Genomic DNA, 72,089 nt, shown 5'->3' on the forward strand with positions numbered 1-72,089 from the left:
ATTTGCAAGAATTACATCCTCCTGACTGACCGAGTTAAGGAATTGGATGAACCCTGGATCATTTGTGAGGCAGAGGGGGTGATAGACAGGCGTTAGAGGGACACTATTACACCGGAGGCAGGAGGAGGATAGATGGGTGACAGACAGGAGAGGGAAAGGGAACAGGCAGACAGTGCAGGGCACCCTTGTGGCTGTTTCTCTCAATAACAAGTGTACCATTTTGGATTCTTGGGTGGAGGTGGGGGGGACCTACCAGAGACAAGCCACAGGTCTCTGGCACAGCATCTGTTCCTGTGGCAAAGAATGGAAGAAGAGGCGAGCTATAGTGATAGGGGATTCCATAGTTAGGGGGACAGATAAGAGGTTCCAGGGAAGAGATTGAGTGTCCCAGATGGCATGTTTCCTCCCTGGTACCAGGGGCTGAGCTATATCACATCACATTTCTCAGGAGGGAGGGTGAGCAGCCCAGATGTTGTGGTCCATTGGAGGGTGAGGAGCCCTGTAATGAGAGTTCAGGGAATTAGGTGCTGGGTTGAAGGACCTCCAGAGTTGTGATCTCAGGATTGCTACCCATGTCACATGCCAGTGAGGTTAGAAAAAGGAGGATAATGCAGCTTAACATGTGGCTAAAGACCTGGTGCAGGAGGGAAGGCTTCAGCTTTCTGGATCATTGGGCTCTCTTCCGGGGAAGGTGGGACTTTTTCCCCGTCAGGAATGTTTGTAACTGAACTGAAGGGGGTTAATATTCTTGCGTGAAGGTTTGCTAGTGCTGCTCTGGTGGGATTAAACTAGATTTGCAGGGAGATGGGAACCAGAGGGACAGAGCAGATAGAGGAGGGAAAAGATGATGTGAAAATTGAATGCACTGTTAGAAGTCAACAGGTTGTACATGGTGGAAATGTTCTCAGGGGCATCTATTTCAATGCAAGGAGTATTGTAGGAAAAGCAAATGAGCTTAGAGAATGGATTGACCCATAGAATTATGACACTGTGGCCATTAGTGAAACTTGGTTGCAGGAGCGGCAGGACTGGCAGTTCCGGGTTTCCATTACTTTAGATGCGATAGAACTTGGGGGGGATGAAAGGGGGAGGAGTGGCATTACTCATCAGGGAAAATATCACAGCTGTGTTCAGGCATAATAGTCCTGAGGGCTCGTCTGCTGAGGCTGTATGGGTGGAGCTGAGAAACGTGAAAGGTATGATCACACGTGTGTATTATAGACTGCCCAGTAGTCAGCGAGAATTGGAGCAGCAAATCTGTGGAGAGAGTGCAGACAGTTGCAGAAGCCACAAGTCTGCACCGCCCAAAAACACCCATATAACTAATGATCCATCTAACCTCATAGGTCTTCAGAATGTGGGGGGAAACTGGAGAGCTCAAAGGAAATCCTCATGGATGCAAGGAGATTGCACAAACTCCTTACAGACAAGGCAGATTCAAACCCAGGTTGCTGGTGGTGTATTGGATTGCACTAACCATGTTTTGTTAGGAAAAATGTTGAGAATGGTTGTCAAATTTACTACCTTGTTTTTCATATTGTTTATTATATCAGTAATCAGCCTTCACCCATATCACTATGGACTGCCTATAACAAAATGTAGCACTCAAGTTGAGAAATAATGACAAAGTATTGGTGATTGAAGGAACAGTAAGTCTAGATTTACAGTCTTGCTGATGGGATACTAATGGGGATTTAAGGAATAGCTTTATTATTCAAAGTATAGTTGTTTACCTGAACTGACATCTGAAGGATTAGTGAAAAGTTAATTAAATGAATGAAGTTTATTGTCATATACCGAAGTACAACATACAGATTATTTTTCCTTTGTGCTTGAGTGTTTTATACACTGCTGCAGTAAGTATGACTTCCAACACTGTACATCTTACTTCTGTATATGACAACATACTTCATTTGTTACGATTTTCAACAGGGAATCACAATAAATTGCAGGGAAATGGGAGTGAAGAGAAATACAAGAGTCTGTGATTTTAGTGAAAGCCGAGAAATGCTGGAGTAACTCAGCCGGTCTTGCAGCGTCCATAGGAGGTAAAGATATGATATTAACATTTCAGGAATGATCCCTTCAAGGAATAAGCAAAAACCAGACAGTCATCTTAATTAAGACTAGAGATTAAGGGGGAAGAGGAGTCCAGATCAAGAGCCAAAAGGTGTTAATTGAATATCAAACTATTAGGGTGGACAATCAGACTTTTCCATATGGTAGAAGTGTCATACACAGGTGGACATGCATTTCGGGTGAGGAAGAGGAGCTGAAAGGAGATGTGTGGGTCAAATATTTTACACTGGGTGTGGTAGCAGTGGTGGAAACAGGTACAAGTGGTATTTAAAGGGCTTCTATATAGACACATGAATGTGATGAAGGGATATTTCTCGGGTGCAAGCAGCAGAGTTTGAGTATGATTTGGCCATCGTGGTCAACATCAATATTTGGGCCCAGGGAGCTGTTCAGGTGCGATACTGTTCTCTGCATACAAAGGCAGAATCACTCCCAACCAGCAGCATCTGTGGAGCCAGAAGCAACGTTTCAGCTCTGTAGCATTCCCTCAGGTTTGACCTTTTATTTTCGAGGCAATTATTTTCAGAAAAGAAAACCCAGATGTGGATTTAATCTGGAATTGCTATTTAAATATTACCAGTAAACATTTTACTGAAGTGACTGCTTCCAACAAATGCCAACCTGTTGTGTTCGGTGGAGGAGCAAATGGAATGCAGCAAATGACTCAGTTTTACTTCCTTCTATTTCACCCATAACCAAAAATGGCATTTTAAAAAAAAATTGCAGCGATTAACTCAACCCGCGTAAGTAACGCAGTAATTTGGGTTTCATGTAGAGTTAATAAATCCTGTTTGTGGTTGGTTCGAGGGAGTATTAAATAGGACGCTGCTTCCTCTGGACGAGATGCTGGTAGGTGGTGTCCTGACTGCATCGGTATATAAACAAGGGAGACGGTGCATGAGACTCAGAGAGACAACGCCAAGTGCAGGATCGCAGAGCAGCACAGCAACTATTTTATCGCAGGGACTTGGTTTCCTCCACTGATCTTGTCCAGAGCAAGAATGGGCTGCAAGCTTCTGGGATTACTGAGTGTGGCGATTCTTTTCGTGTTGTTGAAAAATGGTCAGTGCTTATTAATAAAGCGACACTTTGCATGGATGTGATTTGCTGCAATGAAATGCTACCTCTTAGAGTCGGGGAACGCTGGGGAGTCGGACAGATGTCATCGTTCAGCATTTTGCCCCCTCTCTTGGGAGTGGGGGGGGGATTTTTTTCGGGGTTTGCTCATTTATTGGCGTGACATCAGGTGAATGTTAACCAGGCGCTTGTGGCACGGATCGTGCTTCCAGAGGGACGAGATTGGAAAAATGTGGTTGCGTTAATTGATTAGGCTTTTTTTTTTGGAGGGGGTGTGGAAGGAGAGGGGGGTGGAAGGAGAGGGGGTGGTGGAAGGAGAGGGGGGTGGAAGGAGAGGGGGGTGGAAGGAGAGGGGGGTGGAAGGAGAAGGGGGGGTGGAAGGAGAGGGGGGGGTGGAAGGAGAGGGGGGGTGGAAGGAGAGGGGGGGGTGGAAGGAGAGGGGGGGGCAATTTAATCCTGAGAAAGGGGGCATCATGAAGAATTTGAGCTACGTTCTGCTGTTGGGATCGTTTTGATCCGTCAGGAAGAGACTGGCTTGAATGCCAGGGTCGGGGAGTCGCGGCAACTTAAAAAAAATCTGCTGCAAAGAGCAGCGGGAACTTTTCTAACTTCAGCAGAAGTTTTTCGTGTTTGCAGTGCGGCGAGTGAGATTTTGTTTTGAGAAGTCGCATTCTTCGCTGCAGGTTGTGGCTTCAGCTTGTCGGGGTCCGGCCAGAGCAGAGCCCTGCATCTCCGACGAGAGAAGCGCTGTTCCTGCAGCAGTATGAAAGACAAAGAATGCATCTACTTCTGCCACAAAGATATCATCTGGGTCAACACACCAGGGTAAGTGAAGCTTGGGCGAGATGTCTTAAGTCAGAAAATTTGTATAAAATTGGTTGGGGGGGGGGGGGGCACTCGTCAGAATATTCGCTTTGCATTTGCAATTGCTTTGGCAATTGTTTCAAGCTCTTATTCTTTGAGAACGGGGACAAACGAAAAGAACAGTTGGAAACAAGCGACCGACCCAAAATCCGCAAAAGGGAACAGAGCAGTTATGACCAGTCGTTCACAATGGAGTGAACACCTCGAAATGCTAGCGCGATTCAGCACCTTCAGGAGATGTATTGCGGATGTTTCGGGCAAGAGCCCCTCTTGGCAGCCCTCGCCCCTCGAGTCGGCAGCAGGCTGGAATGTTGATGCGGTGGCTCTCCTTGAGAGGCTCCCTCACTGACTTGCTGAGTCTTTCACCCTTGCCCCTGATCCCAGGACTCGAACGCCAATCGGCCTTGAAAGTGACAAGTGGAAAGCAAAATCTGCTCAATGCCGCCGTCAGATGACACCATTGTCACCGATTGCCTCTCCCCCCCCCCCCACCCCACACCCTACCACCCCCTCCACCACCCCCTACCACCCCCTCCACCACCCCCTACCATCCCCTCCACCACCCCCTACCACCCCCTCCACCACCCCCTACCACCCCCTCCACCACCCCCTACCATCCCCTCCACCACCCCCTACCACCCCCTCCACCACCCCCTACCACCCCCTCGAGTCTGCAGATTCTGGCATCAGGCAAACGTGAAACGGGAAATTCCCCTGCAGGCACTTCCTATTAAAGGTAGAACAGACCAAACACCGGGGCTAAACCTTTGCCAGTGAGGAGTGGTCTTGTGTGAGAGGCCAAATCCCCATTCCTATCCAGGGACATTAAACTGCTGATTTACTGGGATGCAAGTGTTGAAAGGGGCTTTCGACAATGCTCTCACCCGCCCATCACAGTGCCCAACAGCTCCTGCTTCGCACCATCACCCAGGGGGTCACTAATTGTTCTGGGTTCAGATGAGATGCTGTTGTTTCTTCCATGGTTTCAACAACTTCCTCCTGCCTTTGGGTAACCCTGGTGTCAGCCCAAAGCCAACACGAAGCTCTCTGCCAGAAAAGATGTGCCTTTCATAAGCCCTGAATCTTTGACCAATTGCATCACAGAGACAGAATTTCAAGAGCACCTATTAGAACATAACTTATAAAACAATGGGCTATAAGTTGAGGAATGTGGCAAATGTCTTCACACCCTCCTGTTCCATAACCTCTGACATTGCTCCAAGTTCCTCTTGATTTGGACTATGCTCTTCATCTATGGAAGTCATTTGGTCTGATGCCCATGAGGGTCTGGACCTGCATTCTCAACCTTTTTTGCTGCTCTGGCCCTCTAAGGACTCTGCTCAAAGTTTATGCTCCCCTTCCACCTTCCCTGTAATGCAGTCAAGTTTTGATTTCTTCCCTATTTCTCTCCTACTGACTACATTAAAAAAAATTGCATTGGTTGAGGTGAAAAGAAAACAAAGCTTTTACTTTAAGTGTTGTTGCCCCCAAGGCCCCGTTAAGAATGGCTGCTCCTGAATTGCATCTTGAATGGTCTTGTCCTCTAATTTTCTCCTTAAGACTTGTTTATTTGATGAAGAATGTGATTACATATCCTAATAAGTCTGGCTGATTGTCAATTACTGTCCTTATCATGATTCAATGAAGCTCCTTGAGCATTCTACCCTGTTCAAAAGCCAACATCAATGCAAGGTTGTCACCTTTTGCGCCAGCTTTCTATATCTAACCCTGCTTCACAGCTATTTATGTTTGATTCATTTAAAAAAAACAGTAGTTTTAATCTATAATTGTTCAAGTTGCAATTTTGCTGTCATGTACTGCTATTGTTCAAACTCAGTGCAGTTTCAATATTTGGAAAGGATCAACGATGCCAAGTTGTTTTGCTCAAAAGGTGGGTGGACCTTTTCCCAATAGTGCTAATTATGCTCTATTGAAACTAAATATCGCAAAAGATATAAACACCCATAAAACAACATTTCTGCAAGGTTTGAATTTCCTTTGATTGCAGATCATTGTGCTTTACACTACCATAAAGATTCACCATGGTAATCTTTCTGATCTGCTTTCTTAACAGAAAAACCACACCTTATGGTTTAGGAAGTCCAGCAACACGTCGCAAAAGGTCAACTCCAAGGTGCAAATGTGCAGATTTCAAAGACGGGGTGTGTTTACAGTTTTGCCATTTGCATGCAATGTAAGTTTTATTTTTAAATATTACCCAAGGAAACTTGAACCCTTTTGCATAAAGCCTGTGCTAACAGAAAGCAATGTTCTTGCAATGTGCAGAATGGAAGGATTAGGCATCCCCAGGTGGCAGGAGAGCATGTCACAGATCCACGTAGTCTTGTGTTTCATTCACTTGAGTGGGCTCTGGTCATGATGGTGAATGTCAAAGGGAATCAGAAAGCAAATCTCTTCCAGTAGCTGGCAATTCAGCCACATATATTTTGAAATGGAGAATTATTGAAAGCGTTGACCAAAAGAGACCTACTGCCAGGTTTAAGTTTTCTTGCAGTACCCTCAGCCAGCTCATGTGGAGGATTGAGATAAGCCAAGATGTCAGATATGACATTCCTCCAAGTCAAAAGTCAACATGTGTCCAGGGACTTGGCACAAAATTCAGGTTGGCTCTGCAGTAAAGGTCAATGGGCAGACTGCACCACTGGACTTGTCATATTATGGGTGTGCCTCCATCTGCCCCTATTTGTGGATGGGAAACATTCCACAATCCCATTTTGAAGAACTGTAGAGTTCTCCCTGGTGCTATACTCAACATTTCACCCCAACCCACCTGACAAAATTATTGGGTGATCATCTTATTCCAGTGAGTTGCACCTTCCTGTGCGGAAATTAACTACAGGATTTTGTACAATAGCAATGTTTCTACAAAATTTATCCAAAACACTTTGGGATATCCAGAAGTTATGAAAGGAAGAATGTGAAATGACAAGTTCCTCCTTTCTATTTTAAAGGTTATGGGAAATCCTTTCTTTTAAAATAAAAAGTCTAATAACTGTTCAAAATAAATAATAAGTATGTAATTATAATTTAATGTGCAAAACATAGATCAGTATCTGGAAAAAAAAAGAGGTTCAGGTTTCAGGTGTCAAACTTTGAAGGGTGTTGACGAAAGATCACACTTGTAATCTTCAGAGGACAAACAATACTTTTAGCTCATTTAATATTTATGACAGCTCATTTGTCAGGAGGCAAACCTGTTACACAGGTATGAATGCTTTATGTTGCAAAAAGAGACTAAGGAATTTTATTTTCAAAACAAAAGAGTAAGAGAGATGTAGCGTTGTACACCATGGAAACAGGCCAATTAATGAAGCTATCCAAGTTGCCTAACTGAGCCGGTTGCATTTGCCAGAATTTATCCCATAAACTTTTCCTATCCATATTCCTGTCGAAAAAATGTACAACTTGATAAATATGATACCAACAAACTAAAGGAGTGGGGGTAGAATTTGATGGCAATTTTCATAATTTATCATTTCGACAGGATAGAAAAGGGAGAAAGAAACTTTTCAATAATTACAAGAAACTCTGGGGAGATTGCGTGCAATTCTAATGCAGGACGAGGTAATATTCCAGAGCACCTAACCCTGAAAATCGATGGGATAGTAATTTTCAAAATAGGAAAAGATCTCTGTTTAAAATGGAGAAGCAAACTTCAGGCTTTTGGAAGTGGCTGGGAGTGCAATTAATTGCCAATTGTTTCATGGGTTGAGTGAAATGTACTCTTGCGCCACACAATCTAAGTGTTTGGGGGGGGGAACAACGTTCAGCTCAAAATTGACAATATCTGAAATGAAGCAGCCTGATATATGCATGGAATTTAAAAGGGCAATAGTTCAAAGGTGCCATTTGTTTTAATTCTTCAGGAGAGACAGCGGTGACCTGCGGAACATTCATATAAAAGGGCTAGAACACCAAAACCGGTTGAGCTCCAGAACAAGTCAACATCAAGTAATGGAACGTTCACATTTGGGTCGGATTTTAAGGTAAATTTTAAACAAGGAAAGAAATGCAATATTCTTTTGTTGTTGTCAAACCTGACCGTGGGCATCATCCTCAAGACTCACTGCTCTCTGCTGTTTGCCTTTGTGATGGTGAACAATGGAATTTTTGTGACTGCCAGGTTGGTACCAGGCAAGAGTCATGTGAAGGATGTTTAGTGAAATTGCTCCCATTTTTATAACCCAAATGATTCACGGTCATTTTTAGTTCCAGACTTTTGTTTCAAACAGAATTTCAAACTGGGATTTGAACCCCCTAATAACTAAGAAATGCTCTATTTTTTATTTTTTTTAATTTTTTATTTTTCACACTATGAACCATACTGACCAAAATACACACAAATATTTCCCTCTTAAATATAAACAGTATTTTCTCCCCTTTTCCCCCCTCCCTTCCCTCCCTCCTTCACCCCCCCCTGCCCCACCCACTCAACGTTCAACATATTAGATACATTAAACCCATTAAACAATGTCATCACACAATGAAAATAACAAGAAATTTGTGTTTTCTACTTTTACATACTGGGTCAGTTCATTTCGTCTTCTCCTTCTGTCATTTTAGAAAGATATTATACTCTCAAGCATTTGCTCTTCCTGCATGCCACCATGTGGACCTCTGTCTCTTTGTCGCACACAAGCAGATAGTCCTGATTGGAGCTGTGCATTTTGAAGGGGTGGGGGAAAATGGGTAGAAAATGAAGAATTGTGAAGAACTTTAGTTTCTTTTTTCTTCAAAGTAAAAGTTTTTTTAAAATCTTTTACAGACAAATAGCACTGTCAAATGTTCAGTCTGCTGAAAGGAAGAACTTTTCAAAGAAACAAAATCAGGTTAATTTGACACAGCAAAAGCAAAACCGAGCTGAGAGATGAACTATAAAGGCAAAGTTCGCTCCTTCCACAGAGGAGAGGGAGAGCCATCTTTGGCTTCTATTCTTCCAATGACGGCATGTGTCGTGGTGCACGGAGAGAACCAGAAGATAGAGGGAGTGTTGGAGAGACGAGTCCACAAGTATGATCCAGTGGGTGTCAAAGGCTTGCTTCCCTGTTGGAACTGGATGACAGTTGCAATAGAAACGAAGGGAAGTGACACGTGGATTGTAGAAGGAAATGGAGCTAAAATGCTCGAAAGTTTTGCTGAAAACAAGCCACTCATAACTATTCATTATATTTTTAAGCTAGCAGCATTGTTAAAAGAGAGGAGAAAAGACTAGCTCTGAAACATCTACCTCCACAATATGACAATGTTCATCTGTTACACAGCTTGAATGGAAGCAAAATGATATCCATTTCCTGGAACATAGGATTGTCGTGAGGTGCCAGAACTGAAACCACATGCCTGCTAAAATGACTGAGCACTAAAATAGCCTCGCGGGTACCTCAATTCCTGCATCCATTCTGCTGTCCTGTAGGAAGCAGAAGAGTACTTTTTTCTTCTTGTCTGCAGTCTTGGCTTTCCTTGGGGGTTTTGAGTTTGGACCAAATAGTTACTGGAGTTGAAGCAGCAGTGGAAAGAACTGAGCTGCAGTAATCCTTGTCGGAGATGTGCGAGCTGATCCTAGATGAGTCGAGTTACTGCTGCTACTTGCCATTTGCTGACTGCCTCTTACCTCCCCTCCCTCCGTGTGCAGGTGCCCACAGTAATGTGGTGCGGTGGAAGCATCAGACACAACAGTGTCACTGTTAATAGCAATGAGGGTTCTCCTACAGCCAGACGGCCGAAGATTCGTGCCCAGGTTCACACTTGGGTGCGACATCAATTGACACCTGGAGCGCCTAGAATTATACAATTGCAAAACAGGAGAGTCTGCAAGAGAAGAACAGAAAAATCAGATGAGAGAAAATAAATGTAAATATTTAAAAAAACGGGTTTACTGAACTCAAAAATCTGTATCAAAGACAAGATATTGTAGATTATTAATAATTTTTTTTGGACACAATAATTCTCATTGGTGATGAGTAGCTGAATATTGCTAAATTCATCTGAAGTTCCTCTGTTCATTATTTCAGCACACATACCCCTTTAGCCCCTCTAGTAAAACCGCTGAAATGAATGTTCTGTGAACGCAATGTATTCACTTGCTGACAGCACTCAAGTCAACATCATTCTACTTTCAACTTTATACCAATGGTAGTCTGCCTTTTAAGTGTCTACAAATGCAGATCAAGTGACACTTATTGTTGGATAGGCTGTTTTCCCCACTAAAAGGCATCACCTTTTACCCTATTTAGCCAATTTCTAGGCAACTCATTTCAATATTAAACTTGCAGGCAAGAAACGAGGAATAGAGAGCAATGCAGTTCAACCATTTCAATAGACGGGTAAGAAGATGTGGACAGCACATCTGTTGTGAATAAATGTGACATGTAAGACACACTACATGTCAGTAAATTGCAGGTCAATGGTAATATGATTGAAGGCAGGAAGAAACCACCAAATCTTCAATGTGTCTCAAACAATCTTCACTTGCTTTCACCCTCTCTCTCACACACATCTGAATATCCTATGATATCGTGGGAGAAGCAAAAAGTTTGCAGTGGGCGATGGAACAGAATCCAAAAATCTTCATTTACATTTCCTTGGCCAAATATAGCTAGTCATGAAGATCTTGCCTTGATTATCTACCATGTATCCAGGATACTCTTGTATGAAAGAAATTCCAAAGCCCATCTGTGTTCTTAAGGTGTAAGGTGCTTTGTAAATCAGAGAACTATTTGACTAAGATAATTATCCAATTATATCATGTATTGTTCAATGATGGTGACCAAACTCCAAAGGGAAGACACTGGACTTGTTTATTGGTTACAGTATGTAAGAAGGCCATGCTTTGCTTTCCACAAGGACAAGATGCTTGAACTCAAGGGTCTTGTTCTTAATTATGATCAGGTTATTAAAGTTTTGGCAAATTCTTTCAAAGCCTGTGGAAAATTGGTCTCTGGTCCAGTCAAGTCTTCATCATTGAGAAGACAATCATGGGACGTGATGATCTGGGAGCACAGTTCAGTCCAATTTGATCAGTAATGTTACTGATCAAAATCCTTTCTGTACACAAAATTAAAAGCTTGCACCGTAAGGCAGATAAAGATTTGCCATTAGCAGATGCTCATTCATATCCATCAGAGAACAAGACTATCTTCAGGACAAATATTAATTTATTATTGACGATGCCACTTATAGTGACAAGGTGAACAACATTTCAATGATTAATTATAAGGCATATTTAATTAATTTATGATTAATTGTAAATTATTGTAATTTTCTATACTTTGGAACAATTGTGATTATCATCTACCAATGAAATAAATATTTGTTTTGATCAATAACCAGTGTTTGTCAATATTTTTGAAGAAATTGTGCCTCATGCATTTTGTTGGAATTGGAGATAGTGCTGGGATCTTCATACTGCCCAGTTAAGTGACTGAGAGTCATAGTTTTTCAGCCCAGAAACAGGCCTTTCAGCTCAACTTGTCTCTGCTGACCAAATTATCCCTAAACAAGTCATATTTGACCATTTTCTTTTAAACCTTATCTATCCATGCATGGTGAATGTTGCACTCGTAACCGCCTCTATCACTTCCTCTGGCTGCTTCTTCCACAGATCTACCACACTCTGTGTGTAAAATTTGTCCCTCCGGTTCCTTTTAAATCCTTCCCTTCCAACGTTAGATCCATGTTCTTTGGTGTTGAAATCCCCTAACCTGGAAAACTAACATTTATTTCTGCTGCAACATATGTAGATCATAGGTGAGGCAGGAATAGGGACTTATTAATTTCCCTCATATGTCAGTAGTCGCAGAGAATGATATGAGGAAGAGGTTTTTTTTAATGAAAAGTTTCTAAATATAAAATTTTTAAAAATGTAATATTTTAGACATACACACTGTTACAGGCCATTTTGCCCCATCAGTCCATGCTGCCCAATTTACACCTCGTTAACCTACACCCCCCTGGTATATCTTGAAATGATGGGAAGAAACCAGAGCCCCCAGGGAGAACATACAAACTCCTTACAGACAGCGGAGGATTTGAACCAGGTCCCGATAGCTTGTGCTGTAAAAGCGTTGCTCTAACCGCTACACCAACCATGCCATCCCAATATCTGATGTCTGATTGGTGTGTGAATGCTAATAACAATGACCTCATGCTCCCTGCAGAGGAGTGTGATATAAACAGAAATGATCTCAGAAGGAACCTGGATAGGCCCTTGAGAGAAATTAACTTGAGAGAGTCAGGAAATGGATCTGACTGGTTTGCTCTACAGAGATGGCATGAATTTGATAGACTGAATAGCCTCAAGTGCTTCATGGTTGAGGGGGAGAGTCAATGGAATGGGCTAAGTGCCTGACTCTTCCATTCCAGTGGAATACCACCTTTATGAGGAGTTGCTTGTTTAAAGTGAATCATAAAATAATGGGTAACGCTGCTCATATTTACTGTTGGAAAAATAACCTTGGGGCCTAACTCACCTTCAGTTTGAAATTAGTCATGGGAGGAAATCAGCGAGCATCTGTGGAGGGGAATGAAGAGTTGATGGTTGGATCAGACCGTTCATCAAGATTCAGTCTTGATGAAGGGTGTCGAGCTGAAACATTGACTTTCCATTTTCCTCCACAAATGTGGCATGACCCACTGCAACTGTTTTCTTTACTCCAGTTCTTTATTCCAGCATCCGTCATCTCAAGACGTCAATTTGCCAGTGATGATTGCTTTGAAATTACAATTCACACCTTGTAACGATTAAAGTAGGATATTTTTTCCGAAGGAATTAACAACCTGTACAAATTAAGATCAGCAGTTGGCTGCTTGGCACATCCATATATTTATATGAAATGGTAATTTACGCTATCAGGGAACAAATCTGCCTTTTCAGGACAAATGTTAATTTATTACTGGCAACCTGTGAATCGCTAAACTTGGATGTGAAAACAGGAGGCATAATTAGTAGGCAAATAACACAATAAGTACTGGTGTTGTGGTTTGTCAGGAAGGGTTGGGTAAATCTACAAGACACTTATCAGATAAAAAATTTGGTGGAGCTTTGGATGGTGCAACTGAATCTTGCCAATTGCAATTTGGGAAACCAAACTCAGTGATTGTTTGGGAGCTGTTGATAAACAAAGGGGCCAGAGTTCAAGTCTGAAATTCCATGAAAGTGACAACACAGAGATAGATTGGTGAAGAAAATACACTTGCCTTTAGAGGTCAGGGCATAAAATATAAGAGTTAGAACATTATGATGCAAGTTTATAAAACACAGGTTTGACCAGACTTGGAGAATTGTGTGCACTTCTGGTCACTAACACTGTAAGAAGGATATGCTTGTATTGGAAGCAGTGCAGAATTCCAATGCCATCTACAAATTTGCCAATGATATCATGGTCATCAGCAGAATCACAGATGACAATGAGGAAGCAGACCAGGGTGAGAATGATCAGCTCGTTGAGTGGTGTCGCAACAACAATCTAGCACTCAATGTTAGCAAAACTAAGGAATTGATTGTGGAGAAAGGGTAACCAGGAGAACACAAACCAGTTCTTAATGTGGGGTCAGCAGTGGAAAGGGTCAAGAACTTCAAGTTCTTGTGTGTCAAGATCTCAGAAGATCTATCCTTGGGCTTTCATGTCGATGCAATCAAGAAGAAGGCTCACTAGCGGCTAAATTTTGTTAGGGGTTTGAAGAGATTTGGTACGTCATTAAAGACTTCTGCAATTTTAACAGGTGGACTGGTACGTCAAGCATTCTGACTGGTTGCATTACTCTCTGGTACAGAGGCACCAATGCACAGGACAGGAAAAGGCTACCGAGAGTTGTGAACTCGGCCAGCGCCGTCATCAGCATTAATCCACTCCATTAAGGACATCTACAAGGGGCAGTGTCTCAAGAAAGCAGTCTCTATCATCAAGGACCCTCACCAACCAGGCCATTCCCTCTTCTCACTGCTACCATTGGAAAGGAGGCATTCTGACTGGTTGCATTACTCTCTGGTACAGAAGCACCAATGCACAGGACAGGAAAAGGCTACCGAGAGTTGTGAACTCGGCCAGCACCGTCATAAGCATTAATCCACTCCATTAAGGACATCTACAAGGGGCAGTGTCTCAAGAAAGCAGTCTCTATCATCAAGGACCTTCACCAACTAGGCCATTCCCTCTTCTCACTGCTACCATTGGAAAGGAGGCACAGAAGCCTGAAGATGGACACCCAGTGGTTCAAAACTGTTGTTCCCCTCGGCCATCAGATTTCTGAAATGATAATCCACTCTTTGATATCAATTTATATTAATCTTTGCACCTGCAAAGCTGCTGCAAAACAATGAATTTCGAGGCACGTGTTCATGACAATAAATTCTGATTCCGAGATTGTCCGGATTGGTGGTCTTTATTGACAGGCAACGATGGTGATGCACCATCTATAATCACAAAAGACTGAAGTTGTGAAAGAGATAGGGTTTTATTAACTATAGACTGGAACAGCTGTCAACTGATCGAGCCAGAGTAGAATGGGAAGCATGCAAAGGGCTATCTGTAGGATCGGTCTTGGGTGTGTCCAGCCGGCAGTAGCCAATCATAGCTTAACAGTGGTTTACCCACAGTTTTTCTTTGCAGCCAAGGTAGCTGAGGGATGAACTGATAAAGGGATTTAAATTATAAGCGGCAACATCTTTTCCCTGTAGTAACGTAGACCAGGCAACCATTTTGAGTAAAATCAGACAGCCATCTTAAGCTGCCAGTTGCATGTCTCTTCCCCACCCCCCTCCTCCCATTCCCAGCCTGACCTGTCTATCCTTAGTTTTCTATCCTTAGCTTTCTAACTTGAACAGAGTCCAATTTTGCATCTGGTACAATTTTTAGCTGAAAGGTTCATCTTCACTGTTTTTGTTGACTAAAATATGAATTAGTTTCTCATGCCATTTCTGCTCTGCTTTATTCATTAGTTGTTGTTAATAGCATCACTCTGTTGAAAATAGATTCTGTTTGCTCAATAGTTTTTGATTGGTTGTGGGACAATATGTGTTGAGATAGTGGGTGTTGAGATAATGGGTGTGTTGCATAACCAATGATGGAGTGGAGATTGGGCAGCTGGAGCTGAGTATTTCTGGGAATGTGACTAACTGGAGTTGAAACCAGTTGCACTGTCATGTCTTTAATGATAGAAGATTGATACTGGTGGATATATTTGCTCTCCTCAGAGGTAATGCATTCTATTTGAAACAAGCAAACTTTACCTTTCTGTCTTTTATTGAACAGTTAATTTCAATTGCATACTTAATGAGGTCACTTTATCCAATGGTTTCATGTGAAAATTAAGAATATATTAACTTTTCTAATGGTTGCTGGTTCTTTTAATAAAAAAAATAGTGCAAGAAATAAAAGTCATAATGTTTCAAAAGGATTTGTACATCAATATATTGAAAATCTAACTTAAACAGTAGTAAAACACCAATCAATAAGGATCCACAGCACCCAACATGCACTCTGTTACCATCAGGAAAGAAGTACAAGGGCCACAAGACTTGCACCACCAGGTTCAGGATCAGCTGCTTACCCTCCACCATCAGCCTCCTCAACAGCAGGGACTTATTTAAGGGCTCGACATTTGAACTTTATGGATTTCATTTTCTATCTCTGAATTGCACGGTCAGTTTGTTTACATTTATGTGTACATTGAGTCTTTTTTTTGCACTGCCAAGAAGTGGTAATTCTGCCTCACCCACAGGATAAAGTATCTTGGGGTTGTAAGTGATATCTTTTATGTTCTCTGATAATAAATCTGAAGGTGATTTGTGTTTATTGGTTAATGGATAATTCCCATTCTGAATTACCCTTGAGAGGATTGTAAGTATGCCTTAAATCACTCCAAGATTACTGATGAAGGATCTAACAGGATGATGATGCTCAGATCTAATGATCATAATGCCACTGAATATTAAGGGAATGGAGTTAGACTATACATTGTTGCCTGACAATTATGCAGAATAAATCTTGCTTGTCACTTCTCAGCTCCAGATTAATTGTTGTTTTAGTTTTGTGCATATGGATGTGGACCGCTTTGAACTGAAGATTCTTGCATAGAAGCAAGGTTTTTATTTTCCAAAGGAATCCAGCATAAGAACTGAGGACTAAATTTAGGGATGTTATTATAGGACTGGGGAAAGAGCCCTTGGGGGTGGGGTGGGGTAGGGGGTGGGGTGGGAGTGGACATCAGGCCTACAGTTCAGAATACTGCCATGAGAATCAGAACAATGTCCAGATTTGGAGGTGCAGAAAATGAAGTCAAACTTGTAATTCAGAAATGAATGTACTAGTTGAGCAAGCTAACACAGCCAGAGGTGTAGAGTAAGAAAGGCTGCAGGAATAAATGCGGTGAATGATGAGAAAGAAAATTAAAAGGCAACTAAGGAAAAATTCTACCTATAAAGGTTTCAAATTGTAAATCTTTCACACATACTTTTATCATGGAACCCATAAATTCTTTCCATGGGGTGAAAAATTAATAATATTTGTCAGGATCCAGAGTTAAGTACATCAGACTAGGTTGGGAGGGTAAATCTGGCAAAGGTTGGATTGGATGACTGACACATCAATATATTAAAAACCTAAAACTGCTGGAGAACTCAGCAGGTCACACAGTGTCCATGGGAGGTAAAGATATATTGTACCTGCTTGTTGTTCGTAACTTGAAGGGCTCAACCTGAAACACTGGTAATATATCTTTACCTCCTAAGAATGCTGTGTGTGACCTGTTGAGTTACTCCAGTGTTTCAGTGTTTTTACTGCAATCACAGCATCTGCAGACTTTTGTGTTGCACTGGCATGTCAATAAGCTATGTCTTTTACCTCTCTCTTGGATAATTTCAGCTTCCAACAGATCATTTCTGCAAGCTTTGTCAATAAAGATTGAATTAATTCAAGGTACAAAGTTTTTATGCTTTAGTTTTGTGTAAGAAATTTTGATTCTCTGTGAATTGAATCTATCATTAGCCTTGACGCAAAACTAAGACTCAGAATTGGTGATGCTATCCAACCAGACATAGAAATGGAGAAACTGTAGCGGCGACTATTCTGTTACTGAATGATCTCGCAACCAGACGGGTTAAGTTCAGTGAACAAAACTAGTTTATTGAGGTCTGCCTGGCTGGTCTTGTGCTCCCAGCCTGGACCTGGCTGAGAACCGAGCTGACGGCCCTGACGTCGCCAGGGTGTCATGTGGGCCGCAGAGCACGGGCTTCTGAGCCTGGTGCCGAGGTCGGGGATAAACCCCCAATGGCGCCATTTTGGCCGGCTGCCCTGCCGCGTGCGTGACACGTGGGGCCGGTTTGCCTGCCTAATGGCGTGCCGCCACAATACCATTAATATGATTGGTGGTACAAATTCTGTCACAATTTCTTCTTGCCTCTTGCGATTTGAACAACTTGGAATGTTGACACAATAGTTTACTCTATCTGCATGAGTGTTAAGTGAGTTCAAAAGTTGTCATTCAAAAATTGAACTGGTAAATGCATTGTAATTAGGTACATTAAAAAAAACAGAAAAAATGATTACATGAAAAATGTGTGTACTTTATAAGAAAAGTAAATAGTGACTTTGCCATATCTTTGATTTGTTTACTTGGGCTCTTGAGCCCAAAATATTCCTTGCATTATCGAAGCATGAGGTCAGCAGTGCAGTTTGAAGCCAGGCATTATCTTGGGCAAAGTCACCAGCTTGATTGGCAGCCACTCCATCCTATAGCCTAAATGTATGCTCTATATAGGTGCACTGAGTTGAAGTAATAACATGTGCTGCAGTGAGAATCTTTCAAAAACATTTCTCAAAACACACCACCTCAAAGATCTGGAGGCAAATGTGCAGCAGGGAACATCGTGAGAGAACATTGCAAGTTACTATACATACAGACTGGAAATAATTTGCCATCTTTTATTATCCCTACCATGGAGTCCCTTGCCCAACAGGGCTTTGCAAGCACCTATACCCTATGGTACCCTATTGGACAACTTCCTTTGCAAAGGAACTTAAAGATCTTGACCTAGTGTTGGGAGAAAGGAGGATCTTGACCTAGTGTTGGGAGAAAGGAGGATCTTGACCTAGTGTTGGGAGAAAGGAGGATCTTGACCTAGTGTTGGGAGAAAGGAGGATCTTGACCTAGTGTTGGGAGAAAGGAGGATCTTGACCTAGTGTTGGGAGAAAGGAGGATCTTGACCTAGTGTTGGGAGAAAGGAGGATCTTGACCTAGTGTTGGGAGAAAGGAGGATCTTGACCTAGTGTTGGGAGAAAGGAGGATCTTGACCTAGTGTTGGGAGAAAGGAGGATCTTGACCTAGTGTTGGGAGAAAGGAGGATCTTGACCTAGTGTTGGGAGAAAGGAGGATCTTGACCTAGTGTTGGGAGAAAGGAGGATCTTGACCTAGTGTTGGGAGAAAGGAGGATCTTGACCTAGTGTTGGGAGAAAGGAGGATCTTGACCTAGTGTTGGGAGAAAGGAGGATCTTGACCTAGTGTTGGGAGAAAGGAGGATCTTGACCTAGTGTTGGGAGAAAGGAGGATCTTGACCTAGTGTTGGGAGAAAGGAGGATCTTGACCTAGTGTTGGGAGAAAGGAGGATCTTGACCTAGTGTTGGGAGAAAGGAGGATCTTGACCTAGTGTTGGGAGAAAGGAGGATCTTGACCTAGTGTTGGGAGAAAGGAGGATCTTGACCTAGTGTTGGGAGAAAGGAGGATCTTGACCTAGTGTTGGGAGAAAGGAGGATCTTGACCTAGTGTTGGGAGAAAGGAGGATCTTGACCTAGTGTTGGGAGAAAGGAGGATCTTGACCTAGTGTTGGGAGAAAGGAGGATCTTGACCTAGTGTTGGGAGAAAGGAGGATCTTGACCTAGTGTTGGGAGAAAGGAGGATCTTGACCTAGTGTTGGGAGAAAGGAGGATCTTGACCTAGTGTTGGGAGAAAGGAGGATCTTGACCTAGTGTTGGGAGAAAGGAGGATCTTGACCTAGTGTTGGGAGAAAGGAGGATCTTTTAATGGCCTACTCACATTTTGGAAGGAAAATACTTACTTTTTTTTGTGAAATCTTTTGCATGTTATGACATTAATTTTAAAGTGGTATCACTATGGGAAATGTGGAACCAAATTCAGTGCAACAAGATCATGCACTAATGGAATAGACCTACTTTTGTTAAATGTTCATGGATGTATACTGAGCAGAGAGAATTTCTATTCACCTTTTCAGAAAATGCAATGCTTGTTTTACATTGACGTGATAACAGATGAGAGCCAGGTTTTGTCTCTGATGCACAAGAAGAAGAGCAGTCGCAATGTGGTGCAGTTAGCAGAGCTGCTGCCTCAGTGTCAATGACCTGGGTTCAGGGTTGGTGTGAAGTTTGTACCTTGGTCACAGGAAGAAGTAGATTTCCTTCAAGCCCCCCCCCCCCCCAATTTCCTGCCATATCCCAAAGATCAGTGGCTTGGCAGGATAACTGAGAATATGTGGAGAAGAAAAGGTGGAATTAGTGTGTGAATGGAGGCATGAGATTCTTTTCCCTGTGGGTGAGGCAGAATTACCACTTATTGGTTGCGCAAAAAACTGTACTTGAAAAGATATGTACACATGTAAACAAAAAAAGTAAACAAACTGGGCAATACAGAGAGAGGTTAAAAAAAAACAATAATATGCAAAGTAAGGGTCCGTAAATGAGTCCCTGATTGAGTTTATTGTTGAGGAGTCTGATGGTGGAGGGGTAGCAGCTGTTCCTGAACCTGGTCGTGTGAGTCTTCTGGGAGCTACCATATACCTCTTGATGGTAGCAGCGAGAACAGAGTATGTGCTGGGTGGTGTGAATCATTGATGATTGCTGCTGTTCTCCAATGGCAGCATTCCCTGTAGATGTTCTTGATAGTGGGGAGGTTTTTGCCTGTGATATCCTCGGCTGTGTCCATTACCTTCATCAGAGCTTTAAGCTTGGGAGTATTGGTGTCCCCATACCAGACCAGACTGTGAGATCTATTCAGGAGCCTGAAGGCTGCAGGGAAGAAACAGACTTGTTGTTGCACAATTTCACTCTTGAACCTTCTCCAATGGGAGGAGGGAGAAGTGAGTGTGGCTGAGATGGGAAGGATAGTTCAGTGTAGTAGTGAGAAGAGTTGATGAAGGGGAGGAAGGTCTGTGTGATGCTTGGAGTTGCACCTTCTGATCTTGGGAGGAACAACTCTTGTACCATGCTGTGATGTACCTAGCTAGAAGTAAAACACTAAAGTCTGCAGACACTGTGATTGAAGTAAGCACTTTCACTCTATCTGTACCAGTGAAGAGATCTCCCTGTGACCAATCACTTCCATTCGGCACCACATTCCCAAGCTGACATGTCCTTGACCTTGTGTACTATCCCACCAAGACCAGTTGTAAATTGGAGAAACAACACTTGATTTTTCCATCTTGGCTCTCTCCAACAGAATGGCTTTAACATTGATTTTCTCCGATTTCTGCCAGCGTATGCTCCATTCTCCCTCCCTTTCCCCTTGTCTTCTTTCCTCCAGCTCTCAAGTCCCCTTCCCTCTCCATTCACAGTCATCCCATTTCTCCCCCCCCCCCCCCCAATTTGTTGATGTGCCTCCCTCCTTTATGCACCTGTTTCCTCCTGCCTTTGGGACCATGCTCCTCCTCTCTCCCCACCATTTTTTTCATAACTTGATGAAGGATTCAAGCCTGAAGCGTTGGCTGTACACAACAGTGTACATTTATGTTTGCTACATAAAGTAAACTCTTCACCAGGTGAGGTTCACACTCACTGTGTTTTTAACCATGCATCTGGCTTGAATGCTTTTGATAATGCAGCTAAAGAATTTGTCAAATTCTACTGACTCAAAACAATCACGTAAGATGTCCTCTATTTCCTCAGACCATCTCAGAAATATTTTGCCACCACGCCCTCCGTCCCTCCCTATTTCTGGTTCCACGCAGGAAGTGAAGATGTGTGAAGGAACAACAGGCATTCTTAATTGTGCAACAAAGGTCAATGGTGATAAATGGGAAAGTGTGCAGATGCTGGGGTTGAGTGCAAAACACAAATGGTGAAACTCAGCAGATCATGCAACAGCCGAAAGAAGAAAAGGGTGACCAATGATTCGGGTCTGGGCCCTTCCATAGGAAGTAAAGGGTGACCAATCAAAGCTCAGGCTTGAATTGTTAATTACCCTTTTCTTCCTATGGATGCTATGCGGCTTGCTGGTTAAAAGGGTTGCGGCCTCCAATGGGCCAGGAGGTATATTGATGGGAAGTGGATGTTACACTCTTGAAGTTGGCTTCATTGAAATCCCTTGCTATTAAGAGTACAGCTCTGGATACTTTGTTTTGAGGCGGTGGATGGAGGCTTTGCAGATTGTACTTCCAGTATAAAATTTTGTATTGAATCTAGTTCAGATTAAAATAGAATCAAGACATGATGGGTGATATCAAGCTTTTTGCATTTTGATCAGTATTTGAAGGGTTCATTCATGGTGACACATTTCAATATTCTTGTGGTGATTTGGGCTGATTTCTTTCAAGCCTGTTCATTTGTTTAATGCTTCTCCATTATATTGATATGTAGCATTTATGAGATTACTAGGTTTGTTTTAGCCATGTAGTAAAGAATTCTGCCCTACTTCTAATGGACTTTTAGACTTGGGTGGTTCAGCTTGCTTCGAAGTATGGGCAGTGAATGAGCAGGCAGCTTGGCTAGCCTAGTGGTTAGCACCACATTATTACAGCATCAGTGGCCTGGGTTTCAATCAGTGGTGCTGTCTGTAAGGAGTGTATGTTCTTTCGTGTCTGTAAATTTCCTCCAAGTTCTCCAGTTTCCTCCCAACCTTAAATATTAGAGGTTATAGTTTAATTTGGTGTAATTGGGCAACATGGATTTAAATGGCTAAAATCAGCTTCTACCATGTTGTAAATAAAATTTAATGGAATTTCTTTTGTAATTTTTGTGGGAGGTGATTGTAAATTGGGCAATTCCATGGAGTCTCAAAAAGAGAGAAAATGCTCAGGCAGCATCTGCGGAAGCAAAATCAGCTGATGTTGCGGGAAGGAGGGTCTTTGCTTGACCTGCTGAGTTCCTCCAATATTGAGATAGGATGTAGCTGATCACATTGTCAAATACCTCAGTTCATGGAAGCTTCAAGCACCACCTCATTTTCCAACTAGGAATATTACGGACCCCGAGATTCAATGACAGTCAGCAATTTAAGTCAATGAATATTTTGTCTATTTCCAATTTCTCACTGTTATAATGTGCATCTTGGCATGTGACATGGTTGCAGATTCAATTATGAAGATTTGTGCAGAGAGGTTTTTTCCCTTGAGCTGGCTGAATATGAAGATGTAATGCTCAATTGACTCAATAGGATTCTTTGGACTGATAAAACACCTATTAAATTTGTAACTAAAGTATAAATGCATAGTGATTGAAGCAAAACTCCTCATCTCTGCCTTTGTCACCAGCTACTCCCACAATCTTCTGTTTGGCCTTATTGCAACTTGCAAGTCATCCTATTACCCATGTGTTCACTTGATTACATTGGTCTTGGTCCAAATTCTAATCATTCCTTTTAAATCCTTCCACATCTTTATTCTTGCAGTTTTATTAACTCCCTATTTGAAACCTACAGACCTCCTGATTTCCTCCATTTCTGGCTTTTGCAGATTTCTAAATTGCATAATTTCTCTTGTACATTTGTTCCCAGAGCTACATTACCAATCTTGGCTTTTTGAACAATGGTCTGCAACTGATTTTTTGTATTTGCAAGTTCTCTACTGCAGATGCAATAACTTAACCTGTCAGACGGTTAAAGAGTAAACTGCTATCTTTTTACAATTGCTTGCTAACAGGATGTATATCACTTATAGATGCCATCCAATGATCTCATTGTAATATGCTAACTCAAACCTCTCCAGCTTTTCTTGCAAGCAAATAAATTAAAAGTTAAAATTCTCACTTCACTTGGTCATAGAAAGGTGTATTTCTTTTCTGTGTTTTGAGATTGAAAACATCGGGAATATCATTTACTTTTGACTAGTAGAAATTTTGGACTAAGTTTTGCAAATCCCTAAAATACTGCAGAATTAAAATGAAGCATGTTACAGGTCTTCAGTTGTGCTGAAGGAAATGGGAGGCCAGGTCAGGAAGGAATCGATAATATGTCACTCATCCTGAACCTGGGTTTTCATAATAAAATTTACATCAATAACTGCTAACACTTTTTTTAAATTGCCATTTGATTCCCGATTTATTGTCCGAGTACATGCACGACATCACACACAACCTTGAGATTCTTTTCTTTCTGTGGGAGAGGCAAAATTACCACTTGCAGTGCAGAAAAAACCTAACTAATCACACATGTAAACAAATAAACTGACTATTGATTTGTCTCTCTCTGTATAAAACAAAGTGCACAAGTAAGAGTCCTTAAATGAGTCCCTGATTGAGTTTGTCATTGAGAAGTCTGATGGTGGAGGGGGAGCAGCTGTTCCTGAACCTGATGGTGCGAGTCTTGTGGCACCTGCATGTCTTTCCTGATGGCAGCAGCGAGAATAGAGTGAGTGCTGGGTGGTGTGGATCCTTGATGATTGCTGCTCTCTAATGGCAGTGTACCCTGTAGATGTTCTCAATGGTGGGTGGGGGGGGGGGGTTTACCTGTGATGTTCTTGTCACTTTTGTTATGCTCTAACAACCCTTTTAAATTTTATTTGGAACTAAAGGGACTTTGTTAGAGGGAACAGAGGTAACAGCAATGGACAATTAACAAGACAATGGTAAATTCAAAATAATCATTTTTTAATTAAACTATTAACAACATCTCTGAACTTGCTTAACTCTATATTTAACCCCACTATGTGTAAATGTAAATTGTGTGTTTGTAATTAAAGTCCCACTCTGAAAGTCAATCTTTAAAAGTTCAGCATCATTTTAGTCTTGCTTGAAGGTCTTAAATTCTCAGTTCAGAAATAATTATAAAGCACTTTTAAACATTATATCTTCAGGCCTCTTTACTTGCAATGTGGCTATTTTCTTCCATGATAAATTCACAAACCCAGACAAAGTTTAAACAAATGTGTTTATCTCTTTCCATGATCAAGTCACAAACCAGACAAGGGTTAAATGGAGTGGCCATACAAAAATAAACCCAATAGAAATCTGTCCTTCTTTCCAGAGACAGTGGAGTGGTCTTCCTTATTTCAAAAGCCACTGATTCTGTGTTCCCCTTTTCCCAGGAGGAACATACACAGCAGCACCAATTCTGGTTAATGTAACTCAACTCTGTCTTTCACAAGGTTTCAACCCCTCTACAGGGTTTTGACTTCAGCAAACTCCAAGCTGAACCGATTCCTTTAACTCTCATTTTGATAATATATTTCTCCCATTTCTTGTGTCACATGATATGTATCCGAGAACTCTGCTTTCCTCAGAACTAAAATGACCTTGCATTCATATAAATGCTTCTGAAATAATAATTGCTCTTTCCAATATCTAAAGAGCCATCATAAATCCTTTCCATCTTCTTGACTCTAACTTAAATCAGCATCCATTTTTGTCTCGTACTGGCTTCTGTCTTCTATCTCAAAGAACTATGTGTGTTTAAGATGCTAATGTGTTGTCATTGTGCTCCTGTAACCACCCACAACTAACTGCAGTAAAACCTCATTAGAACATGGTAGTTGGGGTACCAGATTTCGTACTTCATTACAGCAGAGTCGTGGAACAGATGCATGTATGTCAGAGTGCCCACAGATAATCAAACCCAAATATTACCAGTTTTCAAAGGATCAGCTATCTATGACTAACAATTTCAATGAAAGAAAGCAAGCGCATTTTTTAATATTGGTATTCTGAATTTTAATCAACTTATTTGGAAAGTTTGGGGTCCACGGACACCCACGCTATAAGCGATTCCGCAGATTAATGAATCGCGTTCTAATGAGGTTTCCGTGTAATACAAACAAATAGAGCAGAAACGTAAATTCAACATCTAGCTACACTGTCTCATAATGTTGTCTAAAAGTAAACTTCAGTTCAATAATCACTTATTCTTATTTTTAATCTTACTCAAAAAATTATGGTCAATGTAAACAATGCTTAATCCCATAGCAGTGCAAACATGTATTTTAAAATATTGCAAAGCTAATATGAGGCAATAATTATAGCAAAATAACTCTTCGAGCATTTCTTGAATTTCTTAGATCTAGAAGCCACTGGATTTTCAAGACCATCAGTCATTTTTTTTGGTAATAATACAGCACCAGCTACATTTTAAGCAAAGGTTTATGATATAATGTCTTTTGTCTTTCAGTTTGTCAAGTGCTTCTTGGACAAATGCTGTCCAAATAAACTTTTCATTCTTCTTTCGAATATTAGTCAAGTGAAGAGCAAAGTCTTTAGAATTTTGCATAATATCCAACCATTCCTAAAAATCTTCTATCAATTTGCTTACCTGTGGGCATTTGAAATTCAGAAATTATCTGAAATTTTTAACCTGAACATGCTCCAGTTTTCCTTGGCCAACAACGTAACCAAAATGACTCATTTGAGCATGACAAAATTCACTCTTAGACAATTTGAAAGCCAATTTAAATTTGGCTATCAAACAGCTTTTCTTTAAATTGATTCACAAGAATCATCTTGTGTGTTGTCACATCTCAAGAGTTTTTTGTAGGTAGCTTTATTTACCTTGGACGTTATCTCATTGTGCCCAAAAAATTTTGCTCTAAGATGATTAGACATCATTGAGAACAGAATTAGCAGTTTATCTCCTGGTTTAAACCTTCATTTGGTCTTGAGCCACTTTTAAATTCAGCTACCTTTCCAGGCTCTTTAAGCTTTAGAACAATCCAACAAATTCAACTGCACATCCTCATTGACTCACTGTTTTTTAACAGCGTTGAATGTCCTCTAACTTCATGTCCCCTCACTTCAAACAAAAATAAATTAACACTTTCGTCCCAATTCTTTTCATTTTCACAGCGATGTGTTCTCATAGTTTTCAAAGTTGAATGGAACCGCTCCAAATCTCCCTGAGATTCTGGGAGATTTGCAGACAATGCAATTTGTTGAGCTCCAAATTTATAAACTAACTGTTGAAATACACCTGACATAAAATTATTTCCCTGATCTGAATTTATTTCTTTAGGCAGACCAAACAAAATGGAAAAAAAATGTCTAGACCCTCATACATAGCTCCTGAGTAGAATGGTTTCTGTAAACCTGGAAATGGCACACACAATGGCCAACAAATATTTATTTCCAGCTTTTATTTTGGGCATTGGACCAACACAGTCCATAATTAGAAAAAATGTTCTCCAAAAGCAGATACCACTGTGGAACTTTCATTAGGTTTCCTTGCAACTTGACAAGTGTGACAAGTCTTACAAAATTTCTTCACATCATTTTTTTAAAAATTAGGCCAGTAAAATTGTTTCATAATTTTGTAGGTAGTTTTCTTTACCCCAAGTAGGTGTTTTATGAGCCACGTACAAAATCTCATGTCTATAGGCTCCAGGAACTAGAACTTGGTGAACCACTACCCATTCTTCATTAGCAATAATCTCATGTAACCTATATTTTCCCCATTAATATACCTCCTTTGAAATAATAGCCAACTGGCACTTTCTTAACTTCTTCTCCAGAGAGTGCTTTCTCTCTAACTTCAGCAAGATCACTACCTCCACTTTGTTTTTCTATTAATTTTGATCTGGATTCTGGCAAATCCTTTTCCAGCTGTTGTGCAGTGTCACAGACTTTTAAATCTTTCTGGACATCACCGTCTTCACTGTCACTACATTCCAGTTTAAAATCAAAATCAGAATTCTGACTTAACAAAGAAATACTTAAAACGACTGGTGATTCAAAGTTTCTCTTTAATATCCCATTCAGCTTGTTTCTGCACCTGACACCTTGTATGTGTTATCTTATAGCCTGTTTCTTTCTGGACCTGACCGTCTGCTTCTTTCTGCTGCTTTCTCTTGCAAGCATTCTTCATCTATTTGCGCAGTATTTTTTTTTTCACTGGCCAAGGTTTTAGACGTAACTTTTAACTTGGGTTGCACAGCTTTTCCCACACTGCCAACAAATGGATACTTCACTGCAGAGACAACATTATCTTTCAACGCAAAATATTTAAATTCCTTCCTATTTTTACCAACAAATTTATTTTTACTTCCCTGTATTTCACCTCTTTTAACACAAGTTTCTGATGCTACTAGTTCATGTTCTCTCTTTCTCTTCAAGAAAAAAAACCAATTAACTACCTCATGTCTAGCTTTCTTACAATAACTACAAAATCAACCAAAAGGTTTACCCAAATTTATTTTCTACCTTTTTTGGTGCTTCATGCTGCCCCTTTGAAAAGGTATTTTGGGCACAAATTTCACATTGATAATTGTCTGCGAATGTAGCAGAATTTTTGTCCCTTTTGAAAAGCTTCACTTGGCTTTAACTTAAACTCAGGATTTAACACCTCATAAGCACCTGTAACTAACTGATTTTTTTTCAAAATCTCAATTTTTCTCTCTCAAATTCTATTTCTCCCCCCCCACCCCCCCCCCCCCCCCTGGTTTCCTCAGCCCAAACTGCCTTTGCCTTTCAGCTTCCTCTAATCTAAGTCTCCTTTGCGCTTTCTTTCTTGCGCGAGCGTGCTCTTTCTCGCTCTCTCTTCCCCCCCTCCCTTTCTGATTAAGAGATCTACTCTCAAAAAATTGTTTTAAGTCTTTCTCTTCAAAATACCCTCTTTTACATAATAGTCAGCCATAATTTTTTGAATTTTTAAAAAATTGATACTCTTACCTCCAAAAGTTTCAATTCCTTGGCAATGACGTTTCTCACCTTTTTAAGATCAGAAAAGTTTGATTCCAATAACTTTTTGAAATCCATTTGGGCAATTTCACTTGGGCCACATGTTTTTTTTTGGGAAAAAAAAACCACTAATCTGTACTTTTTATAGAATCTGACCAAGTATGGAAAGTTTCACTCGGCCCATGCTTAGTTTTGGAACTTAAAACATACTCAGCTGCAGAATCTGACCAAGCCACCACTTTTAAATCTACACAGATTGGCATTGCCAAACATTTACCAAAACCCATTGCTGTTCTTTATCCACACCTACAGTAAGCCTTTTAATTAGCTTTCAACATTTTTTAACCAAGCAAATTAAATATTTATTGATCAAATAACCTCTCATTAAGTTCAAATCTTTGGTATTTATCCCAGGACCTCTTGTATAAGTGAGATGAGATGAGCCCCCAAATATTTTACAAACTAACAACCCTTTTAAATTTTATTTGGGACTAAAGGGACAACACCAAAAGAGCAATGGAAAATTCACCAGACAATGGTAAATTCAAAATAGATTTTTTTAAATTAAACTATTAACAACACAACTTTCTTACTTATTTCTAAACTTAATTATGTGTAAGTGTGTGTATAATTAAAGTCCCACTCTGAAAAAATATATCTTTAAAGTTCAGCATCATTTTAGTCTTGCTTGAAGTCTTAAATTCTCAGTTCACAAATAATTATAAAGTACTTTTAAACATCATATCTTTAGGCCTCTTGACTCACAATGTGGCTATTTTCTTCCACGATGAATTCACAAACTCTGATAAGGGTTGAACAAAGTGGTCATACAAAAATAGACCCTGTAGAAATTGATGTCTCTTTCCAAAGAGACAGCGGGGAGTGGTCTTCCTTATTTGAAAAGCCACTGATTCTGTGTTTCCCTTTTCCCAGGAGGAACACATAGAACAGGATCAATTCTGATTTCTGTAACTCAACTGCCTTTCACAAGGTTTCAACCTCTGTATGTCACAGGGTTTTGACTTCTGTAAGCTCCAATCTGAACTGATTCCTTTATCTCTCATTTTGATAATATTTTTATGTCACATGGTATATGACATTATTTCTGTCTTTGAAGCTCAAGATCTTTTGACATGAATTTGCTAAAAACAATCAAGACCACTTATGTCTCTGAAGTCTCCTTTCCTCAGAACTAAAATGGCCGTGCATTTATACAGGTGCTTCTGAGTTAACACTTATTGTTTCTAAAGAACCATCATAAATCCTTTTCATCTTCTTAACTCTAACTTCAAACAGCATCCATTTTCATCTCAAACTGGCTTCTGGATTCTATCTTGAACCATGTGTGTTTAAGATGCTAATGTGTTGTTTTTGTACCTCTGTGTTCACCCACAATTAACTACTAAGAATACATATACAATATTTTAAGTATAATTTACTTAAAGATATTTTCATACATGAGAAATATAGTTTAACATTAAAGATTAACATAAATCTGTTACAGTGTCCAATATCTTTTGGAGGGCTTTGCGCTCAGGGGTATTGGTGTCCCTTAGTTGGAACCATCTACCTCTGTTGTTACTTGCACTTTTACATTATCTTATCATACTTCACCCAGTGAATTGACTTCCAGCTATTGATAATAGTGTTTTGGAAACAATTATGGGAGGCATTTGCTGGCAGCAATGGGATAAATTAATCTCTTCAGTTAAAGAGCATGTGGCTTCAAGAAAATAGCAGATTTTCTGACTAGCTGAGTGGGCAGTGAGAATCTCCCACTGATTTTTTTTTGCTTCAGATCTCACTACTTGTTGCCCCTTCTGTTTCTCCAAAAGACTGAAGATATCTGGTGAAGTTCTGTGAAGATGTTGAATAGGGTGGCTGGCAATAAACGTTTGCCATTAGCAGATTTCAAAACAATAGCCCACATACTTGACAGGACATGTGGCAGGTTGTATTTGAATTGAGAAAGAAGTTCACAATAGAGTGAGAATTGCAAGCCTACCCTGCTGGACTACCTGAACTGGAGAATGCTGATGTATTTAAATGTCAATTTACGGCACCTCCTAAAGGTAGAGGGAATGGAAAATGGGTGGAAGTTGGCAGTCGAGGTCTCTTGTGGTGTATTGACCCATTGGGCTGAGTGCCTTCTCTCCAATTAGGTTCAAAGTAATTCTGCTATTTATCAGTTGATGGGAGGAAGGATCTCCCATGCGCTTCCAGCATTCTATTCATTGTAGCTATCATTTCTGGCAGAGAATGTGCAAGATGATATGCTGTAAACATTTCAGAATGCAGAAAAAAAAATCCTCTTGAATATCAGGGAGTGTTTTGCCTTTCTTTGTTGAAGGGTTACTGAAAAACCACAGTGTTCGGTTAGCAGAAGTAAACTGCAGTTCATAATTTCTGGAGTTATGTCATTAGCACATAATTTAATCACACATGTCCACTCCCCCCCCCCCCGAACTGCTGGCAAGTTACAAAGTTGAAGTAGTTTGTACCTAATGAAAAAAAGGTTATCCTGCCCCATTCACACCATAACTCAGAGTCCAGTCCAGCTACAAGCATAGTCCTGCTGGGGAAAGTTGTGTTTGAAGGGGGGAACTCCAGAGAGGGAGGAAAAACCATGGTTTAAAAACAAGTGTGTAGGAGACGATTGCTTCTAGAGTAGAACATTATTTATCTTTAGCTTCACTTGAAACTGGTGAAATATTGCGCTGATGTACAAAATCCGTATTGAGTAAAAGAAGATGTGGATTTATCAATGTGGGCTTCAACTAATGTTTCATTGGGTGGCTTATTTTACTTGGAAATATCTATGTTACCTTGATTTTTTTTAAAATATCACCAGCATGTATTTGTATTACAGCGTTTGAGGCAGAAGTTTCTTAAAGGCACTTCTCAGAGACTTTATCTAAAGTCTATAAATGATAAGCATTCAACACAAGACCACGTGATCATTACAAGATCATTTCTCCTTGCAGATTTAAAGGTGGACATTGCCTTCAAGAAGAGCTTGTGATCAAATATGGTTCACCAATCCGCCACTCTGTCTCCTACCTCCCAGAGCAATTCCCTGACTCAATGAACACCCAGTATGGATGAGGGTGTCCTTGGATCTGCTGCAAACCTTCACTGTCTCAAAAGCAATTTAAACTTTCATAGTTCCTGTCTTGTGGATTGTGCTGTTTGTTCACTGTTGTGATAAGGACTCTTTAGCCCTGGCCACAATCAATGGTTCCATCCATCCAGAAATTCTTCCTGTATAATCATGGTGCTCTTTGCAATAAGGCAAATGCATATCTGTTTTTGACTAAGATTTCCTAAAAAGACCAGCGATAAAGCTATAAATATCAACATGTCACCACTGTTGACTACTTATTTCTGACGAACACAATGTGCAATAAGCAGAAGGATTTTCTTTTTTGCAGATTTTAATCTTTCCAAGTATGTAACCAGATGTAATTGATACTGTAGCAATGACAAATGGGTGTAATAACATCATTACTGAAATATTTCATGAAATTATAAACAGCTTTAATGAATACTGTGCTTTATTCTATATTTTCCTGTGAGTATATTTGAATTAGATCTCTGTCAGGATGATTATTGGTTATTTTCCCTATACCCTTTTAATTATGGAGACGTTTGACATTTTCAAGGCGCTACAATCCCAGTGAGTTTCATTCGTGAATTTGTTTAATGAATGTGCAAATATTTTGCTTGCAATTGGAGTAAGGGAAAACAATGATGATGAGGCCTCCTGTGTTTCTATTTTCCTTTTAACCCTAGCAATGATACTGATTCTGCACCTCTGGGATCACCCAATGGGGCCTAAATCCCTCGTGGCAGAATTTGTCCTTTTTTAAAAAAAAAATCTTCAGCATTGGTCACTCAAACACTGGTACGAATATTCACCTCTGCTTGCAATTCAAAGATGGTCGGTGATGCAAATTCTCCAGCATTGCCCTTAATGCTTCCAGGATTTAGAAATGAAATCCAGGTTACCATTGTAAAAAATTGGTACCTTTGCTTGATACTTTAAAGAATTATTAATTTGTGTTTCAATGAGACTGAATCTGGCAGCTATGAGTGCTTTCGCTCCCATCTGACAGGGTAAATCAGACATCAAAAGCAAACACTTCTATAAACACATCACAAACAAAGATGACAAACTTAATCAAAAAAAGAAAAACAAAATCTCTACTCAAGCCCTGCATCTGTTTAATCCAAGATATTTAACCCAGAACCCTTTGCTAAAGTCAGAAATGGGTTTTGATATTTTAAATTTAGACATACATAATGGTAACAGGACATTTTGGTCCACAAGCCTGTGTCACCCAATCACACTCAATTGACTGACAACCCCAATACATTTTAACAGTGGGAGGAAACTGGAGCCCCTGGAGAAAACCCACACAGACACAAAGAAAATGTAGCAACTTCTTGCAGCACGGGATTCAAACCCTGGTCCCATTGCTGCCACTATAACCGTACTATACAAATCGTGCCACCCTTTTAACAGTAGATCTTGAAACAAATTATAAAAACAGACTCCAGCTTCTGATGTGATTCACCCCCTTGTGTCAAAGTGGGTGTGAGCACATGGTGAAGAATTTCTTTCTCTGGATTTCTGAACAATAAAGGTTATCTACATCCACATTAAAATGAAAAGAGTAGCAAATGTTGTTGTAGGTCCTTAAACGATTGAGACTGGAAAGATTACAGTGAGAAATAAGGGAACAGCAAGGAAGTCTCACAAACATCTGTAGCTGTCTTCAATTACCAAGATATGAATTTCTCTGAAAAATAGGGTTATATAAAATGATTACCTCATGATTTTGAAAAAGTGGATGCACTGGTTTTCAACTTCTTGAGTCTTGTAGATTCTTGAACAGTTTCCCAGTGTGGAGTAGAAGGAAGCAGTAAGAAAAGTGAAAATCTTGGACGAGTAAACCTGAAATTGGCTATTAGGAATCTGTTGTTAAGGAAGTGGTAGCAGATCACTGTAAGGGGGTAGTGGTGGGGTGGGCGGGGGAGAAGAGAGAAACATGAACAGTCAACTTTTATATGTGATAAGGAAATAATTTTTGACAGGTATTTTAGGTGGGGTTTTTTAAGGTTGCAACTCTCAAAATAGAGGGAAAACAGTGGACAAAATATATTCTGAAAGCCTTTGCTAAAGAAGCTATTTAACAAAATTTTAGTACCCAAAGTGGCAGTAATACATATATTGGCATGGACACCAATCAGTAGGAATAAATGAGTTATTTTCCCGTTGAGAGGCTGAGCCACAGAGATTGTGATGAAATTCCGATATTAAGACCTTTTATCTGTGATGTCGATGACAAGACTATAGATATCACACCCATGATTGTTAACCATGCATAGCTATGTTGCAAAGAGAATTCACAGGGGTTTCAGTGGTTTGAAATGATGAGCAAATGGAACATGATGTGGTAGGGGAAAAAATGAGGTGTTTGTAGTGGGGTAGGAAATCTCTTGGTGCCTGCCATATTGACCACCAGTGGGTTGACATCGCCTCCAACCGTGCATCTTGGTGCCTCACAGTTCGGCGGGCAGCAACCTCCTTTGAAGAAGACTGCAGAGCCCACCTCACTGACAAAAGACAAAGGAGGAAAAACCCAACCCCAACCCATCAATTTTCCCTCGCAACCGCTGCAACCGTGTCTGCCTGTCCCGCATCGGACTTGTCAGTCACCAACGAGCCTGCAGCAGACGTGGACATTACCCCTCCAAAAACCTTCGTCCGCAAAGCCAAGCCAAAGAAAAGGAAAATTTTGAAATGGTGGGAGATTAAAATGTATTGGTTTTCAGAGGATATTTATGCCTTAATACATCAATCATGAAAATTAATGAATGCTTACAGCGCGATATGGTGACCTTCATTACAAGAGTAGAATTAATTTGCTGCAAGACAATGACTGGTGGATGATGATGACTAAAGTTTATTGTCCTATATCCTTAATTAGAATGAGCCGGTGCACCAAAATTCTTTCCTGTTGCAGGTACATGTAGTAAATACAGCTGTATAAATTAAATTCTCAGAATATGCCAAGACAGTAAAACATATAATAAATACAAAAGATAAAGATTCATAGTTTGCAGTTAGTGCAAGAAAAAAAGTAAGGTTGTAGCAGCGGCTACACTACTCCTGCAATAACACACACAACCAGCCGGGTTAAGCTCAGTGAGCAGACTGGTTTATTGCAGGCTGCCGGGCTGGACTTGTACTTCCAGCCAGGACCTGGCTGAGAACCGCACTGGAGGGTGCTGATGACACCTGGGCATCACGTGGTCCCCCAGTGGGGGTTTCTGACCCCCAAGCTGGAAGGAAGGGAAACCCCTGACGGTGCCATTTTGGCCAGCTGCGCCGCCGCGTGGCTTACAAGTGGGGCCAGTTCGCCTGCCTTGTGGTGAGCCGCCACAAGGTTTCAAAAGTACAGATATATCTTTTGGTGATCCCAGAGTACTTCATCTGCAACTTGAAGAACCGGCCTGCTTCCAGCGCACCAGGAAGGATATACATGTGACAAGTGCAACAGTGGTTCACCAGTATGATTCCTGGGAAGGTAGTGATGGTGGGAGAGGGTCGAGGGAATTTATCACATGAGGAGTGGTCAATCAGTTTGTGCCTACTGGGTACCCTTAAAACTCTGATACTGTTGGTTGGGGCAATGTGGAAATGATTGGTATATCCGGCTAGGATATTTATAACCTGAAGTCATAGTCACAACATAAAGGCCATTGAGAACAGTGATTTGGAAGGTGAGGTGTGGGGGAGGGAGAAATCTTTCCTCTCCCTGAAAGTCATAAACTTTGGAATTGTTCTGCTCATGAGGATGAGGGAGGTTCAGATACAAAGCCAGTGCCAGACTATTTTGACCCTAGGCCAAGCTGAATGCTGGGGGGGGTGGGGAGAGTGGGGAAGGAGGGGTGGTGCTGACTGGGCTGAGAGCTGTTGGTCAGGGGGAGTTGTGGTAGGAGGGGTACTGATCGGGTTGAGTGGTGGGTACAATATCTGATGTGACATTCGATATGTGCATACCACTTCCTCCCTCCACCTTACCAGACTAGTGCGTATGCTTATAGTGTGTTAGTCAGAACCACGTCATTCATGATGGAGAGGTGCTGGAGCTGTTGGAATCTCTCTTCAACAGTGCCTCTCTGAGATCTGTATCCTCGGCGGCTGCCTAGTTGGCCCTGTTCAGATGCTAAGTATTAGATTTTGGATAATCAGTCACACAGGAAAGTTGTGCTGAGGTAAAAACTAAGCCGTGCAAAGGGGTGAATGGTCTTGTCGTAGTTCCAGAACATGGAACATTACAGCACAGTTCTGGCTGTTCAGCCCAGGGTGTTGTGCTGACCTGTGTAAACCTCCTCCACAACAGCCTCGCACCCTTAACCCTTTATTTTTCTTGCATCCATGTGCTTATCTACGAGCATTTTGCACATCACTCTGTGCAAAAAAAAATAACTTGTATTCATGTTTAGAAGTTATTACTTTTCCCAAATTGGATCATTTTATCTGTCTTAACTGGGCAAAAAAATTAATGGATTTGAGGTAACTTGAGGTTTCTGTACCTCCCTTCCGTGCCTTCCTGTGCGAATGCAGCTGCATAAATAAACAAGTCACATAAATTTTCAGAAATGAGTTTACGTTTGTTTCCTTTTGTAAGCTGCAGTTGCCTGTGACAGAATCCATATCTAATTTTTCATTTGTAGTTCCTTCTGACTGAAAATAGGGCAAAGAGCCTTTTGATATCCATCATATTATGATTTGTGGTTTGAGGAAACAATCAAAAGCTTGATTGGTATGTCAACCATGCCTGCCAGAGAGGCGGTTATAGAGGAGCCATTTGGTGTGTACGTGCTTCTTTACTGTTGGTCATCTTTACAGAAGCCAGATTTTACTGGGGCAGCTAACTGGTATGTAATAATGTGATGCCTGGATAATATTGTCATGTCCCTTCATGGTCTGTGTGTATGTACAATGCTGCTAACCAGCATGTATTCCATTTTAAAAATTGGCTGCAGTGGAACACAAGGAGATGAAATCGAGCAAATATGTGTGGGGCAATACACGTAGGTGTATGTGTCTATTTCATTCTGTTAGTGATTTGTTGGATGTGTTGCCCTTTGGGAGGTTCTGAGTTATACAAGGGCAAATTAGTTATTTTCTCACTTACTACTCTTAAGACTCTCTCTAAAACTTGTGTATTCAGGCAAGCTTTTGACCATCACTTAATGCCATTTTGTATGTTGCTACTGCAGAACCATTTCACGTGCAAAATTACCCTCCTTTTCCTGTAATTTGATGCGGAGATCTGGTTTGATTTGGAATGCTATAAACCATATATTATTGACCATATAACACCAATTGTTTGGTTCACAGCACTTCTCACTCAACCTTCAACAAATTATCCTTTGATATTTTGACCACCAAACTTCTTCTCTCCTTTCAGCATTCAGAAGGGGCTGTTCCTCAACAATAAGTGCATCATCACAGAAATAAGATCCCCCCCCCCCCCCACCCCTCCCCACCAAACTTCCATTCCAAGACTATCCTCCTTTGGAAGCATGGTGTTGCCACATTGACTGTTTTGTATCATTCCCCTCATCCAGGTCATTCTACCTTAATTCAACGTAAAGCAGAAAATTGGATTTGGCATTTTAGTTTTGTTCAGAAAGGTTCTTACACTTTCATGTACCCTTCACCTTCAAAGGCATTAACATTTGGAGAGACCATAAACAAAATTGCTCTTTACACAGTGATTTTAAAAAAAAATAACGTGCTGAGCTCTGCCAAGCATAGAACAATGGAAACTGACTGAGAAAAGAGTTGAGAAGAGGGGTTCTTGACTTGAGAGAATGCAGGTTGGCAGGACAAACCTGGTTCAGATACAAGGTGGATGTGGTAAACCACTGTTATGCCATGATTGGCTGCTGCTGGCTGGACACGCCTCCTGAGACCAATCCTACCCATAGCCCCTTGCATGCTCCCCCTTTAAAGAGATCAGTCAATGAGGTTGCTGGTTGTTCCAGTCTTTAGTTAATAAAAGCCTGATAGTTTCACAACTTTGGCCTTTTTGTGATTGATGGCACATCAATGGTTAATAGTGCAGCTGTTCCAAAGTACCTTATTTTTCTAATACTAAATCTGTAAATTGATTTTGAAGATTATGCACAATGGGGGAAAGCTTTCTTGCCTTGGGATAAATGATCAAATGATGTTTGTGCCAGAAAATATATTTTCTGCCCTTTTATAAGAATAAACAATCAGGTCTGCCATCTGCTATGATGGTATCTTGAGGCTCAGGTTCTAAATTGCACTGATCATAAATAATTACATTATGGCAAAGAGAATGTGAAAATATTTTTGGAATTACCCAAAGGGTATAGCACTGAAATAGCTGATTGGCACCTATCTGGGGCTCATTGTTGGTAACAGCCTCTCCCACCCTGCTTCATGGCATTCTATCTCTCCCTTTGCATTCATTGCATAAACACAGTTTTGTATGATGTTTTTAGTTCCATGATCAAGCAATTGGAATCCATTTTCTCCCTTAGAGGAAAAAAAAGCAAACCGGTTTATTCAGATTATTTTGCATCACTTGGGCAAACATGGAGCAGATTCTTCCCAGGATGGCTCCTGATGCACATTTATTTGCAGAGTGCAATTCCCTGATCGTCTTTCCTCGTTGATCATGGCAGATGCACTAGGCCATTCAGCCCTTCATGTCTGCTTCACCATTCTGTGGGATGACAGCTGATCTTCAATCTCAACACCATATTCCACCCACTTGTAATCCTTTGCATATAGAAATTTGTTTCCTTCCCTCATTTGTTTGTTTATTGGCCAAAGCTCCAGAGTCTCCTGCAACAGAGAACACCATTGGTTAATTGGGTGAAGAAATTTCCCAGTTAACCAATGGGTAGCGCAACACTGTTTCAGCAATCAGGACCGTGGTTCCATCCAATGCTGTCTGTAAGGAGTTGGTGCTTTCTTTCCATGTTGCATGTGTTTTCTCCAGGGGCTCCATTTTCTTCCCATGTTCGAAACATACCAGGGGTTGTAGGTTAATTGGCTGGCATAAGCTAAAATGGCCTCTTATCGTGCTGTGTGTCTAAATTTAAAATTTAAATGCCCTTCTCCAAACACCCCAACCAGGGGAAATGTCCTTTGCTGCACCCAGCCTGTCAAAACCTATCACTATTTTCCACATTGGAAATGTTCCCTCTTGCCCTAGTTTAGAAGATTTTTTGGGAAAAATTATTTTCACTCTTTATCAGTTATCTTTACTGCTAAATTAGAACCATTGCTCTATTTGGATTTTCTCAAGAAGAAGGAATAGTATTGACCTCATCTAAGATGTGAATTTTAGCATTTGCCTCATTGATATCTCGACAGGGAATTCTGAAGAAATGGAAAGACAGCACTCTACCAACTCATACTCAATGGTTACCGGAGGTCATGGCCTTTCTCAGTTTAGAAACATTAGATTCAACATTAAAGATCTAAAAATGAATTTTTATAAGACATGGGGCTTGTTCATGGAGTATTACCATAATTTAACGAATTAGGGTGCTTGGATGCACCCAAACAGCTCTGTCGGGTTTCCAAATGTTTTATTTTATATCCTATGTATTTCAGATACACAAGCAAACCTTGGTTTGTGGGAGGGGGTTGATTAATGGGGGATGGATGTTTTGAATATTTTATTAAAAATTTTAACCATGCATTCAAATATATTTCAAAATAGATCTAATGTATTTAGTATCAAATACATGATGATAATACCCCAACACCCCCTCCCCACCCCACCCCCCACAATCCCAAGAAAATAATAAAAATAACATAGAATTAAGTGTTAAGATATTCAAAAAGAATGAGAATGGAAGTGTTAAATCCCATCTGGTCTAAAATTTATAACTATTTCATTGTTAAGGGGTCGAAGTAGGTCTTATAGGTTAAGAAGAACATTTAAAAATCTTGTAAAGAAGTTGGTGTTTTATTTTTTGTAGATATGGTGCCAAATTTATAAGAATGTCATATTTTTCCTTAAATTATATGTAATTTTCTCAAGGGCTTTTTTTCTTGAGATATTTGTAAAAGAAGAGTACACACAGTTTTCGTATTTCAATTTGAAATACAAATAGTTTCTTTTTCCTTTTATCTTTCAATTTTTTTATTATTAAGTTCAATAAATATATTTTAAAAAGAAAAATGTTCTCTGCATTTTACCTGAAAATCAAAGTTATCAATGTATCAATCTTTTCTCTCAGTATGTTAAATTCTTCCTACGAGGAATCAACCTTTGCAAACCTTTGCTATTACTGCCACCTCTAAGTTGAGACCAGATTTCTGAAAGGTATTTAGTCTGCTTTTTAAAAAAAAGGTGATGCTGCCGGGGTTGCTTTAACAGAAGTGGGAGAGCGGAGACAATGAGCTCATCCTCAGGGTTCTACTCTGCCCAGTCCAACTACCGACTGCTCCAAACAGGCTTTAAATGGCCTGTTAAAGGTGTCAGCAGTGTTTTTAGTTTTTTAAAAAAATGTGATCACTGGGTCTGGGCCCAAGACAGAAGCAAATGGTGACCACAGCAGTGGGCTGTCGAGGGGCTCTGCGGCTGACGAACACACAGGGAGCACACACACACAGGCTGTTGGCTACTTGAGCCGAGGAACCCTGCGGTCCGCTGGTGATTTGTGGACAAAGGACTCTCTGCAGACTGCTAGAGACTGGCTCGAGACTCGCTGAATGGGTACCAGTTTCGGAACTGGACTGTGGGAGGGTGCTGAGGGTGGGTGGTGCTCCCAAGGGACTTCATGCACTGAAAGCTACCTGATCATATTGGAGGTTTGGTTCTAGAGCTCAGGTTGCCAATGGTTTGGACTGAAGTCTGTATGGCTGCAAACACTATGGAGGGACTCTTGTTTGCTTCTCTTTCTCTGACTGAAAGAGGCACTGGGCATTTTTTTTTGCTTACGGAGAATTTTTATCTTCTTTGTGGCAGACTAAATGTAATTTTATGTAATATTACATCTGGTTATCATATGACAACAAAAGAATCTTGAATCTTAATTCATCTTTTATCTGGTGAATATAAATTAAGCTTCATAAAAGAGAACCCATGTATTTTATAACCGATACCTTGACATATTATTGTTAAGTTGCTTTCTCTCTGGAAGACAAATTGCTACATTAAAGTGCAAGGATGGAAAGAGACCATTCAGTCCTTTTAGTTTGTTCAATTATTCATTGTGAAATGTATCTCAACTCCATTTAATTTAATTTTTCTTGATATCCTTTACTCAGGCAAAAAAATCTATTAATTTCAGTTTGCAATGCTTTAAATGATTCCAATTTTGCATTTGAGGATAAAAGTCCATATCTTTGGGCAGTTGGAAAAAGTGGTCCTTTTTTTTTTACACAACTTATTTGGAGCTGAGACCCTTCCTGAAAAGTATCAGTATCATATTCTGATGAGCTGGTTCTTTCTGAAATAAAAATAGAAAGTAGTGGACGGACTCTATAGTTCCAGCAAAGCAGTGGGGAGAGAAACAAAGTAGACGCTTATGTGGACCCTTCGTCAGCACTGGAAAAGAGAGGGGCAGAGTGGAGAAAGCAGGAGGAATGTCTTATGCATTCTTGGGAGTCTAATGTACCTTCAGGCTTTCTTCAACCATTCCTCAGTTACATAATAGAGGGGTTAAAGATGGATTAATAAATATAACTATTTTTTAATTATTGAGAAAATCAGATGATGCCCCAAGAAAATGCTTAATCAAAATGAAATTAGGAGGCTAGTTGATCTCAGACCTGGGTTTGAAAGAAAATGAATAGATTTGAATTAATAAAGGTGAATGTTTTGTAATAACCATATAACAGTTTATGGTGTGGAAACAGGCCATCTCGGCCCTACAAGTCCACACCGATTCACTCAAACAACTCCGCTAGCTCCCCCCGCTTATTCTCCACCCATTACCCTCTAACTCCCTCTTATCCATGTAGATATCCAGTCTCTTTTTAAATGAAAGAATTGACTCTGCTCAACTATTTCCTCCGGAAGATTATTCCATTCAGCCATCACTCTCTAATGTTTCTCCTAAAATTTTGCCCCCTTACCCTCAACTTGGCTACTCTTGTTTCAACCTCCCCTGTTCTCAAGGGGAAGAGTCGACTTGCATCTAGAATGATGAATATTTTTCATGGGATCTTACTGAATAAATGTACTTAATAGCAGAGTGGTGCTGGGGATAGTAGTGCTGCCTCCTCTGCTCCAGTGGTGAGGGCTGATCACCCAGAGTGCTGACTGTGTGGAATTTGGATGTTCTCTTCCCAAGACTGCATTGATTTTCCCCGGATGCACAGGTTTCCTCTGATGTTCCAAAGATGTGCCTGCTTGATAGGCATTTGGCTGTTGTAAATTGAGTATTGTGGGGTGGTGGGGGTAGAGGGATGGGTGATGGGCATGTGGTTGGAGTGCTGAGATAAATAAAGTGGCTCCTTCAATTGTAAGTAAAATGGGAAAATACATTGTGTATACATTTAATGTGGTTTAGAAAGGTATTTTGTTGATGATTAAACACAAAACTGAATTTGTGAAGGCACCATTGCAAAGCAAATTATGTGCTACAATAGATCTTGGTAAACCGTAGATTTCTAACATTCCAGACTGTGGTTTTCCAATGCATCTGTTCATTGTGAAATACCAAACCCTTTTTGATATTACTTTAGATGTGATTTTTTACATTCAGTTCAAGCTTGAAAGAGATTTTAATTCTGTAATCCAAAGGGGTAGAAGTAATTTGCATGGCATTTTATTCAATACCTCAAACGGAAATTAACGTATTGCAAGGATTCTTGGAAAAATTTGAAACGTTCAAAGCTTAAACAAAAGCATTTTTGCAAGTCAAAGTCTGTTGATGAAGTTCAATATATTATCTTGACAATATTGTAGTGTCAAGTGAAGTGCAATGTATAGTAGCTATTTGTGCCGCATCTTATGGTAAACACAATGAATACTGTATGCATTAAAAATACAATCCTGGAGAAACTCAGTAGGCCAAATAACATACTTTTTATATAGCTAAGATAAAGATATGTGTGGCGGCCCGCAATTGTGGAGATCGGGCCAGCACATAGTGCGGCAGCAGACGTGGACAGAGATCGCTAAAGTGACTCCCAGGACAATGAACCGGCAGGGGTAGAAGCTGGGGCAGCATCAGACCAACAGCCCTAAAATGGCATTGGTCAAGATGCCCAGCTAACTCAGCAGAAACAGGCTGGAGAAGAAGGGCATTTATATGCATGGACGTTCCCGCCCGCTATTATTAGTCATATGGCTGACTCGGTCAATCAGCAAAAATGGCGGGAACTTGAACAGTATAAAAGCAGCCTTTCCAACCCCAATAAAGCAGTGAGCTCAACCTGCCACACTGTGTGTGTGTGTGTTTCTTTGTAGTGGACGGCTACATACGTAACCAATGTTTTGGGACTGAGCCCTTCATCAAGGTATGTGGAAAATATAGGCAGGTACCTGAATAAAATGGTGGGGTGGGGGGGTAGGGGCCAGGGGAGAAGCACAGGCTTAGAGGCAGAAGGCAATAGGTGGAGAAGTGAGGGGGGCATACCAGCAAATGGGGAGGGAAGGGGTGGCTCTGTGATGGAGAGGGAAGAAGAAAGAGAAAGAGCAATCATAATGACTGCAAACTTTTGTATTTTACTCCTGGATACTGCATGCATCTCCATATAACCATGTAACATTTACAGTATAGAAACAAGCCAATTTGGCCCTTCTAGTCCATTCTGAACAATTTCTGCCACCTAACCTCTCTGGCCTACACTCAGCCCATAACCCTCCATTCCTTTCCCATTCATATACACATCCAACTTCTCAAATGCTAATATTGAGCCTGCCTCCGCCATTTTGTCTGGAAGCTCATTCTACACACTCGCCACTCTCTGAGTAAAGAAGTCACCCCCCTCTCATTTTTCATCTAAATATTTTTTCCCCCTAACTCTCAGCTCATGTCCTTTCATTTGTATCTCCCCCTTTCATAAAGGAAAATATCTGTCTATGTCAATTCTACCTATTCCCTTAATAATTTTAAATACCTCAATCAAATCTCCTCTCAACTTTTTATGCTCCAAAGAATAAAGACCTAACTTATTTAACATTTCCCTGTAACTTAAACCCTGTAATCCCAGCAACAATCTAGTAACTCTTCCCTGCACTCTCTCCAATTTGTTTATTTCCTGTACTTTGCTGACCAAAACTGTACACATACTCCAAATTTGGTCTCACCAATGCCTCGTACAATTTTAGCATAACATCCCACCTCCTATACTTTATGCTCTGATTTATAAAGGCCAACATACCGCATGCTTTCTTCACCACCCTATCCACATGTGACTTCACTTTCAGGGAACTATGTACTATTATGCCTAGATCCCTCTGTTCTACTGCCCTACCATTCACCATGTATGTCCTATTTTGATTAGCCGTACCTCACACTTATCTGCATTAAACTCCATCTGCCATCTTTCAGCCCACTCTGGCCTAAATCCCTCTGCAAGCTTTGAAACCCTTCTTCACTATCCACAACTCCACCTATTTTAGTATCATCCACATAATTGCTAATCCAATTTACCACCCCATCAGAGCTGGCTGTGGTGATATGTAATTACACCACTAGGTTACCAGGGGTCATCCCGGTGACCTTGTATATAAAGCAATCCAGAGCTACAGTCTAGCCTTTCCGGTTTGTCTTGCAGTGACAAGATCTCTTAGTGTACATATTAGTTTATTAAAGCTGTCTTATACTCACACTGCAGTTGTGGTTATTGTCAGTACAATTTAATAAACTAATATGATCGCTACTAGGATGGAAGCTGCTTCTGCTCCAATGCACATTCCCGACCACCTGGAGACTCTTCCTGAGGAATGGAATCTGGCGACGAATAGTACGCACGTGCTTCCGAGGACAGAGACGGCGATGAACTGCTGTACTGGAATCGTGGTGGAATGCAGGGAAGACCACAGAAGTATGATAGGGCAGGTAAGAAATGGCCAAGAGCCCTGCCTGCCCATGGGTTTGCCGGTAGCCCCAAGCACCCAGGTTACTCCTTCAGCAGACACAAGCCCCACAGAGGCTACCACCAGCTCCCAGTACCCCAGGATCCACCCTTGCTACACCTAAGGGACCAGAGACTGTGGCTTAGCCATGGGCTGCGATCAGACAGGCTGGAGCTCGACCCCAGAAATCCCAGAGCCGGCACGCACTTCGGCCGCTGGCAGAGATGCTTTCTGAATTACGTGGAGGGTACTGAGGCTCCGGATAAAGAGCTATTAATGCTACTGTTAGCCCAGCTGAGAGACCACCCTTACTCCCTTATACAGGATGCGAGGTCCTACCAAGAGGCAATGAGGATTTTACAGAGGCATTACAGTGAGGGGCATAGTGAACTCCACTCCCAGTACAGACTCATGACCAGGTCACAACAAGTAGGGGAGTCTGCCACAGACTTTATACTCTCTCTGAAAGACCTGGCGAGAGGCTGCAACTTTAAAGCAGTATCAGCTCTGGAGTATGTGGAGGACCTTATTAGGGACAGAATTGTTGCGGGCATACGGTCCACTGAGACGAGACATCGATTACTGGAGAAAGGAATGGTGGGGCTAGATGAGGCAGAGACTATTGCAGAAGTTTTAGAAAGCACTAGGATAGAATTGGAGGAGTACTCACAGGACCCTGGGGCTGGGACAAACGTCACACTGCTGGACTCCCTAGCCCCACGAAAAGAAAAATATGCTGCCTCACAGGAATCCACAGCAGCAGCACCTTGAGGGTCGCAAGTGCTTTTTCTGTGGACAAAGAAAGCACCCCAGAGCCCTCTGCCAGAGAAAATGTCTGTTCCAACTGTGGAAAACATGGGTATTATGCAAAAGTCTGCAGAAGCCCCAAGGCCACAACCAAGGTCCATTCTCATGCTAATGAGAGGCGGGAAAGCGCTTCTTTCTCCACAGACCAACAGAAGAAGAAGAATGCCATGTGCAGCCGGCCATCTTGGACAAATGCTACAAGCAGAGGACACAGTCTTCAGGAGATGAATATGACGCTGAGTACTATTGGATGGAAGGACACGAGGGACACGTCAGACTTGCTTCCCTACGCATGAAACAGGCGAGTCCACACAATTTATCTGACGCCACTGTGTGCATCTAAATTAATGATGTGAGGGTAAATTGCTTAATAGATAGTGGAAGCACTGAAAGTTTTATTGACCAGGGGTTAGTCAACCGCCTTAATCTCCCCACACACCTGAGTGAGCACCAGATCCTATTAGCAGCCAGCCACCTTGCGGCTGAGGTAAAACAGTTTTGCAGGGTTATTCTAGAAATCCAGGGCACAAAATACGAAGGGTTCAAATTACTAGTACTCCCTCTCCTCTGTGCCTCGGTACTATTGGGGTTAGATTTTCAGTGCCAGTTAGAAAGTATTACAATAGTGCACAACGGGCCTCACCCCCCCGACTACGCCTTACAAAGAAACAACACTGCACCCTGTCTGTCCTGAACATAGAACCTCCTCCGCTGTTCACACACCTGACCTCAGAATGCACACCAATAGCCACAAAGAGCAAGAGGCACAGCCCGAGGGACAGAGCCTTCATTAGGACAGAGGTCCGCAGGCTACTACAGGAGGGCATCATAGAGCAGAGCATCAGCCTCTGGAGAGCCCAAGTGGTTGTTTGTTAAAGTCACGAGAAAAACTGCGCATGGTAGTGGATTACAGTCAGACAATCAACAAAGTTACACAACTAGATACATAACCCCCTGCCACGCAGAGCAGACATGGTCAACAACATTGCGCAGTATAAGGTGTTCTCCACCATAGACCTGAAGGCAGCATACCACCAACTGCCCATTAGAAACAGCGATCACATTTACACGGCATTTGAGGCAGATGGCAGGGTGCAATTTCTGCGACTTCTCTTCGGTGTCACCAATGGAGTGTCCCTGTTTCAGAGAGAAATGGACCGAATAGTAGATGAGTTCCAACTGAAATCATTGTTCCCCTACTTAGACAACGTGAAAATCTGTGGCCACACTCAGGAGGATCATGACACGAATTTAAAACGCTTCTTCCAGGCAGCTGAGGAAAGGAACCTTATGTACAACAGGGACAAATGCATCTTTAGCACCAGGAAGTTGCCAATCCTGGGCTACATAGTGCAGAACAGGGAAATCAGCCCAGACCCAGCCCGTAGGCACCCTCTCCTAGACCTCCCAGTGCCACACACGCTGAAAGCATTAAAAAAGTTTTTGGGGCTGTTCGCTTTCTACGCCCAATGAGTCCCCAACTATGCCAACAGGGCCCGCCCACTTATAAAAGCCTCAGTTTTCCCACTGTGCCCAGCAGCCACCAGAGCATTCAGGGACATTAGGGACCATATCGCTAAAGCTACCATGCAGTCCATAGATGAGTCAGTCCCATTTCAAGTAGAAACAAATGCATCCGATGTGGCTCTGGCCACCCTAAACCAAGACGGACGACCGGTGGCCTTTTTCTTGCGAACCCTACAGAGGTCAGAAGTAAGACACTCAGCAGTAGAGAAGGAGCCCCTAGCCATTGTGAAAGCAGTAAGGCACTGGTGACATTATCTGGCGTGCAAACACTTCACCCTCGTCATGGACCAATGGTCTGTGGCTTTTATGTTCGATAACCAGAATGACAAAATCCTGCGCCGGTGGATAGAATTGTCTACATTTAACTACAACATTCTATACTGCTCCGGGAGACTTAACGAGCCCCTGGACACGCTGTCCAGAGGCACTTCTGCCATCCTTAACCACACGTCCCAGTTGCAGAACTTGCACAATGAGCTGGGCCATCCCGGATGTCGCAAGACTGTTTCACTTTATTAAAACCCAAAACCTCCCATTTTCGGTAGAGGAAGTGAGGTCAGTGAACAAGAGCTGTCCCATCTGTGTGGCATGCAAACTGCAATTTTACCGACCAGACAAAGCTACCCTGATGAAAGCTACCAAACCTTTTGAGAGCCTCAGCCTTGAATTTAAAAGCCCGCTCCCGTCCAATAATAGAAATGTCTTTTTCCTAAACTTAATAGATGAATATTCCCATTTACCCTTCACAATCCCATGTTCTGATGTATTAGCAGCCACTGTTATAAAATGCCTCCTACCCATCTTCAGCATATTTGGGTATCCGAACTACATACACACAGACAGGGGTGCTGCATTCATGAGCACAGAAGTACAGCAGTACCTGCACAAGAGAGGGATTGCTACCAGCTGCAATACAAGTTACAATCCCAGGGGGAATGGACAAGTCGAAAGGGAAAATGCCACTATCTGGAAAACAGTCTTAATAGCAAAAGAACTGCCTGCTACTAGATGGCAAGAAGTGTTGCCAGAACCCTACACTCTATATGTTCTTTGTTGTGTACTGCCACTAACATGACCCCACACGACCGTATCTTTTCTTTCACAAGGAAAGCCACGACGGGCACAGTGCTGCCTAAATGGATGATGACCCCGGGACCTGTTCTCCTCCGGAAGCACTGCAGACCCCACAAAGCGGTCCTGCTGGTGGATCAAGTGGAGTTGAGGCACGCGGACCCTCAGTACGCCTTCGTCATATTCCCAGATGGAAGAGAAGACTCGGTGGCCACCAGGGATCTCGCGCCAGCCGGATGTGTGAACAACACGGAGGAAACACAGATGTCTACGTATCAACAAGGAGCGCAGCAGCAGTCACTAGAACAGTCGTCCATCGAGTCACCCCAGAGGACTAGACCACCTACCCCAGAGGACTAGACCACCTACCCCAGAGGACTAGACCACCTACCCCAGAGGACTAGACCACCTACCCCAGAGGACTAGACCACCTACCCCAGAGGACTAGACCACCTACCCCAGAGGACTAGACCACCTACCCCAGAGGACTAGACCACCTACCCCAGAAATCAGGACCCTGGGTATGCCCGCCCCACAAAATATCACCATCCTAGACTTGATGGCAGGACCTAATTCCATACAAGAGGATCCCCAACCCACATGGCCATCTAGTACTTCCCACTCCCACACCTCCACAAAGAAAGGGCGAAAGGCAGACCACACTCCTCACCCTTATAGCACTACTGAGGAGGTCCAGAAGGCAACGGAAGCCACAAAAAATTTTGGACTTATGAACTTACAAACAAGGGAAGGAGGACGGGGTGTGCGGGATAACAATTTTTTAAGTGGGGGGGTAAATGTGGTGATATGTAATTACATCACTAGGTCACCAGGGGTCATCCCAGTGATCTTGTCTATAAAGCAGTCCAGAGCTACAGTCTAGCCTTCCAGGTTTGTCTTGCAGAGACAAGACCTCTTTGTGTACATATTAGTTTACTAAAGCTGTCTTATATCGCACTGCTGGTGTGGTTATTGTCAGTACACTGGCATGCCATTATAATTGCATTACTTACAAGAATAGTTCTGGCTGATTCATTTTCAAGTGTGACTCAAATTATTATTTTCAGCATTCCCGTACAATTTTATTCCTCAGGCACTGTCCTGCATCTCTTGGCAACCAAATAAGTAACTCCAATTAATGCCTGCTGCACAGATACATGAAGATAAAAGGGGCATAGGAGGATCCTGGGAATTTTTGATGTTTTTATCATTGACTGTGAGCACCATCTGTGTAGCGAGCTCCTCAGTGAGTGAAGCATCTTTCTGTTCCCTTAACCACTTCAAATGGACACAGGTGAAACATGGGATACTACAGCACAGCTTAGGCCTTTTGACCCTCAATGTTGTTCTGGCATATATATTCTTATCAAAAAATCTATACCCTCATAACCCTTCATTTTTTCTTTCATCCATGTGCCTGTCCAGGAGTCTCTTATGCCCCTATTATTCCAGCCTCCACCATCACCCTGGTAAGGCATTCCAGGCACCTACAAGTCTTACCCCTGATGTCTTCCCTAAACTTTCCTCACCACGTTGGCTCATTAGAACTCGCACCACACAGAAAATCCAAGTAAAAGTGTTTTGTTTGGCCTTGCTGTTTTTTCTCTTGAAAACTGAGAAGTTGCTGGGCTTGAGGATGCTATCGCTCATGTTATCTACCCGTAACATTGAAGGTCAGTGCTGTCGTCATTGCCTTTAATGCTACCAGTGTCTTATTTGTATTGCCTTGTTCTGCCAGCCCACCTGTAGTTCCTGATAATGTTCAGCAATTGTTCTTTTTATATCTAAATGATAGTAATTTATTGTTGAGTAATAAGATTTTTAAGCTCCTTATTTATCTTCAGATCTTTATTACATGTTGCAAAAAATTAACAACATAGAAACAGGCAATTGGCCTAACCAATCCATGCCAGTGTTTATATTCCACACCAATTCTATCTTCCAGTCGTTTCTTCTCTCTGTGTTTATCTAGCTCCAAAGTTAATACATCTCTGCTACTCACCTCAACTATTCCTGACAATTGCACAATCCACAATCTGACTATTCTCTTGGTAAATGTCCTTTTTCTTCTTGGCCAGACTCTTGGGATTGCGGATGACTTGCTCCCATACTTGGTGAAGCCACTGTGGGAGCAGTGGAGACTTCCACAGATAAGAAATGGATGATTACTCAGGTAGATGAGGTGAAACACTCTTTTCACTGCTCATAATTCATGGGCCTTGAGGTTCCTTGACTCTCATCAACTTTCAGCAAGCATTGGTCACAAGATCCCAGGAGTGAATGGGAATGTTGTTTCCTCAAGGAGCTTTTGAGCTCATCCTTGATTTTTTTTTTCTTTCTCTATGCTTGCTGAATTCTTGTTGCTTTCTTTCTCTATGCTTACTTCATACCACAAGGTTCAGGAACAGTTGCTACCCCTCCACCGTCAGATTCCAAAACAACAAACACAATCGGAGACTCATTTAAGGACTCTTACATTACTCATTATTGACTATTTATTTTTTGTATTACACTGTTTGAAATGCTTTAATGTTTGCATTTTCTCTTTGTTATATACATATCTTGAGTATAGTTTTATTTTGCACCACCGATAAGTAGAAATTGTGCATGGCCTGCAAGAACATAGAAACATAGAAGATAGGAGCAGGAGTAGGTCATTCGGCCCTTCGAGCCTGCTCTGCCATTCACCGAGATCATGGCTGATCTTAAAGTTCAGTACCCTAATTCCCTTGTACTGAAGAAATATATCTAATTCCCTCTTAAATATATTCAATGAACCTGCCTCTACTGCTCTCTGTGGCAATGAATTCCACAGATTCACCACCCTCTGGATTATATGTGATGGTTTGTCTGTTCCCTGACAATAAATCTGAACTTTGAATCTCTTCCCTTAACTGTTTTCAGAATAGAATATTTTGAGAATATGGTGTTAGATCTGTGCATCATGTCCCCTGTCCAATGGTGACACAGTTAGCATAGCATCTAGTGCAACGCTGTTACAGTGCCAGTAACAGAGGATAAAATCCACCACTGTCCATAAGGAGTTTGTACGTTTTCCCCCTCTGTCTGGTTTGGTTTCCTCCCATCCTTCAAAAAAAAACTTGCAAGTCAATTGGGTGGCGATGGCTGAAAGGGCCTGTTACCATGTTGTATGTCCACATGGCGCTGAGTGAGAGCAACTTGCTTCTTGGTGGTGGATATAGGTGGCATTGGCCTGGAAGAGGACATTGCTTGTTCACTCATACTTGCAGTGAATTGGAGGAAATTATGGACGTGTGGCCTAGGAAAGTATGAGTTTTATTTTTTTGCCATGCCTGTGGACTTGGTGAGTAAGTCCCTCTTCAATTCTTCCTTGGATTCACTGGTTGCAATTTCTCTTACTGCGAGGAAAAACATAAAATTCTGTAAGAAGCAAATCGAGATGCATTGGAGAGGAAAAGTCTCCTTAGTTTTCAAGTTGAAGATGTTTTGTAGTAATCTGGAATTGTTATAAATGTGTTCAATTTTGGACAATGTAGTGACGTTGCAATTCCCTGAGTGAAGATTGTGTAACTTCCCTGTTCTGTTACAATGCGACTAATTGGCTGACATGGGTGATATGCACAGAGCAGGATTTGCCTTTTCTCCAATCGCTGCAGTTTTCTCATGAAGCTGCATTGTTTTATTGGTAGATGTCATTTAAGTTTCCATCCTAAGTCTTGTTTCTTCCATTTTAAAAAAAACAAACACTCTTCCCTGTTCGAATGATCTTTTGTGTTGCGCAGCTTATTCTCAGACCATGTTATATGCCCAAGCCCATTGCACCTTCAGCTCATTGGAAACTGATAGGAAATGTAGAAATATTTTTTTTTTGTTTCAGGAAAATAGCAGCAATCATGCTGTAATGGAAGATTCTAACCGTATTTTTTTACTTTTGCATCCTTTGCTTCTGGAAGGCTGAGAACCTGCTTGTGTTTTAGAATCAGCAGACATAAGCTAAATTCCACCGAGGGGCCAGAGATGCAGTTATCTGACGAAAGGACATCTGTGTACCAAGAACATTTAATCTTCCTGTTTGTTTTGGTCACAGACTGTCAGAGGCCTAGCCTTGATGCAAAATAAACCGTTGTATTCAAAGTGATAAGCTGAAAATTATGTTATTCGATAGAAGACTAGGCATGCTAGCTTGCTCACTTATCTTTCTTACTGTGCTAGGAATAGGTGCTTGGGTAAGCAGTTTTGGGGTAATATAAGCCATAGTCCCGCTGCTGAGGTGGCTTGAAATAGAAGTAGTAGTTGTGATCAAAATTGTTGAACCCTCTTGAGTTCAGCATTCTGAAAGCCTGTTCTATTTGTGATGGTCTTCTCCACTATAAAGACTGTTTGCATTAGGATTTCTGTTTAGTAACAAGGAAGGAGCAATGATGTATGTCCATGTCCAGATGCTCATTGATTAGAGGAAGAATTTTGAGTTTCTTCGCACTTGGTGGCCTGGGTGGAGGAGGTCAGTTTTATGAGGTACTGCCAACAACAACCCAATAGCTTGTTGCAGTGTACTCGGTTGATGTTCTACACTGGTGGAAGAGGGGTTGGGTGTTTCAGTGGCTATGATTGGTTCTGATCAAATGGATTTCTGTTTTTGTATCCAAGTAAGGTAAGCAAACACATCCAAGCCATGAATACTGTACGACTTCACTCAATGCAATCTTCACCCTGCTATGTTTATCACCACTCTGACCAGTGGTCATTCCAACACACAGGCACATTGCCTGTGTGCACGGTGTCGTAACTCCGAAGGAAATGGGCCATTGGACTGTCATCCTTTGCAAATTCATTGAAAGTTCTCAAATAAAATTCATGTAAAAGAACTTTGCTTCTCTTCATCTTACCAAACACATTCAGGAAGTATGATACCCAACTTAAAATGTTGAATTCTTGTTGCATAATTTTTTTTATCCCCGAGCTCACTTAGTCATTATTCTGAAATGCTTCCATGACTTCATCTTGGAGTGGAACAAATTCTATTCTACTGGATTATCTGTGTCATTTTCTTAAATGACTGATGTCAAGACCCATCAAATGATTCAGTATGTCCCATAAACTTTCATTCTGATCGCCTCCAAAAAAGTTTGCATGTGTCCCTTTGGTCTGAGAGATCGGTTTGTCTAACACAGTGGTTTTCAACATTTTTATTTCCACTCACATGCCACTTTAAGTATTCCTTATGCCATAGTAATCTCTATGCCATCGGTGCTCTGTGATTAGTAAGGGATTGCTTAAGGTGGTATGTGGGTGGAAAGAAAAAGGTTGAAACCACTGTTTTATTCCTATCTAATTGACTCGTTATGTGCACAGTGTCGTAACTCCAAAGGAAATGGGCCATTGACAATTTTTCTCAAGCAAAATATTTCAGTAGCAATGGGGTCTTGAGCAGTGATTTTTAACCTTCCCTTCCCACTCACATACCACTTTAAGCAATCCCTTACTAATCACAGAGCACCGATGACATCGAGATTACTTAAAGTGATATGTGGGTGGAAAGAAAAAGGTTCAGAACCGTTGGTCTAAAACATGTCCAATCCCTCAAACTCCATTTACTTTTGTAATGCATTTCTTCACAATGCATATTCCATTGTATTAAACTCTATAATGGAAACTGTGTATATAATATGATATTTGACTGCCCTTCTTCAACTCCACTCTGGGGGTTCTGACATTTTCCATCCTTGTTGCTTTCCTAATTTGGTACCACTTATATTCTTTTGGAGCTGATGAGTCAAGGTCTGCGGCTCAAACTTATTCTCAGCAGCTCATGCAATAGTTAGCTCAAGGAGCAAGAAGATAAAGTAACATCAAATTAGATGCAGAAAGAGAAATTTAAAAGGTAGGACACAGGCAGAAATAAACTTGAAGAAAGGTATGAGGTGACATGACTAGTATGTGGTTGGTTTAGCTCCAGTCACCTGCTGCTGTCAAAGTGGAATTTTCACATTCTTCCTGTGATTGTGTATGCTTCATCCGGGTGCTTTTGTTCCCTCCCACATCTCAAGGATGCCCTGGTTGGTATTATTGGCTCCCAGCATGCAGGGGAGTTCTAGAATCTGGGAGGAGTTGATTGGAATCTAAGGAGAATAAAATGGGATTGGTGTAATATTGCTTGATGGTTGGTGTGAGACAAAGGGTCGGTTTCTGTGCTATATGTAAACTTGGGTTGAACAAGTTTGATAGAATAATCACTGATATCGCATTATTGGATATGTACTTAAAACTTTTGAGGTTGAACTGTCTACAATGAATTTAATGGGTTAATTATGTGTAAATCAAATGTTCATTAAAAATAACAAGGTTAAGAGTGCAAAATTAATCTTATGAAGCAAATCACTCAATCATCTGAACTTGGTGCATAATAAGAGTGTGGCATATAAACATGTAAAGCTGAATGTCAAGGAAAAAATTAGCAACAACTCGTTTGTGGTCAGATCTGAAAATAGCTAACAATGCAGAATGTTGAGAGCTGAAATTGAAATCCAGCAGCTATACTGTTATTGTTTATGCACTTGGACTCTTAATTAATTACATTGATTAAATTAAGTCCATTTGAAGTTCCCATCTACTGTAGCTCAATGTGACTCTCGATTAAACTGAATTGTATAGACCCCTAAGTTACTAGTTCATTTAAGTATTCAGACATGATACCACTATATCTGCAGCGGCCAGGGCTCTTGAGAGCCCTAAATTGCACCATAAACAAATTCTGCAATATTTACTTTTGACTGAGGAGCGGTTTTAGTGTGAAAGTAGTTTCAAAGTGCATTACCTCGAAGATAAATGGCTCAGCCTGATAGTGGGATCTGTTTTAAGGGTGGTTCCACTGTGAGCATTCCTGAATTTGAGTTAAAAGGTTACAATTGAAATCCACATCACAGAAATGAGAATATAATTTACCTAATCTCACCGCACGCTACTGTGATACAATTGAGAGAATTGTCCTTCAGGTGATTTGTTGAACTGCTTCTCGTGGACATTAAAGCTCCTATGGTTTTACTTTGAAGAAAAGGTGGGGGAGTGGGGGGCTTACCTGTGTCCTGGCAAATAATTACACTGGACAACAAAATTTTTTTGAAGATTTTCTTCCTGAGAAAAAAAATTGGGGATTATGATAAACATCTTTAACCTGAACACAAAAGATAATTTCAGATGTGCTGTATCACATAGGAAGTTGGATTTACATAGTTGGCCATCATTGATAGATTCCATTTGCCCTGATCCTTTTCCATGGTCACAATGACCTGGTGAAATATTTCACCATGTTCATCACTGACTGCACCAAGATCACCAGGGAACAAGTCCAAGTGTGAATGCAGAAAATTAATTTAATGGCATGATGCACTTTATAGTTTTCTATGCGTGAAGTAGGCTTAAATCAGAAAAATAGGTTGTATCTTTGAAAAGTATGTGATAAGAATATCTTAAGGCGATTTTCATGATCAGCTGCCCAAAATCCATAAAATACATTGTTTAAAAACCCAGAGGACCCCAAAACCCAGCAGCAAGAGAAATTCACCAAGACAACTGGTCACTTAAACAAAAGTTGCTTTTAATTATCTTTAAATATGAAAACAGGATTAGACTTTAACTTATTACTATTAATTTAACTAATCTAACTTCATTCGCTTCTAATTATAAGTGCATGTGTATGTAATGTGGGTGTAAGTTTTGAAAAGTTCTTTGATTCACACTCCAATCTCACTGGTTACAGGTAATTCTTATACTATGCACAAAATTTAACAATTATAAATCTTCACCAGACTTTGGTTCTTGAAAGGTAAATGGTTACTGGTCAGGAAGGTTCTTGGTTTTCAGAGAGAGATTTGTTGTTCGCTGGACATAAACTGATTCCTTCTAATCATCCGTGCCAGTGTCTTGCAGAAGAAACTTGCCCCGTCAGGGTTTTTTCTGATGATAACCTCTTTCTTTCGGTCATCACAGTTCCTTTTTGTTTCCCTTATTTCAAGTGAAACCTTAGGCAGCCAGTACTCTCCTCTTGTAGGACCACAAGGGCTGAACAAAAAACTCATAACCTGTTTTCAAAAAATTTTTTCCCCACAAACTTGTCATGTTCCAGTCCCAGCTGCTGAACTGTAGAACTGAGATTTTTTTCTCTCTCTCTCTCCCCTTGCAAAACCATATGACCCTCTTAGAACAGAAAACTGCACTAGACAGCCTGCGGCTCTGGACCTAATCTTCAGAGTTCTTTCATCTGTTGCTTTCCAAAGCAACAATCCATTTGTGAAGTCTCTATAGGTACTCCCCAAGGCTTTTGTAAAGGCACTCGGAGCCAGAATGTCTGGCTTGAGCAGAGCTCCAGCATTTCAAATGAGATCTATTTTGAAGTGTTGGTATGTGACCTACATTTTTAAAAGAAAACCTGCCACAATTTATCTCCTTTAAACCGTATCTATATAAAATACAACATAATCTGTCACAACATCCAAAAATATTCAGGAAGCAAAATCTTAATTGTCCAGTGTTATTAGTCTACTTATTTTAAAAATGAGATAAGTTTGAGGGAGCTTCCTGTGCTGAAACTGGCACTCACATCTCCCACTCTACAGTAATAATTATATTTATCTCTCTCCATCTTTCTCTCTGTTAATATTCTGTAAATAAAGGCTTTGATTCCCAAAGTTGCAATGAAGAGTAAAATCAAAGACTGGCCTTGAATAATTGATTCAGTTAGTGCTACTCTTGGTAACATGTGACAAAGATTGGTCAAAGATTTTAAAAAAGTCACTGGTAAATCATAGGAAATGTATTTGACAACCTGCTCAGTGGAGCAAGGTATCCTTTCTCAGCAACTTAATTGACATTTATCCCAGACGATCTCCTAAAGTGCAACTTCGTTGCCCAAGAACCTCAGATCTACATGGTTAAGAAGTTTGGAATGGTGTAATTAGTGACTCCCTCACTACTGGAACACCCTGTCCATGTACACTTGCCTTCCTTGTTGCTGATTCAACCTGCAGGTTACCCTTTAGGGAATCCTGCACTGGCTCCGATTGCTCAGTGGTTAGAGCACTTATCTTGTAAACCAGGGGTCCTGAGTTCGTTCCTCGAGGGCCCTTGTTTCTGTGAGAGGCGCTGGACCAAGTGACAACTCTGTCTTCCTTACAGTAGACAAAGTTAAATAATTTCATGCAAGTTGCATGCCAAATGTAGCATTATGTAACAATAATGGAACCTTTACTTGGACCCCTCAATCCCTTTGGACCTCAGTTTTCTGAATTTTCTCCCCATTTAGAAAACAGTCTATTTTTTTATTCCTTCTACCAAAGTGCATGATCATGAATTTCCCTCCTCCATATTCCATCTGCCATTTCTTTGACCATTCATTCCAAGCCCTCTGCAGGCTCCTGATTTCCTCAAGATTACCCGCCCCTCCATCAATCTTTGTATCATCTCCCTTCTTGGCCACGAAGCCACTGCAATAGTGGTCGTGTGCAACCACTCACACTGTACCCCTTGGTATTGGAGGGAATGGATTTATGCAGAGCTGCTGAAGAAAACTTTTAATGGCTTGGGAAGATTGAACTAAACTTCTCCACAAAAAGAAATTAATATCACCCCCTCAGGCTGTCATAGTACTACTGGTTTCATCAAAAGTAACATGTAGATTTGCAGGTTTAATTCTTGGATATCAATGCAACTGGAGAAATGTAAAACAGACTTGGTTAGAAAATAATTAACCTTGAAATTAAGTTTTTAAAAATAAGTGTAACAGAGGAGGTAAGAGAGAATCAAATCCTTCAGCTCTATGATAGGACACCAAAATCCTGGCACATGGTTTCTTCTTCCTCCAACATTCCTGTGCAATTGTTCTTGGCATTCAGAGTCCAAAAATGGTATCTGCTTCCACCACTATTCCTGCTGGTCTGTTCTAGCCACCTGCTGCTCTGTGTAAAATAGAAAAAAATGCCTGCACATCTCCCTTAAACTTTCTCCTACCTCACCTTAAATGCACGTCCTCTAGTATTTGACAGTTTTTCCCCGGGGTGGGGTGGGGGGGGGGGGTTTGCGGGGAGAATTCTGACTGTCTACTCTTTCATAATTATATAAAATTCTATGTTCTACCCTCAATTCCAATTTTCCTGAGAAAACATCCAAGTGTGTCCAACTTCTCCTTGTAGCTCATACCTTTAATCCAGGCAACATTCTGGTTCTGCACAACAGAGGAGAGAAGAGAGGATCAAAATCCTATCACATGGTTTTGTCTTCTTCGAACTTTGCTGTGTAATCATTCTCTGGATTCAGAACCCAAAAATGGTAATTTCATGTGTAGATATTCACCTCCATTTCAAACAGTTGTTTGCATATAAATCACTAGAGTCCTATGGACCACACCAACATAGCTGGTATCAACTGAGGTGGTGCACAGATGTTCAAGCAAATATTTGTCACATAATAAGTATATTGGGATTTAGAAGATCATGAGATATAGGAGCAGAAGTAGGCCATATGACTTGTTCAGTCTGCTCCACCATTCCATCTTCTCACCCAACCCCACTCTCCTGCTTCTCCCCATAACTTTTGATACCCTGATTATTCAGATAGTTATTGATCTTTGCCTTAAATACACTCAACAACCTGGCCTCCACAGCTGCCCATGGCAGCAAATTCCAGAGGTTCACCACTCTCCAGCCAAGGAAATTTTCTGCATCTCTTTTAAACGGGCACCCATCATTCCTGAAGTTGTATCCTTTTGATCTTGACTCCCCTATCATGGGGAAACAACTTTGCCTGTCCAGGCCTTTCAATATTCAAAATGCTTCTTTGATGCTCACCCTTCATAATTCTGAACTCCAAAAATCGAGTCCAAGACCAATTTTCCCAAGTACGTTCAACTTCCACTTGTAACTTCTATCTTTAATCAAACAACATCCTGGTAAATATCTTCTGTACCCTTTCCAAATTCTCTATGTCCTTTACTGTAATGGGATGACCAGAATTGCACACAATTCTCCAAAGATTTGTTCAGCTGCAACACAACTTCTTTACACTTTTACTCAATGCCCTGGCAAATGAACCCAAATTTCACCTTCTTTACCATCCTATCTATTTATATTAATATCTATTTGTATTCCAAGTTCAAGTACAATCATAAGAACGAAATTCAGATTTATCGTCAGAGTCGTCTTCGTCATGACTTGGCTTCACGGACAAAGATTTAGGAAGGATCGTAGATATCGGCATGTCCTTTGAGCCTGTGCAATGGATTTTTTAGGTGGAGTGCATTGTGCAGTACTGGCCCCATTCTTTATGCCCAGGGTTTATTTGCTACAGCCTAGCAAGCTTGGATGGTGACTGCCAGGTCCTCAGGTCATAGATGTTACATCAAAGTGTCCTTCTCCTCGATGGATGGCCCCTTCTATCTGGGTTTAAAATCAAAGTTTTCCTTCTCTTTGGCTGGCTGCCAACCAAAACTAACAAGCCCACCTTACCCATCCAGTTATACTGCCGGACACTCGGTCGCGCCATGATGTAGCAAACTCAGTGAAAACGGGACACTGAGAAGGTGTTGCTATGGATACAGTAATGTAGTAGAGGCAACCCAGACAGAGGCCATACGGCGATCACTACACTGAGAAAGTAGAAGCAATGTATTACGTGCGCACTTTCCTTGGGTGAGCAGGATATCAGGCCCAGATCTCACCTGTCCCCCAGTTGTCAGAGTACATACAAGACATCACATGCAACCCTTATGTTGTGTCTCTAGGTTACGTGGGAGGCTTCTTAAATAGCTTAAGAGATGCAAAATTTAAACAACAAGACTTGTACTCGTATCTTCCACCATCACAGGATTGTTCATAAACACATACATATCCATATGCACACAGTGGTGCACTACAGTTACTACAAAGAGAAGGGTGTATTCTTATGCATTTACACAATAGTTAACATTATCCTGACTATATAACATCCCTCTTTCTCAAGATAAATAAAGAAAAATATGTGTTCTTTATCACTTTCTTTCCAGTGCAACTTAAGTAACTGAACTTGTATACTATTTAAAAATAGTAAATAAACTGTTGGGCTCTGTGTCACTGGTCCACGTGTAGGTGATGTAGTTTCCTGTGCTTCACCTGACAACTGCTGTGTTGATGTTTCAGTATTAGTGATTGTGGTCTCTTTACTTGATATTGGTGTTGCAGGCTTTGAAGGTATTAAAGCTTTCTGCTTCATCACATCTGGTGTCAGCCAGATGTGAATTCTGTTCCTCCTCAGCTGATTGCCAGAGTCTGTCTTGGCAATGTATGATCTTGGTGTCTCAGCTTCTCTGATGACCTTTGCTGGGGTCCATGTTTTCAATGTCGGCTCTTGAATATGCACATGCTGCCCTCTGAAGAGTTCTGGCAATGTTTGTGCATGTTTGTATAATGCTGGTGTCCTTCTTGTATGTCAGCCAGTCTTCTGGTTTTCTCCTGGTCTTCTGGAGGGTGTATTTTGCTTGGCAGAATTATTTTACATCTCCTGCCATTTAGAAGTTCTGCCAGGGTCTTCATGTCAGCCCTTGAAGATGTTGAAGTTGAAGTTGCTTGTAATGATTGAAGAACGAGGTCTGGGTCTTTTGTTTCACAACACTTAACTAGTGTGTGTTTCACAGTTTCCACTTGTCTTTCAATGAACCCATGACCTTTGGGGATAGTATGGAGATGATGTAGTGGTAACAAACCCAGCTTTCTGAATTCTTGTGACGTGAACTGTGTTCCATTGTCACATATTTCTTGCTCAGGTATTTCTTGTTGAGCAAGAAGCACTTTCACTTCTGAGATGATAGTTGACACTCTCGGGTCTTTCACCCTTTTGACGAATGGAAACTTGGAGTAGTAACAGGCTACTATTAAATACCACTCTTGATTCTCGGTGAACAAGTCTGCTCCCACTGTGTGCCATGGTCTGGCAGGTACTTCTGTCGAAATTATTTCCTCTTTTTGTTGTGTGTTTCTGTACTTTGGCATATTTGACATGTAACCACCATATTTTCAACGTCTTTGAATATACCAGTCCCATATACAGCTGACATCGCTCTTAGTTTGCATTTCTCCATTTCCATGTGACCTTCATATATTTTCTGGAGAATCTCTTTCTGCATTATTTCAGGTATAATCAGTCTTGATCCAGCCAGCAGAACATCATCCTCCAACGATATGTCATCTCTAATAGACCAATATTGCCATATTGAAAGCTATATCTACTTATCCTCTCTGGCCTTCCTTGTATTACTTGTTGAGAAACCATTTGCAACACATCGTCCTTACAGGTTTCCTCTCTGATTTGGCTTAATTTATTACTAGTGACACTGATGAGATGATGCATCTTTATCCCCATGTCTTCCATTTCATATTTCATTTGGGGAAAGTCGTGACAAGGTATCAGCAAGCACCATCTCTTTTCCTGGTGTGTATTTCAAGTCGAAATCATAGCATTGTAGTTGTTGAAGTAATCCTGCAGTCTAGCTGGTGCCTTGTTTAGGTTCTTTCTCTGGATATGTTCCAGAGGGCAATGATCGCTTTCTCCTCTAAACTTTCTTACATACAAAAACTTGTGAAACTTCTTGCATGCATATAAGACCCCCCCAACAGCTCTCTCTCAATATTGGTATATCTGGTCTCCACCGTTGTTAGTGCTTTTGAGGCAAAAGCCATTGTTTTTTCTTCTTGTACTAATGCTTCACCAAGGCCTCTGCTAGATGTGTCTACTTGCAAAGTGAGGGATTTTTCATAGCATCTCAATTCCACTTCTCTGCATATTATTTCTTTTGAGCTGGTCAAAATGTCTCTGATGAGATGGTGGCCACTGAAATTCCATATCTTCCTTCAGCAATTCTCTGATGTTTCCTGTGGAGTCTGACACATGGGGTATGAAGGAACTCGTGTATTGGACCAACCCAAGGAAACTTCTAGGCTCCTTTTTGTCCTTTGGGTTCTCCATCTTGGCAATGGTTTTAAACTTCTCTGGACTTGGCTTTTCCCCCATCAGGAGTGTACACCATTCCGAAGAATTGGCATTCCTTTTATATAATGCATTTGTCTGCATTAAGTTTAATTCCAGCTCCTCTTGTTCTCTCCATGACCTCATGTAGATGAAGATCAAGAGCTTTTCCATCTCTGCCAAAAACCTGGATGTCGTCCGCGATGCCAAAAGCACCTTTACACCCTCTGTAGGTCTCATTGATCTTCTGTTAGAACACGTCCTGGCTCACCTTTAGGCCGAAGGGTAGTTGCAGGAACTTATAATGACCAATGGGAATATTGAATATTGTTAGTAGTGTTGATTCCTCATCTAGTTTCACATCCCAGTATCCATTCTTAGCATCTAGCTTGCTTAAGATTCTGAATCCTATTAGTTCTGCTGTGTTGTCTTCTAGTGTCAGTGTTGGGTATTGGCCCCTTTTTATTGCTTGATTTAAGTCTTTAGGGTCCAGTCATATTCTTAAGTGGCCATTTAGTTTTTCTTTGACCACTATGGAATTTACCCAGTCAGTCGGTTCAGTCACTTTGGCTATGACTTGCATCCTTTCCATGTCATTTAGTTCTTGCTCCAACTTCTTCTTGTGCTCAAGTGGTACTTTCCTTGGAGCATGGACGACTGGTTTGCAGTTTGGATCTATGGTGATGTGATATTCAAAGTCTCCAAAGCATCCAAATGAATCATCAAAGCATTCTGGATACATGCTCTTGAGCTCAGCTTTGTTTGTGACGGGAGGTTGGTTCTCTAATGGAGTGTCTCTGTTGATCCTTTTGGATATCTTCTTCATCTGGATCTCATAATTGACAGAGATCAACTGAAACTCCTGGCAGCTATCCAGACCTAGAATTGCTGGTCCATCTGCATCTACCATGTAGAATGTACAGAGGATGGGTTTTTTTTTATGGTAGCCATTGATCTCAGCTCTTGACCATGGGTCCACCATAGGCCATTAATGTGACATTTGTTGTTTCCAATGCACCATCTTTAGGATATCCTTTTGTTCTCTGGGAATATCTGGCAGTAGAGTCTGAGTGGAAGGATGTTGCTTTGTGATCCAGTATCCAGCTTCACCTTTAGGTTAAGTATCATATAGGCTCTGTATTTGGATCCTTGTGTGCAACTCACTTTCTTCTTTCATCTCACCCGACATCTTGTGAAGTTGTATGGATTCTATGTCCAGTATCTGCATGTCAGAGTCCTCATTATTGTTTCCTTTTATGTGGTGGATCTTCTTATCTTTTTTCTTCACTGGTATTACTGTTTTCTTCATACCAGACTTGCACCTCTTCGCTCAGTGATTTGCTTTTACCGTAAGTGGGGCATTTGTTTTGTTCATTGAAGCGGTGTTGTCTGCTGCACTTCCTGCAAGTCTTGGGTGTTTGCACTTTTCTGATTGTGTTCTTTATAGCATCAACCCTCCTTCTCTTTGCTGTAGGTGGGCCTGCATAGATAGAGATTTCATTTGTGCCTTCATGGTGTTGAAGGCTCTGGTTGTGTCTATTCCTTTTGCCAGCTTCAAGCTATCCTTCCCTATAAGAGACTTTTGTACTTCGAGATGGGCACTCTCCCATATTAGTTGATCAATTAATCTTTCCTCTTTATCCTTAAATCTGCATTTTGCAGCAACAATTTTTAGTCTAGTGAGGAGGTTATCAACAGTTCCATCAGTCTCTTTCAATAAACCTTGAAATTCATAGCGTTTTAATTTTATGATTAGATCTGGGTTCAAGGTGAGAAGCAAACTTTGCAAATATCTGCTCTGGATCAGTTTTCTCCACCATTATAAGCTCCCAGGCATTAAACAAGTCAAGGCCTCACTCCCCTGTCCAGAGAAGTATATAACTGACCTTCTCCTTTGCTGTTGTATTTTTAAAATAGCTTTTGAATAAATTGCCCTTCTGCTGAAATATTTTAAATGATTCAACAATGTCTTCAGCCTTCCAGTCCATCACTGGATGAACTGTTGTTACTCCAGCCATTTTTTTCAGTAATGTTTTCTCTTCTTCCCCTTCGTATTTCAGTGACTTACAATCAATTGTTTGGCTTTATTCTTGTCCTCTTAAACCGCTGCCACCATGTTATGTCTCTGTGTTACTTGCTACATTGACACATGTTTTGGTCTTGTCCATCTTAAGAAATCTATTGTAAAGAATTTTTTTATTATCTTTTCAACTGTATTTCAGGTGGAGCCACGACCCAGTCCAATAACTGCTCTTTTGGGGGTTATTGAATCAAATATAGGGAGTTTTTCTGTACCTGCGCAATGGGCTGTTGCCTTCTCTACATTATTAGCTAGAAGAGCCATCTTATTCAAAGGGAAAGACTCCAGACCTCCAACAGGGTTTCAATGGTTCTCTCATATTATGTCCTAAAAAAATTAGCTATCATGCATTTGATTCATTGGTGAAGTTTGAAGATGGATGGTGACCTTTTATGACCTATTTTCATTTGATGTAAATATCTTCAATGTGATTAGATGTACTCACTTTTCCAGATGAGATACAATTTTACATTTGTTTTTCAATTCACAGTATGAATAAAAAGCTATAAAATGTGTCTAACCCTCAGGTGCTCATGATTTTTTTAAAAATTTCAATAGAGCAGGTTAGGAGGATTTTAAACTTTATAAATAATATTTTTTATGTCTTTTTTTTGTCTTCATCCAGTATAGTGAAGGGGGAGAAGGAAAACTGAGTTTATACTGTTTGAAGTTTTATCTTGATATAGAGAGAGAGAGAGAGAGCAAGAGCTATGTGATATTTTTTCACTTTTGTTCTCTTTTCTTCATTGTACTGTATTTATTATAAAAATCATTTAAAAAAAGATTGAAAAATAAAAAGGGATTACTTAAGCTGATATGTGAGTGGGGGGAAAAATGGTTGAGAATCTCTGTCCTAAGGGGACACCCTCCTACCTGAGGATGGCATATGATGCAGGGAGGGTTGAATAATTTAATTAAGTGATGGTGTATGAGAAGAAATGATATATAACTGCCACAGTTAGTTATTTCTGTCTTCAGTCCTTTGCCATATCCAAATCAATAACTAGGTAAAATTTCACTTGAAGTAAATTTGCCACAAGCTGTTTTGTTACTTCACTCATTGTTGTTAGGAACAATTACACACTCCATGCTGGTGATCAGAGATCATTAGCTGCAAATAACGAGTCTATAATCCAATACCAACACCTTGTAGTGAAGGTACTGCATGTTTGTGGTATTACAAGTATTATAACTATGGAACACTGAAGCTTCAACGGAATGTAAAACCAGTCGTCTTTGTTCGGTGATTAGAATGGTTCATTACCAACTGACGTGTTAATGCCCTATGGAGTGGGATTGGTATTTACGATTGACATTAGCTAATGTCTAAAGGGTATTAGTGCCTGGAGAACAACGAGCTTTTATCCCACGTTTACACTCCAATCATGAATAATACAGCGATTAGCAAAGGATAGAAAAATCTGCTGCATCTCAAACTGGGGAATATAATCCCTTAATCGATGTGAAACTCTGATGCATGGCTAGGAATTTGAATTGTCCTCTCTACCTTGGAAAAGAGGATTATCTTGCAATATAAACAGCTCAGCCAGATTTACATTGCCAACACTGTAATTCTTTACCTGGCACAACTATCCCACGACATCATGAACATTTCAGACATTGCTCATTGATGACCACAGTAGTCAGGGAGGTATTTCGATTAGTACTTGATTAGAATTCCTTGCTGTTCCTTGTAAATGTGTAGGAAAATGTCTTTTGCAATGGCTTTTTTTTAAATGTCATCAAGAATCTCAAAACTTGGGGGAATGAATGTGAATTACAATGGGTCTTTCCAAATAGCAATTGTGAAAACGAATATTTCATGACCTCTGGATGTCTCTAAACAATTCATAAACAGTGTAGCACATTTCAACATGTCGTGATTGTTCCAAAGATAGTAGCCAATTTCGGTTTGCCAAGGTCCCACAAACACCAGTGAAATAATGTGTCACAAGGTTTAAGCAAAAAGCACAAAATTGCAGGTCTCGTCAAGTTGAGCAACATGTAGATGGCAAGGGTTTGCTGACATTTTGGGTCTAGATCCTGAATCAGGACTGAAAGTCGAGAAGGAAGATGGCAAGTAAATAGAGGAAAGTGTGAGGGGAAATACGGGTCCGGAGGAGATGGGTTTGTGGGGGAAAGAAAGTGCCATTGCAAAAGAGATTGCCCACATACCTGTGAGGAACAGCAAGGAATTCTAACAAAGTACAAGTTGAATTACCTCCTGGCTGCTGTGGTCATCAATAAGCACCTTGCAATGTCTGAAATGCTCATGATGTCATAGGATAAGAATGTCAGATGAGGAATTTTGATGTTGAAAATATTCTTTGTAGTCAGGTGGTGGTAGGAGGGGTGAAGGTGGAGACAGCTGCAATTAGGAAAACAAAGGCCTCCCATGCTGCACTCTGACAAGTAAGGAAAGTGAACATAGGAACTATGTGGGGAGAGAGGAGGACGCAGATTGGGAGGAAGGAGGGATGTGGGCAGTTGGTAGGAGGAACCCAGTGGGGATGGGGGATGCAAATATTTTTTCAATGTCTTTATTCTAATTCCATTTCTATATGCTCTAGGGCAGGGGTGTCAAACTCAAATTCACAGAGGGCCAAAATTAAAAACTTGGACTAAGTCATGAGCCAAACTAAATATTTATTGAAAATTTTCAACAACATCTGCATGTTTTCTCTTCTTTCAACATATGTAATGTTAAACTTTTTCTTATTAAAATAAATGTTTAATAATAGTTTTGGTTAAACTCTTTCCAGAAGAAGCATTAACAAATGAGAAATAAAATATTCAATAAATAATATTTCTCTATAACCTTTAAGCTCCTTTTAAATGTATTTTTTATCTTTATCAAGTCAAAAAAAATAACAACTTGCTTCAATGACAAACAGGTTTGTCTTTTAAAATGATGAACATATAGTCTGCCTCCCACCTGTCTTGAAAGGTCCTGTTTTCTGTCTTTCGTTTGGACATTTTTCATAAGGGGTTTATTACATGTGAGTTAGGCGACAGGTCGCACGTGCTAATGAAAGTAAAGAGAGGAGGTGGGGGCGATTAGCGGGCTGACAAGCCGGCGCCAACGCATTTGCAAAGCATTCTGGGGTTTGTAGTATTAGCTGTGCATGCGCTATACTGGCGTGGCGGCCAGCAGGCCAGCTCTAATACATATTTGATATGATCTTGCGGGCCAAATATAATTATATCACGGGCCAAATTTAGCCCGCCGGCCAGAGTTTGATGTGTGTGCTCTAGGGAATGCTGGTGGCATCTTGTGGAAAGTGGCTGAAATTGCAGAGGGTGATCTGTTTGAATGTGGAATACTGATGGGAAGGTGAAGACTGGGGAACCCAATTCTTATCCAGAGGGGATGAAGGCCAAAATGCAGGATATAGAACAGAAGCAAATTAAGAGCCATATCAATTTTGCCGATGCAGAATCCACTGCTGAGAAAGCAAGTTGTCTCGAATGCACTTGTATGGGAAACATCAGATCAAATGGAGCCAAAGAAATTGGGGATAGCTCATCAGAGGCTGCATTTTAGATTGGCCTCTCATGACGGGCAGCGGGCAGTGGTCGGGGCTTGGTTTACTCAGCTTTTCCACTCTGTGGAGGCTGCCTGATCTGCTGAGTGTTTCTAGGATTTTTTTTTACTGTTAATGTTTTAGATTTCTTGGTTCTGCAGATTTTTGTTTTTCGGCTCCAGGCTAATAGCGATGTGACTCTTTTTTATCTTCCTCTGCAGATGCTGGCTTTTCCAAGAATTCATACCTTGAAGGGCTCAGACCCAAAACATCTTTACCACCTATGGACGATGCGTGACCTGCTGGGTTCCTCCAGCATTTCAATATCTTTTCTTCAATCACAGCATCTGCAGGCTTTTGTGTTTTACTCCTTTCTTTCCAAGAATTCTCCCTTGTTTCAGACTTCCAACCGCAGCTGTGTTATGTACTCCACCGTTCTGGCTGGGATTTTTCTCTCCAGGTCCTTCCTAAATTCACTTCTCCTCCAGAATGCTTTAACAAGCCTTTAGTTCTCTCTCTTATTCAATGCCAGTCTGTCTCATCTGTCTTGTCTTGATCCACATTTGCCATAAACATTTCTTTTAGTCTTTCCCTTCCTCTTTTCTGTAATTTTTCCATAATATTTATTGCTCAAAAATATTAACTATTTATCTCTCCGCAGATGCTGCCTTGACCTGCTGAAATTTACAGCATTTTCTGTTTCATCCAAAACACACTGATACTCCGACTGGAAGTGGGCCAAGAAGGAAATGCCACCAAGGCGTTAATTGGTTTCATATGGGTGAATCCGATAAGAGCCAAATCAGACTTGTGTTTCAAACATCATGTTTTTTTGGGAGATATGATAAATTACCATGCTTTTTTATGTCATAGATCGAATCTAAGCAAACCCACAGTTGGCTGCATAAAACAAGCTGAGGTTAAATATCACTTGAGCTGACTGTTGACATGGGTTGCATTCAGCCATCAACCTAAAATGCAGAGGCTGTCCAGAGAAGTTTCTTTAGCTAGCTGAATGAACTGCTCATACTAACCCTCAAAGACTCTAGTATTTATCAAACAGTAATTACTTATCTTTATATATGGAGTGCATATGTATTGCTTGTCTGTATGTATGTTAAGTCTGGTCATTGGGTGTATTTAAAACTGAGATTGATAGGTTCTTGATTAGTCAGGACATCCAAGATTATGGGGAGAAGACCAGGCAGTGGGGCCAAGTAGATGGATCACCTCATGATTAAATAGCAGGGCAGACTCAATGGGCTGATGGCCTATTTCTGCTTCTATGTTTTATGGAATATGATGTATTTCTTGACAGACATTTCTCTTCATGCACCATTTTTGCAATATCAGCGTCACACAAGGCAAGCACCCTCTTATGCAAACTTCACTTTTGAGTCCAACATGTTTTTTGTTCGAGGAAATATCACCAGCCCTGATGTGGTATTTTTAGGTTGACCAGATAAAGATAAAAAGGGCAGGCTCGTTCACAATGTTCTGATGTCATTCATTGAAGACAGATATGGGCCAAAGGAATTACGGAAAGGTGTGGTTTGAAAAGATAATTCGATAAAGCCAATGTTAGCCTGTGTTTTTAATTTTGAAAATGTCTGAATTCTTCTGTGTATAATTATGACTTTTTATTTGTAGTGTCACCCTTTTGTTAATTGTTTGAACACTGCAAGTCAAGTTTATTATCATTTGACTCTACATATACAACCTGGAAAAATAGTGTTTCTCCAGTACATAATTAAATATATGTATAAAGATATAATTTAACATAAATATTTGGGATGATCTACTCATTTATAGGATACTGTTTAGCAATCTCACAGCCTGTGGGAAGGAGCTATTTCCCAGCCAGGCAGTCCTGATTTTAATGCTTCTGTACAACCTCCTTGATGGCAGTGGATTAACAATACTGTGTGCTGATGGAAAGTGTGTTCTCTAATTATTTAAGCTATGCTCCCAGTAAATGTGGCCAGTGGAGGAAAGGGAGATCACAGTGATCTTGCTGGTCATTTTGATGTTTCTCTGTATGGACTTCAGTCTGTTGGTGAAGATGTCCAGAATCCAATTGTGGAGAAGTGAGTTGGGGCCCAGTGAGGATTGTTGTCCGATTCATAAGCCTTTTTACTTCTCAAGAGTTTGACTCTGATTTTTAAAAAGAAGTATATTTTAGCAACCATTCCTCGCATATTTAAACCAAAATTAGTTTCTGTTGAATGGCTCTTCTTGACATTGTAAAAAGAACTCGCACAGTTTCTCTCAGGGTTTTATGACTCCAAAGACGACTATTCTCAATGACAGAGAATCGATGTACTTTGGAAATCTAGAGGATGGGGTAATTGACAGAAATGTGGAACTGAGGGATAGGAATAGCCATGAATTTGTTTAAAAGTGAAGGAAATAGTTGTAAGACCAATTTCTGCTTCTAGCAGCATTCTAATGACTTACTGTAAACCTTTGAAATATGAAATACTTTGGAGCAATGTAGAAATGATGCCAGTAATTTCTCACATTTTAAGATGACTATTACTGGATTGTATGACTTAAAGCCACCGTTGAGGATCATGTGACATCATGATGACCATGTGACATCATGAGGATACTGTCATTGATTTTTTAAAATCTGTTGTCTGCTTCCTGTCCTGCATTGTTCTGCGCACCATCACACTCAGACTGAATTCCTCTCTGTTTCTCAATGCAGGCTTTGCCTAGTTAAAACAAGTTCATGCATGTTTTAACTATCCAGAGGAATTTGCTACAATTGGGTTGAAACTATAGCCAGGAATGGCAGAAACTGGGGGGGGGGGGGGGGGTGTATAACACAACCCTTATTTATCATACCTTCAGTAAAATCTGGTTTCAAAATATTAACATAATAGAAAGATTATTAGATTATTTTAGCTGGTTTTCTAACAAGGGCATAATCACACATGGTTGACATGGCAATCTGTCAGCCAATAAATTCTGTTGGCCAAGTTAGTCACCAGTTCAGAGCACATAAGCTCCAACACCTTGTATACAACACAATTTCTCTGCTAAGATTGAAGGATATTTCTGAGGGAATGCAACATTTAAACTTTTGATGAATGTTGTCTTCAAGATGCTGTTTGTCTGTCCCAGTTGGATCAAACATAAGGCAATAGAAGCAGAAGTAGGCCGCTTGGCCCCTCTAGACTACCCTTCCATTTCATATCATTGTAAATGTTCCCCCTTGTGCGCCGGTTCCCCAGAGCCCTCAATTCCCCGAACTTCCTCTTTAAATGCAGCCAGTGTTCTAGCCTCTGCAATCACGCTGGGTAGAGAATTCTGGAAATTTACCTCCCTCTGCAAGAAGGGGTTATTGGGCATCTCAATTTTAAATGACCACCACCCAATCAATGTCTGGGGATTGTAGTCAGTTGGTACTTGGAAATATCTCAACTTCAACCCTGTCAGGTTTCCTCAATATCTTGTAGGTTTCGATAAGATCCCCTTCACTCTTCTATTTCAGTGAGATCTCCTTCACTCTTCTAAAATTCCAAAGCACATAGGTTTAACTTCTAGAATTGGATGGAAAATATAACACTGTTCTTGGAAAGTACTGCCCCTATATTCTGAACCACATGCATCTTTCAGCTAAGGTAAAGGTACAGATCATCAGGTAATTTTGCCCGTCCAGTACACAAAATGGGTTCTGTATATTCTGCAATGTCATAGTCTTTGAATATATAGTCCTCATTGTGAAGTGTTTTGCAAAAATCTAAAGTCAGTTTGTCAAAGAGAATTCTCGTAATACGAAAGAAAATATCTGTAAATGACTACTCATTGACTTTGCTGTATATTATCAGGATTCTTCCTGTTTTTCCATGATGAGTTCGGATGGCCTTTGTTGAAGGAGTACTGGATCTCAAAACAAGTCTTTCTACAAGTGTGCACCCTGCGATATTAAGTACAGTTTTGCTTTCCTCATCCTTGCCTTGGAAACAATGCAGTAAAGGTTGATTCCTGGATTGCATGTATGAGGCAGTATTGAGCAGAATCAGAATGTACACTGATTCAGAAGTGACTTTACTAAAACAGATAAGTAGGTTAGATCGGGATAAACAGTAGGTCAAGCAGCATCTGTGGAACAAAGGGCCAGTTAGTGCTTTGGTTCGTGTTCTGCATCAGAACTGAGAGTGGAAAAGAAATGTAGCCAGTATAAAGAGATGAGAGGGAGACAGAGACTGGTAGGTGACAAGGTGGAAGCAGTTGAGGTGGGTGATGAAGGGCGGATGGGAAAGCAGGAGGGGAGTTTAGAGATGGAGGCTGGTGAGTGATAGGTGGAAGCAGATAAAGGAAAAACAATAGCCAATGGAAGGGATAATGTAGAAACATGGACTAGAAGTTGATGCGTAGAACCAGATAAGTGAGGAATTGTGGACAGGTGGAACAATGATGGACTGGTGGAACCAGATAACAGTATAGTTGGGAAGAGTAAATCAAGGGGGAAGAAGCCCGGGTGAATCGATGTGTGGGGGTGGTGAATGATGGGAGCAGGTGGAGGATAACAAACTAGCTAATGGAGTGGGGAAGGAGTTATGGAACAGGTGAACAGAGGGAGAAGAACCTCAGTGGGCAAATAGAAGTGGGAAAGGAACATAGGGTGAGGGTTACTTGAAATTCCAATGTATAAACTTCATACCATTTGAGTTGTGGATTACCCAGGTGGAATAAGAGGTTTCGGGTTTGTCATCTTGAGTTATGTGTCAGTTCAACTCCCCTTCCCATTCTCACCCTGACCTGTCTTCCCCCAGCTTTCTCCACTGCTACGGTGAGGCCAAATGCAAACGAGAAAAGATGTACAGAGCAGACATCATTGACTCCTTCTCTTGCCAATTTTACTCAGTTGCATGACTTGGTGGTGAGTGAAAACCAAGTGCTGATGCATTATTTTATCACTTAAGAAAAAGTATTCACTGAAATAAAATATAACCTTTATCATATGGTCAATGAGCACTCACTCCCTGAAGATCAATGTGTTAGACTGAGTCAGCATGAAAAATAGGAAAATATTTATTGTCTGGCAATGTTCCAGGAGCAATAATTACCAATAATATCTCTGCTATGAAATGTTGCTGATAATCTGTGCCCATTATTCGACACCTTTCACCTGCTTGTCCTAGAA

At 40.9% G+C, this 72,089-nt stretch overlaps 1 protein-coding gene and 1 long non-coding RNA gene across 8 annotated transcripts; one reads left to right on the plus strand and one right to left on the minus strand.

Annotated features, from left to right (window-relative positions):
* Window positions 1-2,910: 2,910 nt before the first annotated feature.
* On the plus strand, window positions 2,911-31,340 carry edn2 (endothelin 2). 6 transcript variants are annotated; one of them, XM_069895339.1, is made up of 6 exons: window positions 2,915-3,141; window positions 3,840-3,981; window positions 6,095-6,214; window positions 7,908-8,027; window positions 23,768-23,821; window positions 30,839-30,895. In XM_069895339.1, coding segments are annotated over exons 1-6 (498 nt in total). In that variant the 5' UTR covers window positions 2,915-3,080; the 3' UTR covers window positions 30,840-30,895. The 6 variants fall into 6 exon arrangements, with proteins under 6 accessions (XP_069751435.1, XP_069751436.1, XP_069751438.1 ...); XM_069895334.1 differs by lacking the exons at window positions 23,768-23,821; window positions 30,839-30,895 and adding an exon at window positions 13,759-15,316 and having other exon boundaries at window positions 2,911-3,141; XM_069895335.1 differs by lacking the exon at window positions 23,768-23,821 and having other exon boundaries at window positions 2,912-3,141; window positions 30,839-31,340.
* On the minus strand, window positions 3,553-8,130 carry LOC138741374 (uncharacterized). Of its 2 annotated transcripts, none has more exons than XR_011343476.1 (3): window positions 8,084-8,130; window positions 4,249-4,423; window positions 3,553-3,909 (listed from the first exon to the last, which is right to left on the minus strand). It is a non-coding gene; the product is annotated as an uncharacterized lncRNA (long non-coding RNA). The 2 variants fall into 2 exon arrangements; XR_011343475.1 differs by having other exon boundaries at window positions 8,079-8,118.
* Window positions 31,341-72,089: the final 40,749 nt, after the last annotated feature.

This window comes from Narcine bancroftii, chromosome 8 (genome assembly GCF_036971445.1).
Source record: "Narcine bancroftii isolate sNarBan1 chromosome 8, sNarBan1.hap1, whole genome shotgun sequence".
Taxonomy (NCBI): domain Eukaryota; kingdom Metazoa; phylum Chordata; class Chondrichthyes; order Torpediniformes; family Narcinidae; genus Narcine; species Narcine bancroftii.

Coding starts and splice junctions, on each gene's coding strand:
- edn2 (XM_069895334.1), top strand. CDS start 3,081: ATGGGCTGCAAGCTTCTGGGATTACTGAGTGTGGCGATTCTTTTCGTG. Junction 3,142..3,839: donor TTTCGTGTTGTTGAAAAATG/GTCAGTGCTTAT, acceptor TCTTCGCTGCAG/GTTGTGGCTTCAGCTTGTCG. Junction 3,982..6,094: donor ATCTGGGTCAACACACCAGG/GTAAGTGAAGCT, acceptor CTTTCTTAACAG/AAAAACCACACCTTATGGTT.